The sequence below is a fragment of the Zootoca vivipara genome, chromosome 4, assembly GCF_963506605.1.
Source record: "Zootoca vivipara chromosome 4, rZooViv1.1, whole genome shotgun sequence".
In the NCBI taxonomy this organism is placed as follows: domain Eukaryota; kingdom Metazoa; phylum Chordata; class Lepidosauria; order Squamata; family Lacertidae; genus Zootoca; species Zootoca vivipara.
Window position 1 is genome coordinate 69374632 of NC_083279.1, and position 72089 is coordinate 69446720.

At 44.5% G+C, this 72089-nt stretch overlaps 2 long non-coding RNA genes across 4 annotated transcripts; one reads left to right on the forward strand and one right to left on the reverse strand.

The window, feature by feature from the left end:
- The first annotated feature begins 9770 nt into the window (after positions 1–9770).
- LOC118085350 (uncharacterized) lies at positions 9771–25906 on the forward strand. Of its 2 annotated transcripts, none has more exons than XR_004692626.2 (3): positions 9771–10869; positions 20318–20562; positions 23636–25906. It is a non-coding gene; the product is annotated as an uncharacterized LOC118085350 (long non-coding RNA). The 2 variants fall into 2 exon arrangements; XR_009557491.1 differs by having other exon boundaries at positions 20318–23916; positions 24171–25905.
- On the reverse strand, positions 12508–30861 carry LOC118085351 (uncharacterized). Of its 2 annotated transcripts, none has more exons than XR_009557492.1 (3): positions 30092–30861; positions 28724–28800; positions 12508–12951 (listed from the first exon to the last, which is right to left on the reverse strand). It is a non-coding gene; the product is annotated as an uncharacterized LOC118085351 (long non-coding RNA). The 2 variants fall into 2 exon arrangements; XR_004692627.2 differs by having other exon boundaries at positions 30079–30861.
- Positions 30862–72089: the final 41228 nt, after the last annotated feature.

The following is a 72089-nucleotide window of genomic DNA, read 5'->3' on the forward strand; positions in this document are numbered from 1 at the left end:
TAAACTGAAGTGTTCATAAACTGAAGCAGACTTTCCCATTGAAAGTAATGGAAAGTGGATTAATCTGTTCCAGACAGTCCGTGGAGTACTTAAACTGAAGTGTTCATAAACCGAAGCAGACTTTCCCATTGAAAGTAATGGAAAGTGAATTAATCCGTTCCAGATGGGTCCGCGGCGTTCGTAAACTGAAAATTCGTAAACCGAGGTGTTCATAAACCGAGGTTCCACTGTATATATAATCATTTATTGATTTTACATAATAGAGAAAAAAGAAAACATACAAAACATCTTATCCCCCTTCTTTTAACCCCCCCTCCACAAGCCCCCTCCTGTCACGAGAGAGTCCCATGAAAAGTGGACAGTCAGAGGTGGTCCATTTTATAATTGGGTTTGTCCCCACCTCACCCTCACCCCCGAAACCCTCCCTGCCACCAAGAGGCTCTAGTATGGCAGGGAGAGATGCAGGCGAGTGTCCACCCAACTATCTATCTAAACAAAGCTTATTGAATAAAACGCAAAAAACACAACAACAAGAAACACACATATCTCATTTTCAAATTCAAAATCTGCTCAACATTGTTTTGATGACTTCCCCAGAAACCTCCCAACTGATTTTCATTTTTAACCAAATTATATTTTCTTAGCAGTTTCATATGACCCAATTTCAACTCATCTTCTACCTAAATTTTCCATTTAGCTACACCTCTGTCTATTTTTTCAAACTTCATATAAACATTTTTCCCTAATGAATATCATATTTTCTCTTCCCCAGCCTGATCTTTCCCCCAAGAAAAATTTCATATAATTAATCCTTTCTCTATTCCCATATATTTTCTTCTATCTTTCATTACTCCATATCTCCTCCTCTCCCCTAGATTCCTTCCCCCATTTGATACAGCAATTCCATAATACAGTCCAGATTCCAGTCCAGATTCCATATCCATTTTTTTTTGCATAAAATCCAGCTTTTCCTCATCCCACTCCCATTCTCTCCCATTTTGCCACCCATATTTTTGACCTCCCCTCTTTCTGCCCCCCCCAATCTCCCTAAACTCTTTCCCTTGCCTATTCACATTTTCCCACATTTCCCATAAAATCAGTTCCGGTTCTTGTTCTTCCAGTTTAAAAAGATCAGAACTATCATGAAAGTCCTGGTCATTCTTTTCTCCTTGTTGGGCATTTCCTTCTTCCTCTTCTATGTGTTCTTGCATTTTGTCATCAGGAATTGATTTTTCATTATCAATCCCATTCTGAATAATTTCTTTCAGTTCCTGATACTGTTCCCTTGACTTAGGTACTTTCTCATTCAAGTATAAACAAACTCATCTCTAATCCCTCATCCCAGTCCAGGAATTGTCATGGCTGGTGAACCAAGTGGGGAATTCAGTTCTCATTTCAAGGTGAACCGGCCTAAATCACACTTTCCAAAACAATATGCAAACTGAAACCCAATCATGTCTCAAATTCACTCTTCTCCAGATTCTGCAGTGTAGTCCTCCAGCCAGGCAATGTGTGCAAAAATGCATGTACTAGGCTAATATAGGCATATGTTGGTGAAATAACATACAAAAAATGGATTGAATGAGGGCCAAATTGGAAACCTAGAAAGACAGAGGCCTTGTGGGTGGGCGCATTTTGTATCTGAGAGATAAGTTGCCTAACTTCTGATGCAGTTGCACTCCCTCTGAGGGAGCAGATAGGTAGTTTGGGGTTATTCCTGTTGTCACTTGAGCCTCATGTGGCATCTGTGGCTAGGAGTGCCTTTTATCAGCTTCAACTGGTATGTCAGATACAGACATTCCCAGATAGGGATAACCTGACCACTGTAGTCAGGGCTGGATTAACCATTAAGCAAAATAAGCATGTGCTTAGGGCGTCTAGGGAAGGGGGGGGCACCACAGAAATTTTCCATTGCCTGGTTTACCATCGGCCATATGGTGCAGCTGAGCAAAAGTAAACAGTATTTATACAAATATAGAAAATAAACATTATTTTCCCTCTTACTGTAGGTTTTGTTTCATTTTGGAAAAATAAAATTTTATTTTACAGTTTATTATTATTTATATTTTGAGTTAGATATATATTGGAGCACCAAAACCTTTAAGTCCTCAGGGCTTCTAAAGGTCTTAATCCAGCCCTGATGGTAGTTCATGCATTGGTAACCTCAAGACTGGTTGTTCCAATGTGCTCTGTGTGGGACTGTCCTTATCTCTGGTCTGGAAGCTTCAGTTCATGCAGAAGGATGTGACGGGTGACGGACAGGTGATGGAAACGGACTGCTACCAATCTGTGACATCGGTGTTAAAAGACCTGCACTGGCTACCTATCTGCTATTGGGGCAGGTTCAAGGTTCTTGTACAAAGCCCTAAGTGCCTTTGGCCCAGGATACCTTAAGGACACTTTTGCCCTGTACACCCAAACTCATCGAGGGCACATTATTAGTGTTTTGCTATGTGCCGGAAGCATGGCTCATGCCACCAAGGAGTCATGCTATCAGTGTTATGGGACCAACACTGAGAACTGCCTCCATAAGAAGTTAAGACAGGCACCATCCCGACTGTGTTTCAGACACCTGCTCAAAAGTGTTTTATGTCAGGAGGCCTTTGCTTCGCATCACTACACTCTCACCCTTTCCACCCAGGTGTGCTTCTGTTCCCCCATGATTCACCCTCGCAAACGGCAGGAAAGAACCGCATATACCACCCCAAATTGTGCCACTTTACTCCCATGATTTTCTGAGCGAATGGAATTGCCAGGGGGTCTTTTCCTGGAAGGGATTAGCGCAGAAATGAGGGCTGAACTTCCACTACATTCTGCTAGATTTCTGGAACTTGAAGACCCTGCGGCACTAACTCTCTGGTAGCAGCTGTGTAGGTCAGAGCAGAACCACTGCAGTATAGTGTCTCCTGCTCCTAATCCACAGTGCCTCTCCAGGAGGATACTGCACTCAATGGCATCAAACACAGCTGAGAAATCAAGGCGAATCAATACGGTCACACTCCCTCCATCTTTTTCACAATAAAGCTCATCAGTCAGGGTGGCTAATGCTATTTCAAGTACTATATCCAGGCCTCCAGCCTCTCCTCCTCCTCCTAATATGCACTGCTCTGTCTTCCTTGCTCTCAGCCATCCACCAGAGGGTGTGCAAACTCCACCTGCCTTTATTAGATCAATGAGGAGAGTAAAAAAACTAGCTACCCCCGCTATTTCCAAAAGCTCTTGCTACAGTTCCATCTTTGTAATTATAATAGGAAAACAACCATGCATCTCTAAGCTTACATTAATATGGAGGCACTATTGCTGGGTTCATTTTTCTGTTTCTAGAAAGGAATGGTTTTCTGACTGCCAAAGCTTCACTTGCGTTTTGTTGTTTCAGGCCTCCAAGTGGGGGGTATGTAAGTAATATTACATTTTATTATTCAGCCTTTAAGCTCAGCATTGGTTCATCAAGCTCAGTATTGTCTACACTGATTGGCAACCATTCGAGTTTCAGACAGGATCTGACCCTCCATGTGTGGAGATGGCAGGGGTTAAATGTGGCACTTTTTGCAAGCAAATAAATATCTGCTCTACTCTGAAGCCGCCTCTATAATATCAGTATTTTGCAGGAGGGATTCAAGCACACATCAGAACTTTAGGTTTGTGTATTTGAAGTGGGATTAAAGTGCTCTGTCACCCTAGCCCACACAAATATCCATATATATATATATATATATATATATATATATATATATATATATGAAGACTTTTTGCAGTTTGTAAAGTAATTGGGAAATGCAAAGTGTGGGGTGAATAGGAAGACATTTAAACACCCTGCAAGCAAATCGGGATAGATGCAGGATGAATGTTTATTGTAATATAAAGGTAAAAGGACCACTGACCGTTAGGTCCAGTTGCAAATGACTCTGGGGTTGCAGTGCTCATCTCGCTTTACTGGCCGAGGGAGCCGGCGTACAGCTTCTGGGTCATGTGGTCAGCATGACTAAGCCGCTTCTGGCGAACCAGAGCAGCGCATGGAAATGCCATTTACCTTCCTGCCGGAGTGGTACCTATTTATCTACTTGCACTTTGTTGTGCTTTCAAACTGCTAGGTTGGCAGGAGCCAACTATTATTATATTATATTACAATTATTGTTATTGTTATATAAACCACCCCAAAACAAAGGCTCAAGAAATGCTCAATGAATATGTTACTTGGAGGGACTCTGAGCCTCAGCCCTTCTCAAATGTCTACGCAAGCTTCACCGCAGCACATGCAATTTACACATTACTTAGCTGGAGAACTGCATCAGAAAATCCAGATAAGTGTGAACTTTGACAGGTAGCTGTATTTTTGTTCCCCTGCTGTTTCTGGATGTGTGGATTGCATAGGTTTAAAAGTGAACAGAGCTGATTCCACGCCCCCTATCCCTAATCTCTGCTGAAGGCTAGCCTAGCCTTCCTTCCAAAAGGATCATATGCCAGCCTAGGCAAGACCTGCCCTCCAACACCACTGGCAAATACCACTCCTGCAGACGACGTAGCTCCTGCTTTGAAGAAAGTACCAGAGCTCCACTTCCCCAAATCCCTGTTCCGCTACACCCCTGAAATTGACCTTTTGTCCATTGACCTTTGTCACTCACTTCCAAAGCAAAACAGCATTCAACATTCCTCATAGTTTTGCCTGATCTGCTTTGCTAATTACACACAGGGTTGCTTCCCGTTATATTATTATCTGTCAGGAGCCTTTTGCCCTCTTCTCTACAAAAGCAAAAGAAACGTTTGCTTCCAGAGCAGGACTTTGTGTATGCCATTTTCCAAAACGCCCCACCCCATCGACCTTTATAGTATGTTCAATTAGACCATTCATACCCTTCAAGTATTATTGCTTTGGATTAGTAAATCATACACAGTGGAGCACTTCCGTAGGTACAATGTGTGATAGGTAAATACCTTCTTGGTACACATACCTTGGCATTCGGAGCATGTAATCTGATTAGTTCTTTTTGTAAATGTGCTGGCAGCAAGTATGGGCAACTCTTACCGGAATACCCACCTACAAAGCAATTATATAATCTATGCCACTTGCTTCACCTGTTGGGCTTGTTCCAAGATATGCTCTGCTTCCAGCTAAGCAAGGGATTGAAGAGACATACTCCTTTGCTTGGTTTTAATTAAGCACCTCAATTAATCTGGAGTATTAAAAGGTCTAAGACTATACAAAGCTTCGCCAGTTAACCATAACAATGCAGTCATTAGCCGACCAAGTATGCAGAACAACAATTCTGGGTGGATTTGCAAAACAGCATTTTCATGTGCTGATGTGGGTTGTTACAGGAAAGTCTGTTTGTGTGATACTTCCATGTAGGTTGACGAACTGCCATGTAGGAGGTAGACTGCCAATATGTGCAGGTATGCCATCAAAGGGAGAGACCGATGCTTCTGGGGAGTTCATCAGACCTGTATTGGATGATGGCTAGCAGATCAAAGCAAATCTAAACAACACTGAGAAACATGGGCGTAGTCAGGGGGGCAGAAGGGGGCAGCTGCATAGCTGCCAGGTTATCCCTTTTTTAAGGGATTTTCCCTTATGCTGAATAGGCTTCCTCGCAGGAAAAGGGAAAACTTGGCAGCTATGGGCAGCTGCCCCCCCTAGAAGGCCAAACCGCGGGCCCGACTCAGGAAGCAAATATCGCGCAGGAAAAGACGTGCAAACCCCCGGCGCAGGTGCCCTGCTTGTTGACACGGAAGGGGGGAGGAAACGCTGCTGGTGCCTCGGCTCCTTGGCGGCGGCTTCTCCTCTCAGCCCGCCCTGCCTACATTTGTGCCAAACCCCACCCACTAAAGCCTTCGCGCCTCCCAATGGGAAGCCCTGCCGGGCGGCAACCTATACTGCCTAAGAGTTCTAAAGCCATGCCCACTTTCCCAGAGACTGGCGGTTCTGAGGGACCCAGGGCAGGGCGGGTGCGCACGCGTGCTTCTTGCTGCCTGGGTGGTTGCACTAATCCCGCCTTCCCTGGGAGGGGCACACACTGGCTCTCACTCACGGCCCCCACGCCTGGCGTTCTATCAGTGCCACTGCCCACCCACCCGCCTCCTCTCTCTTTCCCCACCCATCCTCCACGTGCTGCGCTCTAACCCGGAGTAAGAAGGGAAATAGAACACGTCCCCCGTGGGTGGGTTTTGTTTTGTTTGTTTTTTGTTTTTGTTTTTGTTTGCTTCTATTCTTTTTTAAAGGGCTTTTTGGCGGCTTTTCGGACAGTGGCGAGGGGTGGCACCCACACTCCTTGCACGCACGCCCTCTACAGGCATGGTAGTTCTAGAGGAGGAGAGAGGTGGGCATGGCGACTGTTTTGGAGCTGTTGCTGCAGGATGAGGTGGCAGCCAGCGCTGTTGTGCGGTGGCTGAAGGCAAGCCAGAGCCCCTGCACCGTGGAGGTAAAACGCAGGCAGCTCCTCCTCCTCCTCCCGGCTGGGCTCGCTGAAGGGGACGGGCGGGCGAAGGCAGTCACAGGAGGGACTGCATTTGCTGGGTGGCAGACACCCCACCCCATCCCCGGCTCGGTAAGGGGCGCGAGTGTCTAGAGGGGGTCAGTTGGTTGAGGGTCTCCTTGAGGGGGTCAGGACTTGGGAGTGGGGAGGAAGGGGTTAATTGGGGAGGGTTCCCCCCAGGGGGCAGCAGGGGTGCTTGGACTTTGGAGGGGGGCACCGTGCACTAGGAAGGAAGGGTTTAAGTTGTGGGGTGTTTCCTTATGGAGGGGGCAATTTGGGGAGGGGAGAGGTCGGGGCTTGGGCGGAGCAGCCAGGGTTTAATGGTGGGGGGCCGTGGGGCCCCTGACTTTGATGTCTGCAGCTGCCAGGCTCCTCAAGAAGCACAAGGTGGCCGCTGCGGGCCCGCTGGCCCTGTAGCCACGCCCACATTCCCACGTCATGGCCCCTCCCCTCCCGTGCCATGGCCCCGCCCCTGAATGACCATGGCTTGCCTTGCCGCCCCCCCCCCCTAGTTTTGATCCTGGATACGCCCCTGCTGAGAAATATATTAAACATGTATTCGGTACACCTACCAGGTGATAGATTTCTAGAGCTATTATCTGTGAATACCTCTTTTTCTGATGTGCCCATTCTGTGGATGTGCCACACTGAGGTCTAGACTGAGAAGATGGAGTTGGGTGCCAGTGATTCTATCTTACGGGCAGGGGATTGGGCTAGATAGGGTGTAGATTTATGTGACTCAGTGAAACAGCCTATTCATTATGACTAAGTCATTTGCTAAACCACCTTCAACTTTGGTTTTCCATTATGCAAGAGGGGAATGTTTTTTGTTTGTTTGTTTTTTACTTTGGCAATGTGGTGTCACAAGTCCCCGGGATTGGTAGTATTCATTTCATTCATTCCCACAATCTTTTTTCAGCTGACTCCACCCAAAGATAGGTTTACAGAGCAGGAATTGTCAACCTTTTTTGCACCAGGAGACACATCTTACATTTTATATATATATATAATTATTTTTATTAAGGATTTTCTTGGGTTACAAAGGTAGTGCAATGCCTCATATATATTTTTTCTCCCATGTATCATTTTTACACATCATTTTTACTTGTTGAGACATTATGAGGAAGGGGGGGAAGAGGTAGGTGGGATGGGGAGTTGGGTGTGGTGGATTGCCGATGTTTCTGTTTTTCTTGATATGTGTAGGGGTTCGGCGTCAGCGTCGTTTATGCAGGTTCTCTGTTGTTTGTTCGTGCTTCTTTGTTGGTGAGAGAGGTCGGGATTTGTCTTAGGATGTGATTGTTCATTTGTGGTTGTCTGTGATGATCCTTAGTTTCTTGTGGGAGTGGGGAGGGAGGGTGTTTTGATTAGGTTAGCCATATTGATTTGTATGCTGACGGTAAGTTTTTGTCGTTGTCCTGTTGGGCTGTATAAGTGATGAAGGGGAACCATACTGGGGTGAAGGTGTCTTCTTCTGTTTGTCCCCATGTCAGTTTCATCTTACTGGTTAGTTTTTCTAGTAGGGCCGTTTCCCATACAACTTGGTACCATTGGTCCATGCCCACTCCCGACAGGCCCCTCCAGTGCCTGGCTATGATGTTTCTGGTTGCTGACAATAGGTGGATTATAAATTCTTTGTGATCTGAGTGAGCGTTGTTATCAACACATCTTACATTTGAAGAGAGTGTTTGGGATCCCAGTCACAAAAACGGAGGTTGTAGACTCTCCTTCCTTGGGGATTTTAAAGCAGAGGTTGGATGGCCATATGTCATGGATGCTTTAGCTGGGAGTCCTGCATTGCATCTCTACAGTTCTATGATTCTGTAATCTGTATTTTAATAGATTTGTTTTTTAATAGATTTGTTTTTTATATTGTTTTTATATTGCTTTTAGCTTTTCTGGTTTTAATTTTTGTAAGCAGCCTTGATTCCTGCTCCAGGAGAAAGGCAGGATATAAATAAATATATTATCACTACTGCTACTATTATTTCCCCACCCCACTGGCAAGCCAGACACCTGTAGGAAAGCCACAAGTGTGGCATGAACGCCAGAGCTGTCTCTTAGTCATGATCCCCAGCAGCTGGTATGTAGAAGCACAGTGCCTTTAATCCTAGGGGGAAGGGAGGAGATTAAACAGCCACCACGACTTCACCCATATAAGTGAATTGCAAGAGGTAGTTCTCCGGTCGACGGGCATTGTCCTCGGGGAGTCTCTCTCCACCCAGTGTCTGCCTGACACAATGATGGAGTTTGCTAGTACAAATCTACACTCTGTAGGGCTGGAGCTCGAAGGCAGAGCACTTCGAAGTTCAATCTGCGGCATTTCCAGGTAGTGCTGGAAAACACACCCGCCTGGGAGCTGCTCTTCTCTTCTTATGAGGATGTTATGGGATGTGCTTTGAGATACCAAGTGGGTGGTGGCTGAATCTGCTCCTGGTAGCCTGGTGTTTTTCGCAAGGGTGGGGAGGTTTTGCTCCTAGCCAGCCTGTCTTATTTATTTATTTATTTATTTGGAAGTCATATAAAACACTCAAGCAACAAAAAGCTCTCCAAGCAGTGTATGAGCCCCAGTCCAATTAAAAAACAACCAACTATGCATGAAACTATCACCACTGAAAACAAATATAAATAAAGGCCAATGCGCATGGAACTGCCGTTATTAAAAACAACGATAAAGTTAGTAAAACTTTTAACAGATATGGTAACTAAATTATGTATCTGATGAAACAAAGACGTTTCCAACAGGCCTCTAAAACAGTATAGGGTGCCTACCTAATGTCAATAGAGATAATGTATTCACCCCATAGTACTTAAGGTGAGCCCCCCAAGGATCAAACTGCTCTTCCCCCCCCCCCCCAACATGGCTGTAGCTCATGCTGGACTCCCCCTTTTCAGAGTTATGACTGATGGCACAGTGTGAAAACATGACTGCAAAACTGAGGAACTGGCTGTTATATATAAGATTATTGTGTGACCATAGCTTTCATCCAGTCAGCGGGTCTATAGAAAGGAAACAAACATTGAGAGACAACAGATGGGCAGCATCACTGCAGACACTACAGATGATATACGAGGAAAGCCGCTGAGAATAAACTTAGCTGTGTTTTGGTGTCTGATTCACAATTTCTCTGGCTAGCTAACATTTTGCAACCGATTTCCAGCAGACATGTTTGTGTTGGCTGAAAACATATGTGCACCAGGTTCTGCTCCTCATGGTAAATGAATAACGCTGCAGGTTACAAGTTTCACGAACTTTGTTCTTATCAGTTTTATGCTTTCCATCTTTGTTTTCATATATTTTGGAACATGCCTGGTCAATAAATCCACACTTCAGAACACACATTGCCCCTGTTAAAGATTCCTGTGCTACTTTAGAGTTATACTGCAAGCAGAAGAGGACTTGAATCAGAAAATTGTAAGTTGCAATAGACTATCGTTCTCAAAAATTATTCTGTCTCTTTTTCCTTTTTCTTTTTTAGGTTGCTCTTGTTTTCTTGCTAAGATGGTAGGAAAGGATCTAGGTAAAGGTAAAGGGACCCCTGACCATTAGGTCCAGTCACAGATGACTCTGGGGTTGTGGCGTTCATCTCGCTTTACTGGCCGAGGGAGCTGGCGTACAGCTTCCGGGTCATGTGGCCAGCATGACTAAGCCGCTTCTGGCGAACCAGAGCAGCGCACGGAAATGCTGCTTACCTTCCTGCCGGAGCGCTACCTATTTATCTACTTGCACTTTGACGTGCTTTCGAACTGCTAGATTGGCAGGAGCTGGGACCAAGCAATGGGAGCTCACCCCGTCGCGGGGATTTGAACCGCCGACCTTCTGATCGGCAAGCCCTAGGCTCTGTGGTTTAACCCACAGCGCCAATCACGTCTACCATCCTCCAAATGGTCTGTTAATATGCATATCTTGAAACTGCAGAGCCGTCTCTCCCTACATTCTGTTGGAAATTCCACATGCTTTATTTATAGCACTTGGTTGCAACACTTCAGGCAAGCTTCAGCCAAACAGTACTGAACTTCAGCTGAGCAAATCCAGCTTGGCAGTGAGCTAGGAACCAGAGTGAGCAGGATATTTGTGGCATTGCAGTGGTACCTGTTCAGCCTGTCCTTCAAGCCTCTGTAAATAAGTGTTTTGGATACCACAGGGACCTTGTGTAAATACAGATTTTCAGTGTAACCATGAGGGACAAAAAGTACTGAAGGCAAATCTCTGCAAGCACTATGGGACCAGAGAACTGCTCCCCCTGTACTGCTCCCCACCGTCCTCAGGTTCAGAGTGCCGTTTCCTATGTCAGTTGTTGCCAGTCCAGAAGCAAACCACACCTTATGTTTTATTTAAATGCTGCAAACAGTCTCAGCTAGCAAGGCAAACATACTTGGTACACTGACCATTAAAACATTGGTAAGCTACCTCTGTCTATTATAAGCGATATAACTTTGTATTTAGAAAACAACATGTATTTTTGGTGTAAGGACAATTACTTTAAGATGTTTTATCATTTAAAACATAGACAAGCTACTTCTGTCTATTATAAGCGATTTAACTTTGTATTTAGAAAACAGAATGTAATTTTGGTGTAAGGATAGTTATTCTTAGATATACCTTCAATGTTCATTTAAAACATAGTTATCTCTGTCTTTTACAAGTGATAAAACTTTGTGTTTAGAAATCAGAACGTATTTTTGTTATAAGGATAATTACTCTACGTAAGATTTATTTCTAATGTTCAATTTTTCAACATTCCAGCTGATGAAGAATTGGCGAAACAGGGCCTTGTCCTGAGATTTTTTCACTGGAATTTATTTTTATTTGCCTCACTATCATACTGGAATTGATTCCTATTTGAATTCATCTTATCATTACATAAATAAAACCTTTTGAAGACTTACTTGAAATTCATCTTGCTCCTGGCCCGAGTTCTTGCAATTTACTGTTTATTTCACTTACTGTTTTACTTCACCAAAAATTCCAATTTCTACAGCAGGCCAGAAGGACTAGCAGAATGGGCAATGATAAGCTACTATCGTGCCAAAATAGAATCATCCTTTCTGGGCTCCCAGAATAGGAAGTACATCCTTTTCCTGTTGTGCTTTTTGCCTTCAGTGCTACCATTGCAGTTGGAGGCTGGAGGAACATGCCATAATAAGACAGAAATGGGGAACCTCCAGATGTTTGGGATTCCATCTCCCATCAGTCCTCTGCCAGCATGCGCCATGGTGGGAGTTATAGTCTGGTTACATGTGGAGGACAACAAGTTCCCCACCCCTGCCCTAAGACATTGTAAGTGAGCAATCACAAATTAAAAACTCTTTAACTGTAGCCAGTGTCCAAGCCATCTATTTTCCCCCTCCAGAGTGGACATACCAAGATTCTCAAGGCCCATTTATTGAGCCTTTATCTTGATTAGTTTGTGCATAGTTGTCATGGAGGATATACAGTGTTGCTGTTTATTGGGTGTTCATTGAGCAGAGTGCTCACTGATTTATTTGCACAGAGTTTGCACGGAGGTTATGCAGTGTTGTTCAATGAGCACACATGCTGATTTGTTTGTGCGGGGGTTATATGATATTGTCCAATGTCACTGTCATCCCACTCTTTTCACTGCATTTTGCCATCACTTTTCTTACCACAAAAAGTCCCTCTCCCCTTTCCTTTGGAAGGGGGCCTGTTTTGCAAGAGGACAGGATCCACTTTAGTGGGGCAACCTAAATTTGACCTGCAAAATAGAGACAGCCTGGAAATGGGTCGAGGTTTAGGATGAATAGTCAGGGCCTGCTGCTCCTATGTAGCTGCTCCTTGAAGTGATTGCCTGATGATAGGGCCAACCCTGCTCCTAGCATATATATATATATATATATATATATATATATATATATATATATATATATATATATATGCACACACACACACACACACACACTAGCTGCAGGAGGCTGAGGGGGTGACCAGCAAAGCTGTGGCCCATGATTTCTCCTCTCCAAATCACCACAGCTGCCAACCACCAGCTGCATTCCTCCCTGCAAGAGAAAAGTTGTGGCGTTTCAGGCAGAAGAGAAGATTTTGAGCAAATGCAGAAAATACAGTAAAGGCTTTAAGCAAGCCCTCCCCTCACCCCCAGCTGACCTTTGGCTCAAAATTTCATCCTCTCTTGGCTGCTGCTTTTAAAAAGTCAATAGGAAGAATTGTGGAACTGTCAATCATGTATTGTTTGCCTCAGACATGGCAAATAGGAAAACCAGAATCAAGGCAGAGTTGGCAATACAACCCAGACACCGGAACGCAAATGAACATAATATAGAATGCCAGGCCTATTTCCAGCTGGTTGATGGGCTGCTAAACAAACTGAGCAGCTTCTGTGAAAGTATGATATAAAAGTTAGTACGTACTGTTATCAGCCTTGAGCCAAATTTATTGATAGAATCTCTCATCTGGGGTAGTGTTCATTACAAAGCTTTTCCTTGGAATGGGATAAATACTGCTGAGCTGCGGAAGGAGAGAAATCCAACATTACGGTTTACAAGCTAACAGTTTCTGTGTGGTAGAACAAGAAGCTGCTCTTATTTCTCCTTTAACTACAGCCAATTTCTTTGAGCCACAAATGTGACTGGGCAAGCCTGCCTTCTCAGCTCGGTGCCTCAAGATGTTTTGGACTACATCTCCCCTGCTGGCCTGAAGCGATGGGAGCTGAAGTCCAAAGCATTTGCAAGGCCCCATCTTGGGGAAGGTTATGCTAAGTTAGTGTTTGCTGGGGAATTTCATACCAGCAACATACCCAACAACCATACTTGCTACGTGACCAAGGCTTTTAGAGGATCAGACTAGACGTGGTGTTAAATGTGGTTTTTGAATTTAAGGTAGGGCTTGTATATTTTTAAAGGGAAAATAGCTTCAGCTGAGGGATAGTGATAATTATTGTGATGGAAGCAGTAGCAGAGGTGGGATTTTACCCTTTTCTCCCCTGCTTCAGCCCTGAAGAAGATCTGTAATTGGAATTTGCATGCAGAGGGAAAACCCATTGGCATAAGTGCTCCAGGGGAACCTGCCTTCAGGGGAAGGGCTCTCCTTCAGATCACAGCAATGTGGAAAGGGTAACATTTTCACAAACTGCCACAAATCCTGTTCAATGGCAGAGCATATGTTTTGCATGCAGAATGTTCTAGGTATAATTCTCTGGTGGAATTGATTTATTATTTTAATTATGTACAGATTTTATAAGTTAATCACTTAGAAGCCATTTTGACATGTAAGTGGTCCATATAATTAATAAATAATCATCACCATTATTCCTGGCATCTCCAGGTAGGACTGGGAGAGACTCCTGCCAGAAACCCTGCCAGTCACTATACAGTGGTACCTTGGGTTAAGAACTTAATTCGTTCCGGAGGTCCGTTCTTAACCTGAAACTGTTCTTAACCTGAAGCACCACTTTAGCTAATGGGGCCGCCGCGCCGCTGGAACACGATTTCTGTTCTCATCCTGAAGCAAAGTTCTTAACCCAAGGTACTATTTCTGGGTTAGCGGAGTTTGTAACCTGAAGCATCTGTAACCTGAAGCATCTGTAACCCCGAGGTACCACTGTATTAATAAACTGGCTGGAACAATGGTAGGACTTGGAATAAGGCAAGTGTCTACATTGCTTCCTATCAGCCCCCGCCCCAGCTGATGCTATTGTTTTCCCTTTTTATTTTTAAAAACTTTCATGTTGAATGAAAGTGTGCATTTAACACCACATTTTATCTGGCCCTTACATGCTATTGAATACATCTTAATTTTTAAGGAATCCCTTACTACAGGGTTGATTTAAAATGGTACTGAGGAATGCAAAGAAAAAGCCATGCATTTGGTAATAAAAGAGGCATTAGGTTGGCTAGATCGGAGATGGCCCAAGGCATTTTGGTGTCTGAAACATTAAATCCAAATGGTGTCGCATGGAGTAAGGCAGGCATCCCCAAACTTCGGCCCTCCAGATGTTTTGGACTACAATTCCCATCTTCCCCGACCACTGGTCCTGTTAGCTAGGGATCATGGGAGTTGTAGGCCAAAACATCTGGAGGGCCGTAGTTTGGGGATGCCTGGAGTAAGGGAACTGAAAATAATGTCAATACATTTCACATCTGGCATCCAATGCACCCCTTTGGTTTTAGATAGTACAAGGGTAAACAAGTCTAAAAATCCCAGGCACCATCGGGGAGGTGGTACCATCGTGGCTACCCCCTGGACATGCGCCACGCACCCCACCACCACTCCGGGCGCCATGCCCCCACGGGCAGAGTGCCACGCCCCTGGGACGCGCACCACGCCCCCGTGGCTGGCTTGCCTTGCCCCCAGGACGTGCGCCAGTCACGCCCCTGCCTGCTCTCCACCCCTGGTGCTGGAGCATGCAGCTTCGCCACTGAGCCCAGGACACAATGTTAACAGCCCTCTAGCAGCTATGGTGGCTCGTTTACCAGAAGTAATGTATTTAGCGTTAACTCTGGAAGTTCAATTCAATATACTTTATTCGACCGATAGTCAGAAAGAAAAAAACATCTCTCAATACAAACAGGAAACATGCAATGTAAGGCAGGTGGAAGGCATCCTTTTCGGTTTGCCTCCAAAAGGGCATTCAGCCGTGCCACAGCTTCCGAGTTTGACCAAAGGGCTGCCGAATCTCCCACTGTATCCTGCACAGGCTTAGCATCCCCATGGAATGTACCGCCAGATTGAAGATTGGGGGTTATTAAAGCAGGCTCCACTTGGGCTTGAGTAGGTTGGTCTAAAATGTGGGGGGGAGGGGATTCATCTTATTTATATGGGCATGGTCTTCTGAGTTACGGAGCCAAAGCAACAACTCGTCCAATCTGTCTGTTATCTCTGTTCGTTCAGATTTTGGCAGGTGGGAAAAGGATAGAAGTAATTCATGCTCTATGGAATTCTCCAAATGAGTAGCCTTCGTCAGTGGTGGAAGGGGTACATCGATCTAGCTGATTAGGTCTGCAACCAAGGGAGTTGGAGTCGTGGTAACTGGTAGGCCCTCGGGCTTAACTGCTTTCTTTTTGAGCAAGCAGTTAGGTAAAAGAGGGCAAATCTTGGTATTAGCGAAAACTCTTGTAGCAAAAATTCCAAAATTGATTAAAGATCTTCTTAGGGACATAATAAGTGCAGGGAACTTTTTGGATTCAAATGAGAGCAGCATTCTCTGCATCTGAGGCCTGCTGCTAATGTGATCGATATGGATCAAATCAATAAAGTAAGGATTTACCCCCAAAAGTCCAGCTAGATGCCTCCTTATCTCACTCTTGTAATACCAGTTAATCACCTGGCCTCTGAAGGGGCAAACTGTTAGGCAGATTTTGGTAGCTTGCAGCAACAATTTGTGGGAAGGTATGGAATGTTGTTCTTCCTTATTTTGTTCATTTTCATGGTTGCAAGCAGCCTGGGGCGTTATGCGAGGTGTGTAAGGTAAAACAGGTGCTCTGGGCATTTGTATAGTTCTAGTCTCTGGTAATGCCTCCTGAGGACTGCCTTTACCTTTTAGTGATACAAGTGAAATAATCTTCTCTAAGGATCCTTGGATGTCTCTTATATATTTAAAGATACAGTCCACCGTTTTTGCAACAAGGTCTAAAGTGGTCAAATGTTCAGATAATGCATCAGCGAGGCAGCTTTCTTGATCTCTAATACAGTCTTTCGAGTGGATATCAGTGATTGTAGATCTTCTTAATTTGATGTTATTATTGCTTGAGGGATTAGCATCCAGGTTATCAAAGGTTCTTTCAGGGTGACTTCCTCATCAGTCATCTCTGCTAGCAGTGCGAAAGTGTTCGAAACCGGAATATTAAAAGTATCCTTTGTCCTTTCAAAGGAAAGTTCACTAATTTTCGTTTGCTTGGCAAGAGGCAGGCACCCCAGTTCCTCTATGTCCTCTATATCTCTGGTATCTCTGGTACGTTTCCCAATTCCTCTCCTATTATCAGCAGTGCTGTGCGGTTGTTGAGTCATCTCTCTCTTCATGCAGACGCCTCCAGGCTTCAAGGTCAGTGGATATCTCCACTCTGGAAGTGTATACTCAATTCTCACCAAACTAAGCCTCCTGATGTATATTCTGCTCTAGAAGGCTTAGTTTGGTCAGAATCGAGTATAGTCATACCTTCGAAGTCAAATGGAAGTCCATTCAACTTCCAAAACATTTGGAAACCAAAGTGTGGCTTCTGATTGGCTGCAGGAAGTTCCTGTTGGACGTTCAGGTTCCAAAGAATGTTCGCAAACCAGAACAGTCACTTCCGGGTTTGTGGCGTTCGGGAGCCAAAACTTTCGAGTCGCAAGGCGTTCGGCGTTTGGGATCCAAGGTACGACTGTATACACTTCCACAGTTAACACTAAATACATTACTTCTGGCAAACAAGCCACCATTTGCAGCCTCAGAGTGACCGCCCTGGGTCAGATTTTGTTCTCCTTTGCATCTTTGCATTGTGTGTTTTTTTCAACTCTACTTTCTAGCAGCACAAACAGCAGGTTGGCTAGAAAATCTAGTACCTGTACTTCCCAGTGGCCAAATATTTGTTCAACAGAATCAGCCTTGCTAGGACTATTGTAGTTTATTCATTTGTTTAAGCATGATGAAACAAAGGAAGTCTCCATCCACATACTACTATTAGCTGATAAGAACTGAAGGCATGCTTTCCAGCTCGTTCCACCTGGCTTCTACTGAATTGCTCGCTGCTGATAAATCAGCATTGCCATATCGGAAGGGATGCTGAGGAATTCTGTGCCATCTGTATTATTTTCAAGCAGAGCAAGCTGATTCCCACGCTCTTGGGGCTGGCCTCCTGGTTTGCCACACTGAGGCCTTTGTTGCAGGTTGTGGGCCAGAAAAGGGTGCCTTGGTCTGGCCGCCTGCCCACCGCCATATCCTGTTCTGCAAGCACTGCTGCCATCTTGCCGCTGCAGCAGGTCTGTCAGCAGACCCTTACAGGGATCTCCAGTGTGCTTCTGGGTCACATCTTCAGAGCAAAGGCATCGGTAACAAGGTGGCCCTGTAGAGGAGCTGTGCTGCTGCCATTTTGCTGTGGAAAACTCTGCTTAAAGTTTAACCGTAGCAAACTGGCTCGATTTGAGGAAGGATCCCACATTCCTTAACATCCTTTGCGCGGTCAGGTGGAGTCCCCCAAAGCCCCAGGCAGCCCCCGAGCAGAATGATGACACAAGACCACGTTCTATGGGATTAAAATTGGCCACAGCTTTATTAAGAATTCAGATGTAGGGAGACCTTGGCTCAGGCATTGGGCGTATATCGTTCCCAGCCCCCAGCCGGGGATCTGGGTAATTTCAGGGTTATCCAGCATGTGTGGGGGTTGGGCTGGCTCTGGAGAACATATGTTCAAGCAGATAGCCCGCCCCCCCTCAATCGCAGCCGCTGGAGGGGGAGGGCAATGGCAGCCTATTGCATATGGTCAATGCCTCCCCCTTAGCCCCATTTACAGGAACCCTGTTATCGCCACTGCAATGTGGGCGGGGCCCCCCATTTATGTAGATGACTAAAGGATTCTGCCCAAGGCCTGCATCTGCCAAAGTTGTGATGAATTGCTATGGGAAAGGCGAAACCTGCCAACAGCAGCCATGTCGTAGCAGCACCTGCGTGTGTGTACGCCTGTGGAAGAAAATAACCTGTAATGCAATCATTAATTTTTTTGGGGGGGGGAGTGGAGGGTGGGAAAGCTCTGGAGCCATCGACTGCTTCCCAGGAATGACTCTGCATCAGCAGTGTGCAAGATAAGGTTACCTCCTCCTACCTGGGCAATCCCCCCGGCAACGCCTCCCCGAGCTGGATTGGACAGGTAACTGCGTGGGCCACCAGTATCCAGCCCGGAAAGGCAGCGCCGGCCTCCGAACTTCCAGGGCTGCCTCAGGGATCTCAGGGGGCTGCGCACGACCGCGCAAAATGCGCCTCCCCTTTTATGTGGGGAACGGTCATTGTGAGAGTGAGATACAAACCCTCCAAGTGTTCCGATTTTCCAAGGACAGTGGCAATGGCTGCAGAGAAGCAGCCTGTTGCATCTCCATGGCTGCTGCTGCCAGCCTTTCTTTCCTTTTTTCTCCTGTTCCTTTTTTGCTTCAATATTAAAAGTATTTCTTTTATTCTGGGGCATTATAAAAATATACTTTGCATCAAGCATGAACTTTTGTATAACTTTTTTAAAAAATAAGTATCAATAAAAATCAACATTTAAAAACCAAAAGGACTTTCCCCAGAACCAATCCGCTCCCAAACCACACCTCTCACCCCCCACAAGTGTTTTCCCTGGGTAGAATGTGTCCTTGAACTCTTATAATGCTGCTTGCTTACTTGAATAGAGAGAGAGAAACTAGCCTACCGTGCAAAGGTAAAATTCGTATTAATGGCTCTGGGCACTTTTGCCCCAGGCCCTGCCCACTCTGAGAAGGTTGCGCAGAAGGAAATGTGACCCTCAGGCTGAGAAAGTTCTCTCAACTCTGCTCTACACTGCAAAATGTAGACTCAACATCCTTATTTCTGACCTTCACCGTGGTTTCCATGCATAATTTACAAAATGAGAAGATTGGTTAACAAGTTGTGCTGAAGTGACAAAATGCTGCTGTGCTGCTGCAGTTTTTTTCCCAGGTTCTTAATTTATCCATGGAGGAGAAAACATATTCTGAAGGCATCCCTGCCAGTATGAGTCGGGAAATAGCGGTAAGCCTTGGAACCAGTGCTGGATAAATGCTGGCTGGAGTTAAGACTGCCATGCAGAAAAAACAAACACACATTGTGCAATTTGGGGATTTTCTTGGCTGCAGGCCATACTCTTGCCTGTCAATTCCGTAAGCACTTTATGCTTCACACAGTCTGTCATCCACATCATTCCCCCTGTTTCCAGTGTTGAGGGTTTGAGTCATGTTGTTTATACAGCTGAAATGGCAATAGCCATGCACAAGAGAGAGGAACCAACAGGCTTGGGGAATGGGGACTCCAAGGTTGGTAGAATTCCGCCCAAAAATGGTTTAAGAAAGGGAGCCATAAAACAACCCAATGAGGATTGACACAGAACGCTAAGTGTTGGTTGGGGCAGAAGACACCAAAAAAGGGGGCGGGGGTGACAGAAGACCAGTGGGAACTCTGAACAGGAAGTATCTGCATGCCAACATTTTGTTACAGTTGGAAGGGGTCCAAAGTGTCATCTGGTCCACCCCCCTACAATGCTGGAATCATCACTAAAGAATCCCTGATAGATGGCAATCCAATCTCTATTTAAAAACCTCCAGTGAAGGAGAGGTCACTAACTTCTGAAGTAGTCTGTATCACTTGATGTACTGTAGTTGCCATATTCAGAGCTGGGTGTATGATGAAGCAACACAACATCGTTGCTTTGTATGGCACCTTCCAGGTTCGCACAATCTCTCTTTTTCTGTGATTTTTTTAATATTTTATTTTTAAGTGGGTTAGCATTCAATCTTTGCGGGCCACAGCATTTCTGGATGCTGACTCTCACAGTTGTCAAGTCTCTTGATGCATTCATCTTTGCCTTTGTCCATTTCTATCAGCCGAGGACAGTATAGACACATCCTCAATTTATTGCTCATATAAATTATAAGAAATGCAACAGTAGTAGTGGCACTGTTTCCACTGTCACCTCTACTTTACAGAGGGTCCACACTAGGCAAGCTACTTCTTTTAGCCTTACTGTAGCCGGTCACAGTAATGCTACACAGCACACACACACACACACACACACACACACACACATGCCTCCACCACCACTACCCTGACTGCTGCTTGCTCAGAAAGCTGCCCTAAATAAATGCCTGGACAAGTGCTGCTAACTGCCCATTGCTGGTCTTCCCAATGCTGCAGGTGGACAGACATGCAAGTATGTCACATGGCTTATCTCATCCATTTGTTGCTACATCATTGGGAAGCTGCAATCTATATCTCCACTGCTACCAGCCAATTGGAAGAAGAGAGGACAGAACAATACAACAGCTTACATGGCCAAACAGCGATTACCTGGACACCAGTGCTTCCCCCCCCCAGGGGGACACTCAAGGGTACGCAGTACTGGCACCTCTTTTTTGTGGTTAAAAAGTAACAACTTCGTGGTGAGTACCGGCACCTATTTTTCTAGAAAAAAAGCACTGAGCTGCTCCTTCCATTCCCCTGCCCTGCCGGTAAAGCAGGAATAGAGAATTTGTGTCTCCCACCCAGAGGAAGGTGGGCTGCAGCTCTCATTATCCCTGATCATTGGCCATGCCAACTGGGAGTTGGCATCTCAAAACATCTGGAGGGTCATGGATATCCAATATAGCATATCAGAGCTCAGCTTTTAACAAAGCATGTTTTAATTTGCCAGTGGCAGGAAATGCACAAGAAGGGCGGTGTGCATTCAAACAATTCATGAGTTCAATAATTACTGCTTTCAGAAGTAAGAGTTCAGCCTAAACTGTCACAGATCCAGTAAGGTAGTTATACGCCCCCATGGAAGCCTGCGGAAAAGGAGGTGAAGGTTGTGACAGCCAGAGAAGGTGAAGTCTCACGAAGGTTGGGGTTCCTGGCTGTAACTAAACTGAGAGCAGGCAAAGGCTGCAATTTCCAAGTTATCATATGAACAGAATTAGGCATGATTTGTGGGGAGGCAGCCTATCTAAGGCCTCTCACCACATGCTTTGGCCTCATTTCAACTGTGCAAGCAGACATAAAAGAAAAGACTAGTACTTGTGAAATTGCAGTTTAAAAAACCTCTTACCTTCATTATATAAATATCCCTTGCCATTTACTAGAACGATAGCAGTATTTCAACTATAAAAGTAGTCTCACTTCTAGGAAAGATGGAGGCACCTGTGGACTTTCCCCTTCCATGCAATATCTAAACGCTGCTAGGCTCTTGCTTTCTCTTTAGCCTGACCACTGGGATTGTTTGCTTGTTTTGCACTGAAAAAGGGCCTCCCACCCTTTACCAATTGCACTTAAGAATGGCTTCCGAGTTCGCACCTCACCAATATTCTCAAGTGTCTCCAGGGAACAACAGAGAAGTTGTGGGCCTACAAAAAGAGAGAGGAGGCACCAATATCTCTGTCCTGACTGCAGCAGAAAATGAGCTCTGAAACCTGGACAAACCAGGCAGGGCCACTTTTGCACACCAAGGGGAGCTCATGGGCCCTAATGGTCCATCAGTGTTACTTGGTCATGTCCATAGGGCATGTCCAGAAAGCCATGGCATATGCAAATGGAAAACCATTTGGGGGGATTATTAACATCAGCCTATCTGAATAACGGCTAATTAGTGACATCAGATTTATAAGAAAGGATTCTGGCTTTGATAACGGCTAATTTCTCCAGTCCAGAACTGACATACAAAACCGCAGGAGCAATATTAGCTTCCAAGCCATTAATTTTCATGCCAGACTCGACAACACCTGGATAGTTTATAAGAATCGCATTAATAATGAGAGTCATCAAGGAATAGATTTATAGCTCCTTGTTTGCAACATGTAGCTACAGTATCAAAGCTACATGGATTACTTCGAAATGTTCTCCCTTCCCTGCCTCAAGGGTCCAAAGGAGAAGCTGTTCTCACCCACCCACAGTTTTACGCAATGAATGACTCAGCTGCCCTCACCTGTAATAAAGAGATCCGTTTAATTTGTTTATAGCTAAAAGTAAAAGTGCGCTTGGATTTCAGAACAGCAGGAGCGGCCAACAAGCCTTTGGAAATTTCCAGCACACTTAGTTTTGTATTTCAGTAAGATCCAGGTATCATATTACCCGGTCTGTGTTGATCCTATTCAATATAAATTAACATCAACCAGTTCACCCATTGTACATTTCTATGCTAATAAGAACGGAGGAGGGAAAGTAAAAGGGTGGCATTTTGCAAACTTTCCATGTGTGGTTATATGTGGATAGTGAATTCTAATCTATGTGAATAAATAAATATGCAGAATTGGGAGTGATAGCTCACTCCAGAATAACAAATCCAGAACATAATTGTGTAGTATGAAGCCAAGAGCTATTTCCAAGAGTTACACTGAATGTCCAAAATGTGATGGATGTCAACATTCATAATGGATGCTGACAATTGCATTTAGATAAATGTAAATTTTAGGTAAATGTAAAATTTAGGTAAACAATTCAGTGAAGGATCTCTGAGTTTTGTGGCATTCACACCTTCTTCTGGGATTATCAATGTTTAGAAGTAAACATTAAGAGTCACCAGACTTTGGATCATCGCTCTATAATGTTATATTTTTAATGGGTTTTGATCAAAAGACCCACTCTCAGAAGGGGTGGGTAGAAGGTGACGCTGATAATTTTTCTGAGAATTGTTATAAGAATTTTATTTTCTCAAGCTTCCTCTAAATGGAGAGTTCCGGGGGACTTTGGGCAATATTTGGCAAAATGCTCCTCTCCCCACCACCACCCAGCTTTTCCACCTGTGAGCAAGCTGGAGAATTTCAGGTGCAACTATGAATCTATATTTTCAACCCCGTTCACTTTAATTTGCAGTATATAGTTTCTGTTTTGTTTTTCCTCTAGTTTTTAGGAAATGTTAATGAAGCTTGTATTTTTCTTGGTTTTCGTGTAAACTGCTTGGAGATTTTTAAAATAATATTAAGTGGTATAAAAATCATAAACAAATAAACTACAGCTCATTAAAAATGGAAGGAAAACCTTCCCGTCTCAAACTCGTAGCCATGATAGAAAAACACGCAAGCCTATGAGCTGTTCAAATAAAGGTAACTAGGGCAAGGTGTCTAAGGCCCAGCATACCTGAACAATGGAGCCAATGTTTGGTTGAGGAAATACAATACAGAAATGGATCATGTTGACAGTGTCCTATAAAGGACTGGGCTGATTATCTGAGGCATGCACTTCCCTTTCTTTTTCAAAACATTTCTTAAGAAGTCAACATCCAGTTTAACCCCAGATTAGGTGGGGCTGTGGAGGTTTCATTAAGGTAAGGAATGGGTGGGAGGCAAACAAGCATGGGAAGTGAGGGAATTAAGGTAGGCCACTGCTGAAATTGGGAAGAACATGAAGGGGAAGTGATGTCTTTGCTAGACTAAGACAAGATACAATTCAGCAAATAAATAAATAAATAGGATTGCTGTATTTTGAAAAGAAAAAAAGAGGACACATTTGCCCACTTCTACTTTTAACTCACTGGAAGGACAGATCGTGAAGCTGAGGCTCCAATACTTTGGCCACCTCATGAGAAGAGAAGACTCCCTGGGAAAGACCCTGATGCTGGGAAAGATTGAGGGCACAAGGAGAAGGGGACAAGAGAGGATGAGATGGTTGGACAGCGTTCTCGAAGCTACGAACATGAGTTTGACCAAACTGCGGGAGACAGTGCAAGACAGGAGTGCCTGGCGTGCTATGGTCCATGGGGTCACGAAGAGTCGGACACGACTAAACGACGAAACAACAACAACTTTTAACTACAGGTTGCTACGGTATGGTGATTCTCATTTAAAGTAACCCCACTATATGTAGGCTATAGAGGCTGTGATATATTGTAGGAGCAATGTTCTTAACTTTCAACAACAAAATAATAACACATATTGCTCCCTTACTTGCCACATGAAACTTGGGCTCATGTTCACATCTTTGTGAACGTAAGTGTGTACAGAACAATTTATTAAACTGTTTAACATGTACATATGGACTCTCCTTAAGATCAGGGGGATGTTTACTCTTGCCTTTCCAGACTCCTTCTCCAAGATCTTGTAGCTGAGCCAGCGTCCTTTTAGTTCAGCCGCAAGAGAAGGTATTTATACAGTATGTAGCTAGTTTAAGATGCTGCTCTGTTGTGATTCTCTGCTGCAGACCAACTTAGCCAGGTGCCTAAGATCTGAGTCTAATGCACTAGAAAAAAATTATTGGGTTACTGTAAACAAAAATACAGTAGCTGAGGCTCCAATACTTTGGCCACCTCATGAGAAGAGAAGAATCCTTGGAAAAGACCCTGATGTTGGGAAAGATTGAGGGCACTAGGAGAAGGGGACGACAGAGGACGAGATGGTTGGACAGTGTTCTTGAAGCTACGAACATGAGTTTGACCAAACTGCGGGAGGCAGTGCAAGACAGGAGTGCCTGGCGTGCTATGGTCCATGGGGTCACGAAGAGTCGGACACGACTAAACGACTAAACAACAACAACAACAAACAAAAATACCAAACGGAAAACCCCAGACATATTGCCAAATTTTAAAAATCCTCCCGAACAGAAATTTTAATCCTGAAATTGAGGACATGTCCAGGGAAAAGAGGACATATATGGCAACCAGACTTGAAAAAGAAGATGTATCCTGGAGAAATAGGACATATGGCAATCCTAGCAGAAAATGCATGGTTGTTGCGTGCAAAGTCCCCTCTCTCCTATTTGCCCTCAGATTTATTTATTCTGTGGTGCTTTGCAGCTGTGACTGTCATCGGCATTTTGCAGCTCATCCCTGGAAGATTAGGAGAGTTGTACAGCTGTCTGCCCACATTTCTACAGTGCAAGAAAACACACGTTCTGGGGGCAGGGCGCGACGTGCATTTTGGGGGTGGGGCGCACCATGTGCAGGGGCGGGGCATGCATTTGGGGGCGGGGCTCACATTTGGGGGCGGGGGCGGGCAGCCGCGATGGCGCCCCTGGGATCGTGCTGCCTGGGGCGCCGCGCCCCCACCGTCCCTATCTTCCTACGCTACTGCTTCTCACACTGAGCTCCCCAACACAGACAGCATCGTAATGGGGGGGTCTTTGTTCCCAGTTCCACCCTCCCAGTACAACTTCAGACCCTGCGGACAAGGCTATAAACTAGCACACTAGTTTATTTACTTGTTAAATGCTTCACTTTAAGTAGCATGTAACAAGTGAAAGACAGAGACATAGAGGGGTACATGAACAACTGGTCATCACAATTTGTATCTTCCATCCCCATAACCATGTCTGATTATGCTGTCTCCCATGGCATGTATTCATATAAACATTGCTGTCAGGAGATAATAAAACTGGTGGCATAGATGTTTTAAAGATATGAGGGCTATGGGAAAGGCTTTGATTTATGCTTGACCTATCTGACCATTATTTACCTGAGTGAGGAGTTCAGCTTGCTTCACTTTCAAAATAGTAATTGTGAAACACACATTTTTAAACTGTTTCAAGTCTCTCATAGCCACTTAGTCTGAACAAGTTTTAACCAGAGCGAGCAGAACCGCCATTCAGTGAAACAAATGGCTTGGTTTTATCTAAGAGTGTATTTTACTTTAATTGATAGTTGGTGTTGCCTGCTCTGTCTTTGTTGAGCCACAGCTCAAAGCTGCTAAAATAGCAGCAGTTTTCAGACTAGTAAGGAAGCAGCAGCTAGACTGGTGACTGGGAGCAGCCGCCGAGACCACATAACACCGGTCTTGAAAGATCTACATTGGCTCCCAGTACGTTTCCGAGCACAGTTCAAAGTGTTGGTGCTGACCTTTAAAGCCCTAAATGGCCTCAGTCCAGTATACCTGAAGGAGTGTCTCCACCCCCATCGCTCTGCCCGGACACTGAGGTCCAGTACCGAGGGCCTTCTGGTGGTTCCCTCATTGCGAGAAGCCAAGTTGCAGGGAACCAGGCAGAGGGCCTTCTCGGTGGTGGCGCCCGCCCTGTGGAACGACCTCCCATCAGATGTCAAAGAAAAAAACAGCTACCAGATTTTTAGAAGACATCTGAAGGCAGCCCTGTTTAGGGAGGCTTTTAATGTTTAATATATTATTTTATTTCATTTTTCTGTTGTAAGCCGCCCAGAGTGGCTGGGGAAACCCAGCCAGATGGGCGGGGTATAAATAATAAATTATTATTATTATTTATTTGGATGTTGGTTAAAATAAAAAGTGAAAAAGGAGAAAAGGCCACAGATATAAAACCATGTGCCTCAAAATGTTGGTCACAAAAGGTTGTATTTAAATAAGTTTTACTTAGTGTAGACCCACTGAAATTAATAAAACTAAGTCATGTCTATTAATTTCAGTGGGTCTGCTCTGGGTAAAACTAACAATGGATACAGCCCAAAATATTAAACCTGTAACACAATCCAAAGCACATCTACACAGAAGTCCTACCGGTACTTAAGTTCAGTGGAACTTCCTGCCAGGTAATTATGCAGGCAATCGTGACCTACTATAACTAAAGGGATAAATAAAAACATACCACTATGTGTCCCAAGTGCCTGTGATCTGATTTTAGTGGTAACAAGGCAAAAAACTGAAGCCTTTTCTGGCTAGAAGTAGGATTACATCTTTGGTTCCCAACCCAGTCTTAGTCTTGCTGCTCACCATTAGAGTTACCAAGTGAAAAGGGGGACAGAAGCCCTGCTTAAGACTGTGAAGACCCAAGTTCAAATTTTACCTAGCCATGAAGTTGACTGAGTCTCTTGGGACAGCCACCATCACACAGCTATCATGAGGCTTTGGGCCATATATCTCCTACCCTTCCTTAAGTTCTGTGGGAGAAGGTTGGCACCATAATGCAATAAATAAAACAATATAGTAAAAAGGTGGCTAAGAAATTTAGCGAAGGGCAGGACACACGCTTTTGCAAGTTGGCAGGTCCAATCCCTGGAATCTCCAGGAATAATAATTCTGGCTGGGTTTCCCCAGCCACTCTGGGCGGCTTCCAACAAAGTATTAAAATACAGAAATCCATCAAACATTAAAAGCTTCCCTAAACAGGGCTGCCTCGAGATGCCTTCTAAAGATCTGGCAATTGTTGTTCTCTTTGACCTCTGGTGGGAGGGCATTTCACAGGGTGGTTGCCACCACCGAGAAGGCCCTCTGCCTGGTTCCCTGTAACTTGGCTTCTCGTAGCGAGGGAACGGCCAGAAGGCCCTTGGCGCTGGACCTCAGTGTCTGGGCAGAACGATGGGGGTGGAGACGCTCCTTCAGGTATACTGGACCAAGGCCATTTAGGGCTTTAAAGATCAGCACCAATACTTTGAATTGTGCTCGGAAACATACTGGGAGCCAATATAGGTATTTCAGGACCGGTGTTATATGGTCTCGGCGGTCGCTCCCAGTCACCAGTCTAGCTGCCGCATTCTGGATTAGTTGTAATTTTCGGGTCACCTTCAAAGGTAGCCCCACATAGAGCGCATTGCAGTAGTCCAAGCAAGAAATAACTAGAGCATGCACCACTCTGGTGAGACAGTCCGCGGGCAGGTAGGGTCTCAGCCTGCATACCAAATGGAGCTGATAAACAGCTGCCCTGGACACAGAATTGACCTGCGCCTCCATGGACAGCTGTGAGTCCAGAATGACTCCCAGGCTGCGCACCTGGTCCTTCAGGGGCACAGTTACCCCATTCAGGACCAGGGAGTCCTCCACACCAGCCTGCCTCCTGTCTCCCACAAACAGTACTTCTGTCTTGTGTAGGGCTGAGAATGCCCCCTGCATGGAACCCTGGAGAGTTGCTGACAGTGCTGTGTAGGCAACACTGAGCTAGTTGGACCAATGGTCTGATTTGGCAGGAGGCAGCTTCCCTGTGATCTAAAATATTAAGATCTTGCTCAATGAAAGGAGCGGAAGAATGGCCTCTCACTCATTCACAATTGCCCTCTCATTCATTTACCTTGTCTGACACCAGTTTTTGCAGTGTGCCATTGCCTCAGGGTTATAGTCCCATTGACTGGGGTTTAACTAGTAGGCCATTTGCATGAGTATTGCTTTGGCTTTCCAAAAGTTCATGTGACTATTACAGAGAGGACATATATAAAAAGTTCTAAATATTTCAGAAAATATACAGTCTATCTGAAATGCTTTATCCCAGCAGCAGTATGGAAGAAAAGATGAACTTATGATAGTGCTTCAATATGACCTTTATGAAGTATACCATTGCATAATTGCTGGTTACCCAAGCATAAGCATTGCAAGGAAGTATGCCCTAAAGTAATAACCTTGCATGCCAACCTTTATAAATGAGACGCCAGCTGAAAAGCATGCATGCATTCTTGTGTGAAATCAGTTGGTACCAAGAGTTCATTGCTCACAGTGAACGAACATTTCAAAATTGGATCTTTATGCAAGAGAAATTGAAAACACAACACAGCACACTTTACTGTTCTTAGAAAGGTCTCAGTGATGAGCCTTAGTGAGTTTTACTCAGGTGTTTTTAAACTGACTATTAAAATATGCCATAAAAAATAGGGTGGGTCCTGAAAATGTATGTGCCACTTCAGCTGCAGTGGCACAAGTGCCCAAGTATTTTTATTCTGTCAGGTGGATAATAAACAGCACATGATACCTTTATAGCACAGGCTGCAAGCATTGCACCATGCCTGTGTAACTGGTTCACCTGGTCCTCTTCACTCCAAGGTCATTCTGGAAAAACAACATTCAATTTCAGTTAAAGGTGGTTCTACTCAGCTGACTGTCCAACCATCAAGGTCCTTTTCCTTGGCTACGAGCGTCAACTTTCCAGGATTGTTTAATCAGCTGTACACAACACAGTTGGTTCAACATATACTTCATAATCCACCCATAAAAGAGCAGATTGCATTTGTTCTATCAACTGAGCCAGAGTGGTCTATCTTAAAAGGGGCTGCTCCATTACTCCAGCAAGGAATATGCCCTCTCCTAAACAAAAGAATGAAATTGCCTGTACAGCAAGCAAAACCACCTACAGTTAGCTGCTTCTGTTCAATCACTCAGGTAGTTGGTGAGGCTTATCCTTTCTCTCCATGACTTCATAAACACTTTTGAAGCTCCAACTCCAAACCAGCACTTCGAATTGCATACGGAAACTAATGGGCAGCCAGTGCAGTTGGGCCAGGATCTGTGTAATATACTCAGACCATCTTGCCCCAGTGAGCAGCCTGACCGCTGAATTCTGCACCAGCTGAAGTTTCTGAACTACCTTCAGAGGCAGCCTCACATAGAAGGCATTCCTATGCCATCTGGGTGACACAGATGATCAACGTTTTTCTAGAGGCTTGACAGCCATATGTCAAGAATGCTTCGATGGTGTTTCCTGCTTGGCAGGGGGTTGGACTGGATGGCCCTTGTGGTCTCTTCCAACTCTATGATTCTATGATTCTATGATTCTAGATGACCATTTAAAAAATGGACTCTGACTCCAGAGGGAGTCACTTTTTGGTGGCAACCATGTCTCCAACAGCCAATCTGAGTCTTCATGTGAGCAATGGAGGATCTTGTGAACTTAAAATATGTTTCTAAAATTGGGATCATTGTGTGAACATACTTATGACTTCAGCTTACCCGACTGATCTTCACTGACTGACAATTTTATCACTACTTGATTTATAAGAGGAAAGATACAAGGACTCTTGAAGAAATCATTTAGCCCCATTCCCTGACCCACCCCAACTTTGGCCAAATCATGCAACCTAACCTTCTAAAAACTACAACTAAGATCGCTGTTGCAAAAGACAATGAGTCCAGGATCTCTCTGCTCCCCATTTGAACATTTAATTTTACAACAGCAGCAAGACATTCTCATTAGTATTTCAAAGAAAAGCAGTACAAGCATTCGAGCTGACTCCACCTTGGCTTCAGTGCTTCCCTCCCTCCCACAACCCTCCCAGCGTTCCTTCTTTCCTTCCATTTCTAATAACCCTCTCCTCTTCCTCCTTCACTTACCAGGACATCTTACCTATCTTCCCCACACAATCCACCCAGCCAGGATTGCTGGGCCACTGAATGTCCCTCTCTTATCCCAAATGTTTTGGTTTATTGTTCTGGTGTCGATAGGCACTTGGCACTGAAGTCATTTTATAACCTCTTCCCAAATTGATTTCCCCAGGGAAATGCCCTTTAAAAGGTTGAAGGTGCATATCAGTTTCTGCTCTTTGCTCTTTCTAGGCAAAATGCTGTGGCATAGAATGGCATGCTGCGGTCCCACCTGACTCAGCATGGAAGCTGCAGGAACAAACGGGAAAGAATGTGTTACACAACAAGACCCTTGTAGGTGTTCCATTTGTTTTGAAATGTAGCTTATCTGTGTGTGTTTTTCTTGTTGAGACAGCAGGGGCATTTCTAAAAGGTTCTGAAAAGTCCCTACTTGAAAGAAAGCAAGATAGAAATCTCAACTTAGTTGTATATAGTCTGGCCTTTTTTTTGTTTTTCTTTTCAACCAATATTCATTTCCATCACCTCTAACAACGTGGGTGGGTGCATGACAAAGACAGTGGAAAAACAGAGTGGGGAAATTGTAAGAGCATGAATTAGGAAATGTTTAGCAGTTTTACACCCCAAGGCTATGAATCTTGACTTGAAGGCAATCCCTCCCCCCCCCCAGTTTATTCTTAAATAAATGTACATGAGATTGAAACTAAGACATTCCATTCATTCCAGTATAAGAGGTTGAAGTGTATACTTAACATTGCCACTAAAATCAATGGCCCTTGAAAGTACTTAACTTAGGCTAAATGAATCACACTCTAATTCTGAATCCTGTTGAGTGTAAAGGGGAAAGAAATGTGCCAAACCATTGTTGTTGTTGTTTAGTCGTATCCGACTCTTTGTGACCCCATGGACCAGAGCACGCCAGGCACTCCTGTCTTCCACTGCCTCCCGCAGTTTGGTCAGCTTCGAGAACACTGTTGGTAGCTTCGAGAATACTGTCCAACCATCTCGTCCTCTGTCGTCCCCTTCTCCTTGTGCCCTCCATCTTTCCCAACATCAGGGTCTTTTCCACGCCAAACCATTAAGGCTGCAATTTTAGATGCACTTAACTGGAAGTGAGCCCCATCGAACCTAATGTAATTTACTTCTGAGCACACATATATACAGTTGCTCTGTTGGACTATTTTCATTTTGCTTTGAGAATTGCAACATGGAAAAGGTATCTTGAGCCATTCAATTAAAATACAAAGGGCAGCTTGAACAAATAGCAACAACAGTAACAACAACAATATAAAGCTAACATAGATAGCCGTGTTGGTCTGGCGCAGACGAATTAAATAATAAAAATTGTCCAGTAGCACCTTAGAGACCAACTAAGTTTCTTCTGGGTATAAGCTTTCGTGTTAGTTGGTCTCTAAGGTACTACTGGACAGTTTTTTGTTTTTTGTTTTTTTATTTCATGAAGCTAACAGTTTATCAATGCCAGGGTCCTTTCTTATAAAACAGATGTCACTACTTACATTGCTTTTAAATAAATACAAGCTTGTTTTAAAGTTGTGCATGAGAAGTCCCTGACTTTCGGTTCTCACCAGTTCAAATGAGTGTTATTTAATCACTTAAAACCCTTTGAGCCCAATCCAGTCAATAAATTTCAATGGGAGAGTCCAGTGCTTAAAATCTCTCCTATTGGAATCGATGGAATTTTAAAGAGCTTCACTTTGGTTTTATTGTACCACTCGAGATTTGTTTGGATTTACTGATCTGGCCGAACACAACAATTGCAAGCCAAAATAATTCTGTGATAGAAATTCATGCATTTTCCAATTTGCATACTAGGGAACCCAGAGTTTTTTCAAAGGGTTTTGAGCTAAAATCATAGCTTGGAGTAGTTTAATGAGGTTGCAATTGAGCAATATGTGAAAAGTTTCCTGGTTATGCTGTCAGTCAGGAAAAAGAAGATGTAGGGGGGGAGGAGAAGAAATCATCAGATGAACTATGGCAGAACCATTATGGCTTCAATTAAACGTACTTGAATCATTGCATGACAGCTGTCCATGTCCGTGAAACTAGACCTGGATTACATGAAAAAGCATAGCTTTTTCAAAAGTATTTCACCTCTGACTAGCTTTGGATCTCAGAGAATTCTAACAGAAACGGAAACAGGAATGGAAATTGTCTGTGTGTTCTTATATGTCCCATGTCCACAACAGAAATCAATCCCGCAAATACCGGTACGACTATTTGTAGCAAATAATAGTATACTATACTTATTTTACTCCTATGAGGTGGCTAAGAATGTTCCTTTTTGCTATTTTTTTAAATAGCACTCACACCAATGCAAGCATCTCTCCCCTGTTTCCCATGGTTTGGGGAACAATGTGACATCATAGTTCAGTCAGTAGAGCATGAGACGCTTAGTCTTAGAGTTGTGGGTTCAAGTCCCACGTTGGGCAGAAAGATTCCTGCATTGCATTGGGTTGGAGTAAATGACCCTAGCGGTCCCACCCAGCTCTACAATTCTATGGTTCTGTTCTATGATTCTATGCTGTTATATCTTTCAATTCACACACAATATGTAATTGATTACATTTTTTTTCTTCATTTGTATTTTGTTTCCTTTGCACTGAAATGAACGGAGTGGGATAATGGAATGGCGCCGTAATTTACATTTCAATACATAAATTATGTAAGTTATGTAATTTCACTGCACCAGACAGTGAGACGTATGACCTGGGTTTTGGAGCAAGACGAACTGCTCCGGAATGGAAATAGCGCTGCATGTGATGAATACAGAGTGGAGTGGAAAACAATGCCTTCTTATATCCCTGTTCTGGTCTGTATCTTTTACAAGATTTAGGACACAAGGTAGTGATCTCACGGAAAATCTGGCTTGGCTGATGGGTACTGTGACTTTTTGAAACCATCAGACACAAGCAATCTCTCGGCAGCTTCCTGATGCTACTCTTTTCTCATTTCCTAAGTTTGTGGTTTCAAGCCACATTAATCATCACAGCTACCTGAAAAGTCACCCAGTCAGCAGCCACTATCACAAGTGCCCTACATCAAAAGGCGATGCGGGTCTTAAGAGGCCTTCATTCCCATGGTGTTTCAACCACATCTAAAACTGAAATCTATGTGCCTCTTAAGAAGGGCTGCATATCAGTTTGCCTTACTACAAAGCCACATGCAACCGTGCATCTTTGCGGAAATATTGAGTCTGTTTTTTTGCACGCATGCATAAAAGAGTCATGTTGGAAGTAGTAAGAAAGGACCGCTCTCAATTCATGTTTGCCAATGAGTGTACGCCAGGCAGCTAATCCCAGCTCCTTGGTTAATGCAGCTGTATTGTGATCATTTCCAAAAACCTGTGTCTCACAGTCAATTCTTTATTTATTTTTACATTTTATAACTGTGCACTTGAGCTTTAAAAATGCAATGTGCAAAGAAGCCTTAATCCTCAATTTTATTCTTCATTTATTTACTTAATATATTTGCTAGCCGTTTTTTGCACACAGGGACCCAAAGCAACTTACATTAAAACTGGTTAAGAACATCCAATAAAAATAAAAAACTATAAACACAGCTAAACAGACCAGGGCTCCCTCATCCCACCCCACAAAGAGAGGCCACAATGCCACCCTTCAGATTAAGGGACAAAAGCCTGAGCAAAGAGAAAGGTCTTTGCCTGGTCCCTAAAATTGCCAAATATGGCACCCGGAATCCCTCCATGGGGAGAACATTCTACAAGGAGGGGGACACCACTGAAAAGGCCCAGTTTCATGTTGCCATCCTCCAAACCCCTGTGGAGGGGACACACTAAGAAAGGCCTCAGATATGAACACATTTGAGAATAGTCCATGGCCACTATAGATATTGCACTCAGATTAATATAACATTTTCCCTGTGTTGTGTGTTTTTGATGATGATGATGATGATGATGATGATGATGATGATGATGATGATGATGAAAAGCAGCAGGTTGGGTAGAGCTCTTGCCAATGCCTCTAAGAGGACAAGTGAAAAGTTTCCTGGAGCAGCAATCTCTGCCAAGTGCAGCTGCAAGCCCTTTCTCAAAAAATAAGTCTCCCTGTGCCTCTCACTGTGTGTTTAAGGGTTGTGTCGGCTTATTCCCACCTCTAGAATGGATTGTGTGATGTCCTCAGAATGAGGGACAGTAGAGACTGTGGTGTCTTTATGATATAAGGTTTATTTACACATACAGTCATACCTCGGGTTACGAACGCTGCGGGCTGCACATTTTTGGGTTGTGGGCCGTGCCAAACCCGGAAGTACCCGAATGGGTTACTTCCGCGTTTCGGCACTCACACATGTGCAGAAGCGCAAAATGACGTCATGCACGTGCGCAGATGCGGCACTGCGGGTTCTGAACACTACAGGTTGCAAACGTGCCTGCCACACGGATCACGTTCGCAACCCGAGGTATGACTGTATCTGCAACTTGAGTCTACGATGGAGGGGCTCACACTATTAACATCCCAAGGATGTCTTGCTTCTCCCATAGCCACAACCTTGAATTCGAGCAGAAATCAGGCATGGCTCTGTCTCTCAGCTGCCCAGCCTGCTGCCTGCTTCTTCTAGCTTATTTTAGCTCATGCTCTTCAATTCTGCATTTTGTCTTTCTGACTCCCAGACAGTTGAACAAGGAGGACCCACTCGTTTTCATTTGCTCTCTGGCACAGAGTCACTTCCTTTGTTTTGTTATGTTACTTTAACAACCCATACTTAGTCCATTACCAATAAACTTGCCTGGCTATTCCAGCACTTGAATCCTTGTTGGATCCAGGCCCCATCAATATTTTTTGGAAAGGGGCCAGCCCCCTCAATGTTGAGGGGAGCAGGCACGCATCAAACATGAGTGACGTCACATGCACACACCACAGCTTCAGCGACCGACTCCTTCAGTGTGCTCGGCCTCCTCCAGACGATGCAACATGCCCTAGGCCCCCTCAATCTTAGGGGCAACCTGGTACCTCTAGAAGGAACCCAGACATGCCGCCTCCCCCTTCCCCTACCCTACAACTCATTACAATAGTTAAGGTCTTTGCCTGTGTGGTTAACTTCCACTGAGATATGAAAAACAATCAAAGGAAATTAAAAGGAAGTTACATGCTAAACTTCAAGTAAAACGGGAAGCATAGCATGGGGACAAGTATGATTGCATAGCTGAGGTTTTGCCTTGTCATAGCATTTCATCACACTTTTATTAAGTAATGATGCCATTTGGAGAGGATATAAGTTTCTTTCTTATAAAGACATGACTGCTGATTGAAACTCGCTCAGACTTCATAAGTCAGCTTATGAAAATTGTTTGTTTGTTTTGATTCCTTTGATTCACTTGAGAACTCTAAGTGCCCAAGGTGGCTGAGCAAATATGTGTCATTCTAATATGTCTGCTCATCACTCAACAATCACAACATCAACTGTGTGCATTGGAAGCAACCATTGTAGAATGAAGAACAGGTGCCTCCGCCTATTTCCAGTCCGTCAGGTACACATGTTTTTCTTCATTAGACTGTTATTTCTCACTATTGCAAGAGCTCCCCTCTATAAAATATCCACAAATGATTTTATTTGTGTAGAATTTCTGTAATCTCTATTCCTCTTCGAGAATCAAGGCAAAAAAGAAAAATATGCAGTCTCTTCACACATCCATTCTTCAGAAAAATATAACCTTCGTACCTTCGTATTAGAATTTTCAAGAGGAAGTCCTGTAGGGTTTGCCAGTAGAGTCATTAGATAACATTGCTGATGAAAATGTGGTTGGTTAAATTGTGTTTAAATTTAAAGTACTCAAACTTTGACGATGCCAGACCAGTGGAAATTACAGGCTCGTAACCACATTTGTCAGACTTTTCAAATCTTCCTTTTTTGAAGATATGATTGCATGCAATCAACAACGATTCCATATCTCATATTCTGGTCAAAACACATCACAGTTGTGGGTGTTTTAACTTCAACATGATTCTGCCGATAATGTGCTAACTGCAGTCTCATTTTTTAAAATTGCCAGTAGCTATCAAGCTCAGCCTGAGTTCAGCTTCAGGAAACCCCAATAGCAGCATTGCCTAATATAATGGGGGGAAGATAGAAGAATTAAAAAGGGAGACGAATGAAAATTTTAGCATTATTTCTGCAAAGTTCTCAGATTTGGAGTCCATCCCAATATCTCCATTCAGCATTTCTTCTTGAATTCCTTTACAATGAAGTGCTCATCAGCAACAACATAATAGAAAGTGGTAATTCTAGCCAGGTTAAGTGGCTCTATGGTTTATTTGACAAATAAGTGGCATGGGATACACAGCAATTTACAGTAATGCCAGGTTCCTACTTGGCCCTTCCACTGTGGGTTCCCAGCCTGCCTAGCTGTCTCTGACACCATTGGAGAAGCAGCTGCAGCCGCCGCCGCAGCAGCAGCTTCTTCTGGTGAGATCTTGCCGAAATCTCACAATGTAGCTCTGCGAGGGGCATAGGGGTCTCCTAAGAACTCTCGGCACCTGCAACAACTACAGTTCTCAGGATTCTTTGGAGGAAGTCATGAGTGTTTAAAAAAAAGTGGTGTTGATCCTGCTTTTGAAAGTATAGTGCGGATGGGCCCTAGGGTAATGAGAGTTCAATAGCGTAATTAGAGTAGGGCAATACAGAATTCCATGTGCAACCTGGGCAGGGGTGCAAAAAAGGACAAAACATTGTGCAATGTATCAACATAACAAACTAATATTAAATGACGCAATGTTTTTCTTTAGAAGTTCAGAAGTACTTGGACAAGTTCTCATGGTGTTAGATGTAAAGCCAAGTTTCAGCTTGTTCAGAGATTCAGCATTGGAAGTAGGCCAGGAAGAGTGACACTCGTGCAGCCTCTAATTGCCTGTGCGACTCTGGCCTAATAACAGTGCCAGCCCAAGACATTTTGGCACCTGAGGTGAACCAGAAAACGGTGCCCCTCTCCTCACCACAAAAGAAAGGGTCAGAAAAGATCTATATCAGGAACAAAGACGGAATAAAGATCTACCTCGGAATTTACTGCCCCTGTGGATCTTGCAGACTCTCCAAGTGTCCCTATTTACCAGGGACATCCCTGATTTAGAGAAGCTGTCCTGGTTTCTGATTTGTTCCGCTTTTCCTCAGGACATCCCTATTTACATTGGAGAAATGTTGGAGGGTATGGAGTTATTTGACTCCTGAGCTGTCTGAAGGCAATCCTGTATAGCGAAGTTTGTTTAATGTCTTATTATGTTTTTATATATGTTGGAAGCTGCCCAGAGTGACTGGGGCAACCCAGTCAGATGTGTGGGGTATAAATAGTAAAAAAAGATTGTTATGGAATGGGATGCATCTCTATTTTCATTGGAGAAATGTTGGAGGGTATGATCTTGCCACCTGAGGCAGTCACCTCACCTTGCCTTATGCATGGCCCAGCCTGTACAGCACTTACAGACACCGAGCACTGCTGGGAGAGAGGATAAATTGGAGTAATTAAACTCTGATTGGACTGATTGAATTGGTTCAACAGTTTCTGAACTGACAAACACTGTGAAAGAACAGAAGCAGTCTATCACAATGGTGACAACTCATAATTTCTGCATTAGTACCGCATTCATTTGTTTTCAGCTGTGAGAATGAGTTCCTTTCTATTGCCTGGGAAAAGAATTAAGATCAACAAATGGAACCTGGCTAATCTTGTCACGTTCTAATGGTTATTGGCTTGTGGGGATGTAAAGGTGGGCCTTTTCACTGGAGCCACTGAATAAATTTGGCATTCCACTATATTGGCAGATGCATCTGTTAACTCAGGCATTATTTTGATGCATTGACCTTTTAACTAATCTGCTGTTTTTTATGGGAATGTTTTAAGGCACATTTTAATTGCAGATGTTTATATATTTTTGGAATTTTTAATGGAATTGATTTTTTGTGCACTTTAATTATGAATTGTAATTATGGAAGAATATATTTTAATGCTTGTATACTGTAATTGATTTTATGCTTCTAAGCTACATTACATAAATAATAATAATAATAATAATAATAATAATAATAATGGCAGAAAAGGAGTATAAAAATGTTTAAATAAAAGGTACTGTATGTGTGCACATTCTGAACTCACCCTATGTTGTGTTAATAATTCCTTGCCAGGTCAATCGAGAGTTAACTCCTGTTTTGAACTTTTGATCTCTTTCCTTTATAAGAAGTTTGTGTGGTCCAGATCCAGGGAGTAGAGCATGAATTGACAACTTACAACACCATGAAAGTTCTCTATTCTGAAATTCTGGAAGTATTCGAAGGCATAGCTGCCAAGTTTTCCCTTTTCTCGCGAGGAAGCCTATTCAGCATAAGGGAATTTCCCTTAAAAAAAGGGAGAACTTGGCAGCTATGTTGAATCGAAGGTGGTACTGAAATGACCATCTCACACAGGTTTTCTATACGCAACCATCTGGGTCTCTTTCTGAATCTTTCACATTGCCTTCAAAGAGACTTTCACAACTTCAAACCATGAGATCGCCATTGTTGAAAGGGGGGGAAACCCATAGAACAATATGTTCTCATTGCAGCCATCACTCACAACCTTTCAATCCCTATTAGGAAATGAAATCACACCTCAGGAAGCTGAGAGAAAGAGGAACAAGGAACTTGCGGCCAGGGTGAAGGAACTGGCGCCACAGGGCTCTCTGCTACACTTCCGGTGTGACCTTTTTAATGATAGACAAACTTTTTGCCAGTGAAAAAAGAACAGAAAGGCATCTTGTGGCATCTTAAAAACTAACAGATTGGTTGTGGCTTATGCCCACAAGAAATATATTAAACTAGTGGAATTCAGCCCGTTTAAAAACGGGCGCTAGAACGCTGCTGTCCTGCAGCGCCAGCATGGGACGGAGCTTCGGAGGTCTCCGAAGCCCCGTCTCATGCGGGAGGTGCGTGGCGAGGCGGCGGGGGGGGGGAGAGAGAAGCACTTCTCCTGCCCCCCCCGCTGCGCACCTCCCGCATGAGACGGGGCTTCGGAGACCTTCTCCAAAACTCCGTCCCATGCCGGCACTGCGTGGTGAGGCGGCGGGGGGGGGGAGGAGCGCTTCTCTCCCCCCGCCGCCTCGCCGCGCACCTCCCGCATGAGACGGGGCTTCGGAGAAGGTCTCCGAAGCCCCGTCCCATGTAGGCGCTGCCTGGTGAGGCGGCGGGGGGGAGGAGCGCTTTCCCCCCCCACCTCGCCGCGCACCTCCCGCATGAGACGGGGCTTCGGAGAAGGTCTCCGAAGCCCCGTCCCATGTCGGCGCTGCGTGGTGAGGCGCAGGGGGGGGGAGCGCTTCTCCCCCCCCGCCGCCTCACCGCGCACCTCCCGCATGAGACGGGGCTTCGGAGACCTTCTCCGAAACTCCGTCCCATGCCGGCGCTGCGTGCCGAGGCGGCGGGGGGGAGGAGCGCTTCTCCCCCCCCCCACCGCCTCGCCGCGCACGCCAAGCCAGTCCCCGAGCCGAAGTGCGGCGCGGCGGGTGCTTTTCGCCGTTTGCCTCCCCCTTCGCTCCGGGAAGGCAAACGGCGAAAAGCCCCCGCCGCGCCGCACTTTGGCTTGGGGACTGGCTTGGCGGCGGCGGGAAAAAGAGGAGGAATTCCTCCTCTTCTTCCCGCCGCCACCAAGCCAAAGCCGGCTTCCCTCGGCGCCCGCTGCCGCTTCGGCCGAGGAAGCGCCGTCCCATGCCGGAGGTGCGCGGCAAGGCTGCCGGGGGGAGCGCTTCTTTCCCCCGCCGCCTCGCCGTGCACCTCCAGCATGAGACTGGGCTTCGGAGCGGCGGTTGGCGGAGCGGCGGTTGGCCGTTGTCCCTCCGTCCAATCCCTGTGTCTCTGGGGTACATGCGCAGTACCCCAGGGACACACGGGACATCTGGACGCAGGGACAACATGGACATTATTATATAGGATACTAAAGTGCCACAAGAGGCTTTGCCCCAGTGCTGAGTGACATTAGCACAAGCAGAGCACTGAATTGCAAGTGGATAAGTGCAATTAATTGTTTCGAGTGTACGGCAGGGAAGAGATTTGAAATTTAAATCTTTCAAAGGGTCCAAAAGAATGCGATTTTTACATTTTTGCTATTAGAAATCATAGCATTTTTAAATTAAAAAAACAAGACTCTTGTGGCACCTTAAAGACTAATAGATATATTGCGGCACAAGCTTCATGTGCCAGAGATCATTTCATCAGCTGTTGGATTGGACTTGTCCTGCGAAAGCCTATGCCACTTTGTTAGCCTTTTGTGTTTCTTTTTCGCTAACGCAGAATGACACAGCCATCCTTGTGCAAATTGCAAAGACTGATTATTTGTCGACTGTGTGCAAATTTAAGTCTCTGTGGGGAGGGGAAAGGGTGGCAAACACATAAGAACAAAAATAGAATAGATTATGGCAGTGCTGGTTTGCCTTCTGTCCACCTTCAGGTAACCTTTTCCACATTTCCACTTCAGCTAGTCTGCTCTGGAATTCCTGTATGCCTCTGGAAACCTCTGGATTCTGCAGTTGATTTTGGGAGAAGGTGGACTCTGACATCACATCTTATGATTGCTCATTGCAAGGAAAGATCCATCATGATGGACGAGTGACTTATCTACTGTTACTTAATCTTACCCAAGGACCCTTGACAAACTCCCAAGCAATCATGGCATTCTGCAGAACCACTATACCAGGGGTCCCCAAACTAAGGACCGGGGGCCGGATGCAGCCCAATCACCTTCTAAATCCAGCCCGCAGACGGTCCGGGAATCAGCATGTTTTTACATGAGTAGAATGTGTCCTTTTATTTAAAATGCATCTCTGGGTTATTTGTGGGGCATACGAATTCGTTCATATTTTTTTTCAAAATATAGTCGTCGTCCCCCACAAGGTCTGAGGGACAGTGGACTGGCCCCCTGCTGAAAAAGTTTGCTGACCCCTGCACTATACTGTTGTAAATGAGCAGTACAAACAGGAAATTTTTGTCCAAAATCAGCATTTCTGGTGTGACAAGCCATACAGCATATGCCAACCCTTCTTCAATATTGGGAAGTAATAGTACCACTGTGTTCTGCTCTGGTCAGACCTCACCTGGAGTACTGTGTCCAGTTCTGGGCACCACAGTTCAAGAAGGATACTGACAAGCTGGAACATGTCCAGAAGAGGGCAACCAAAATGGTCAAAGGCCTGGAAACGATGCCTTATGAGGAACGGCTTAGGGAGCTGGGTATGTTTAGCCTGGAGAAGAGAAGGTTAAGGGGTGATATGATAGCCATGTTCAAATATATAAAAGGATATCATATAGAGGAGGGAGAAAGGTTGTTTTCTGCTGCTCCAGAGAAGTGGACACGGAGCAATGGATTCAAACTACAAGAAAGAAGATTCCACCTAAACATTAGGAAGAACTTCCTGACAGTAAGAGCTGTTCGGCAGTGGAATTTGCTACCAAGGAGTGTGGTGAGTCTCCTTCTTTGGAGGTCTTTAAGCAGAGGCTTGACAGGCATATGTCAAGAATGCTTTGATGGTGTTTCCTGCTTGGCAGGGGGTTGGACTGGATGGCCCTTGTGGTCTCTTCCAACTCTATGATTCTATGATTCTAAGAGAAAGTATATATAAAAGTCTATAAGAATCCCAAAGAAGCTAAGAGAGTCTTAAAAAGGGGTTAGGAACATTAGACAAGAGTAAAAAAAAACACATAAAAGGTTAGTATATATAAGACTATAGCTACCAGTTTGTGGCACAGGTCATCATCCGAGGAATTTTGAGTGCTGTATGTATGTTGTATGTATGTTGTAGCAGAATTGGTATCTGAAAGCAGCAGGTGGGTATAGAATTATCCTGTGCACCCTGGGTACTTATGCAGCCATGGTAAGATGAGCCTAGTACGAATGTCTCTATAATAAAGATACTGGAGAAGCACATGCTCTGTTCATAGCTGTCAAGTTTTCCCTTTCCTCACGAGGAAGCCTATTCAGCCTATTCCTTAAAAAAGGGGAGAACTTGACAGCTATGGCTCTGTTGTTTCTATTTGTCCAGAGCCACAGGGGCATTGTCTCTCCAAGTAAGCAATCTTCCTGTATCGACTTCAAGAACAGCCGAGGGGAGGGCATGACATTGAGCCAAGGTGTGTATATGCAGCCAAACAAACTGCTGCCACAGCAAAAAAAAACAACAACTATACAGTCTACATCAAGGGTTATTAGGCCCTGGAGCTGTTGTGCCTGGTTCCAGATCTTTTGCCCTTCCTCCTCTTTACTAAACTGAAACAAACAATAAAGACTTTGCTTGCACAAAGGGTGGGCATGCTGCAAAGTGCAGTGCCAATGAGACTCAAGCCACCCACCATCCCGATTTGCCCAGGGGCTCTCTGTATTTTTATGCAATTTTGTGTTGTGGGCCTGCATCCTCCTGAGGCCTCTAAATTCCTGGAGCTTCAGCCAATCCCAGCTCTCTACATAGCTGCCAAGTTATCCCTTTTTTAAGGGATTTTCCCTTATGCTGAATAGGCTTCCTCGCGAGAAAAGGGAAAACTTGGCAGCTATGGCTCTCTAACAAGTGTTCTGTGAGATTAAACAAGTATGCAATTGTGTTTGTCGTATTGACACTTTATGCTAATGCATCATCTTACTGAGCTTACATCTTTTAAAACGCGATGTGTCGTTTTGCATGCTCTTCATTTCCAAACCAATGAGATGTTCCAGAAGCAGCACTTGCGTGGGTTTGATTTCCCTTGCGCAATAGCACACTGGCTCTGTTCAGCTCAGAACTGCTTCTTGACTTGCGGAAGAGGGGAAAGATGCCAAGTTGCGTGTGCAGACCCAGAAACCTCCCCCCTAAATAAATTCACCCTTGACTCAAATTTTGGTTTGGTTTTTGCCAGAATTTAGGCTACAACTTTATTGATTACAGAAGGTGAATGGTTGCATAGGCTCTGGTTAGACTACCTCCCTGCTCTGCAGGTAGAGCTGACCCTGGGCTCCACCATAGGACAGCCAAGGATGAACACCTGGATAAGCGGAAAGTTGGGGATGGACTATGTCTGCCACCCAAATGTCCCCCTGGGCTCAGGCACAGGCACAACCCCCTCCCAGGGGTTGACCAAACCATCGAGTCCCTGGGGTCCTTTAATGGAATACCCTTCACATAGGGAAGGCAAGAGCGATCTCCCATCCCTATCACCTATCCGCAACTTTACAAGTTGTGACGATTTGCTAAGCGGCAGGCAAAACCCAAATAGCAACAGCCAATCAGCCAAGTGGGGAAAATTCCTGCCATGCCCCTGTCCCAACGACAGACGACAGACGACGGCATAGCAAGGTCAAGCACAACAAAGCCCTAAAAGTAAGGAGAGGTGGGCGGGTGTTCCGAATGCACGCGCCAATAGAGGAAGCTCTAGATCACATGCGTGGGAATAAATAGGTCCCTCAAGCTGTTTAGACTGCATCCCATTGACCAGATTACACCCAGCTATGAGGGACCTCCAATCGGGTGTTGTGGCTATCCAATAGAACCCACCCACAACACAGGGTGTCGGATTCGAGGTCTCACCGCAATACGTGCCCTCTTTAAGGGAGGACCCAATATATCATTCTCCCCCACTCTTTCAGGTGAAAAAGCAGCTTAAGGAAGGTGCTTTTGAGCTGAACAATAATGGGAGGGGTTAACTTGATTGCCCCTTTTCTGCCCAATCCCAACATGCCTCAGGCTGCATTGAATGCATAATTTGAGCTACAACTAGTGCTGCTTTCTCCTCATCTAATCCTCATGCATGAATGACAACAGTATAACTCTCTTTACTTAAAAAGTAAGGCTAACATTGACCTACATTAGTAACTTTGTAAAGGTAGGATGGAGGATGAATGTATATATTGCTCTTGAAATAAAATACTTTGCTCTACCAGTATCAAACATATTCAAGAGTAGGCTGTTGGGCCTTACTAAAAATCATCCCACACAAGCACACATGCACACACAAGGAATCTGAAATGGCACACCCAGTACACATTTTTGCCTGTCTCATGCTCCACATTACTACCATGTATTGTATTTGTTTATTTTTTTTACTATTTGATGCCTGGTGTTTTCCACTTTATGCCCCATGTTATATCATTTTAACCATTCAAAACATAAAATTGCCCAGGGCATTTCTGACATCTTGAGTGAAAAGTAGATTCCAGGTGTTCTCTGCATACTTTTAAGCTCAGAGCTTTTCATTTCAGTTCCTGTTTCAACATTTGGTAGGACAAACCACTTTTTTTTTCAAATACTCTGAAAGGGAAGGGCACTTCAAAATATCTTCCTCATCTTCTTCGTCCACATTTTTTTTAATCTGCAAAATATATATTTTGCCAACATCCAGAAAAATACAATGTCTGTGAACATCATCAATCAACAGTGAAATAACATTCAGTAAAATACAGAATGTATTCTAGAATATCAGTCAGTCAGTTGCTAGAAATAATTCATTGGAGGTAAACATGATTAATGAAGATTTCCTATGACAAGTGGGCTCTGCAGCAAACCATTGCAGTGCAGAGTTCACATTTCCATTCCGTCAGCCATGCCCCCTATTAGGATACTCCATTCCATTCTTCCTCCGACTTGGTTTTCCACCCCCTCCCAACCCAACAAGGAATCAGCCACTGAGCACATTCAGGCCTCACTTGGCTTTTTTGAGGTCCACTCTCAGGAGTTTTCTTCCTAAAGCTATATGTGTTGTGTGTACTTCTGGAAAGCTTTTGGTTACACCCCACACACACACCTGATACCTCCCTCTTGTGCATGGATGCTGCAATTTTGGCTACATAAGGATCTACACTCACTTCTGAACTTAGGAATTTTAGTTAAATAGGAACTCTGTGTTCAGAGGAAGCTTGTATATTTATCAGATGCTGGGCAAAAAAACTAACATCATTGTGAACTTTCCAAAGGTATCTTGCTGGACTCTGTCAGAAAGGAATGCTAAGAAAGATGGACTTTTGTATAATCCATTATGGCAATTCTTGTGTTTCCGAAACAGGAATCCAGTGCAATTAAGTGCAGACTGGACTTCTAGTTTAAAGAGGAGATAAAAGGTAAAGGGACCCCTGACCATTAGGTCCAGTCGTGACCGACTCTGGGGTTGTGGCGCTCGTCTCGCGTTATTGGCCGAGGGAGCCGGCATACAGCTTCCAGGTCATGTGGCCAGCATGACAAAGCCACTTCTGGCAAACCAGAGCAGCACATGGAAACGCCGTTTACCTTCCCGCTGTAGCGGTTCCTATTTATCTACTTGCATTTTGACGTGCTTTCGAACTGCTAGGTTGGCAGGAGCTGGGACCGAGCAACAGGAGCTCACCCCGTCACAGGGATTCGAACCGCCGACCTTCTGATCAGCAAGCCCTAGGCTCTGTGGTTTAACCCACAGCGCCACCTGGGTCCCAAAGAGGAGATAGATGGCATCTAACCCAGGGGAAACACAGGAAATAGAAATTGTGTCCACAGTATGCGGAATGCCCTCAAAATTCATCACAGTCATTGGTGTGGTTTTTGCAATATATTCATGTGGAATAAGCCTCAGTGACATGTTTCTGAAATTTTGTTAAGAAGGCATTTAGTCATAGAAGCCAGATTAAACATTTCTCTATTTTAAATATACCACTTCTCCTAAGAAATTCCTCTGTTGGTGGTTTACAGTAAAAATAGCCTCCTTTGAACACGCCTTTCCATTTTGTATTATGATGCTAACAGAATGTATCCCCTTTCTAATATTACATTAAGTGTTGTCAGCAGTTTGGAAAGTAACTTTAGATGCCCATAAATGCTGACCTATTTATTCTGTTTTTTACAAGCTTCTTCTTAGCCCCTTTCACTTCCTCAGTAGAGTTTCTTCTGCAGCCTTTGTTTTTGTTTAGACAGTGCCTATATTTAAAAAAAGAAAAATAGAATGGACCCATCTACAAAGAGTAAATTTACTTTCTGCTATGAAAGAGGCTTTTTAGCCAAAAGCTACAGTTCTGCCACAAGACCTTCTGGCATGTAAGATATACAGTAACTCCAAGCCAAACTTTACCTGTAGAAGAGGGTTGGTATTAAGACAAGCTTGTGCAAGCCACCAGCATTAACTTCATGAGTCATAGACCTCCTTAAGAATCTACAAGTCCACAAAAATTCCAAATAATGTTGCGACTGGAAAAGAATACAGGGCAGTACAGTTTTGTTTGAATCATGAATACAAAGATTGCTTGTTTCTAGAAAAAGAGGTGCCAGAATTCACCATGGATGCTTCCCTTGTTCCCTTATAATGGCAGTGACGCCCACCTGAGAGGGGCCCATCTGAGTTCTGGTGAGTTCCAGGTGGGGGGAAAAGCCATGGGTACAAATATGTGAAAGAGAGAACAGGATTGGGCCACTGGTTTTGCCCCCAGCCTCCGCATGTAAACCTGGAGAAAGCCTATGTGCATATAATGTGTGGAGATGAATTAATGCATGTTTGTGGGTCAGATCCGGTGGTTGTGAGCCCCATGCATTTATATGCATGAAAACCTTCCAAGAACAGAGCTTATCAAGGCTCCAGTCTTACACCAATGTGAAATCACCTAAAGCAATACACAAAAGCTTAACAATTTAAAACTGCCAGTGACATGGCATCTGCCATTTGTAAATTGCTCCACTGTCTAATCTGAGCAGACTCATTTGAAGCACAAACACATCCCAAGAATATTGGAAGGGGGGTGTAAATGTATGGAGTGTGCGAGACCTGTGTGTTTTAACAGGATGGTGGTCTGGCACAACAAAACTTCTGGGGATGGAAGTAATTGCTTAATGTAATTCTTTTGAATTATGGTGCTGGAGGAGACTCTTGAGAGCCCCATGGACTGCAAGAAGATCAAACCTATCCATTCTGAAGGAAATCAGCCCTGAGTGCTCACTGGAAGGGCAGATCCTGAAGCTGAGGCTCCAATACTTTGGCCACCTCATGAGAAGAGAAGACTCCCTGGAAAAGACCCTGATGCTGGGAAAGATGGAGGGCACAAGGAGAAGGGGATGACAGAGGACGAGATGGTTGGACAGTGTTCTCGAAGCTATGAACATGAGTCTGACCAAACTGCGGGAGGCAGTGGAAGACAGGAGTGCCTGGTGTGCTCTGGTCCATGGGGTCACAAAGAGTCAGACACGACTAAATGACTAAACAACAACAACAATTAATCCTGATTGAATTCCTAATGAGGCTGCATTAATGGCTGCTCCACAATCCTTTGTTCATCTGAGGGTAACTTCCCACTTGACATTTTTTTACTTGGGTACAAGTACTGTACTAAAACTGGATACAAATCCACTCAGTGTGTGTTGATGCTCTCCCACAACTTATCCTGAAGAGCCCAACACTGCCATTCTGCCCCCCCCCCCCCAATCCTTCATGCAGTGCTGCTGCTGCTGCTGCTGCTGCTGCTGCTGCTGCTGCTGCTGCCTGGGCGAGAGACTACTTGAAAGCTCCACAGAGTTCTGTGATGGAGCTCCTACATGGAAGGACAGTGAGATAAAAATGTACGTGATAAATGAAATAATGATTGCTCTCCACATGCAGAAGCTTTTTCACGTGGGGGGGGGGAGTGTTCCAACCATAGCTGCCAAGTTATCCCTTTTTTTAAGGGATTTTCCCTTATGCTGAATAGGCTTCCTCGCGAGAAATGGGAAAACTTGGCAGCTATGGTTCCAACATGCAACCTCCCACTAACATTCCCAAGTGGTACAGATTTGTCAGGACTGTACCATGTTTCTTTCCTGTATGACTAGACTCTGAAGCGTGATATCATTCCTCTCAGTAGCCCAGGCAATTTCAGCAGTAATTTTGCTTTTATTGTTTTAACGATTGTTGATTGACAGTTACTGAACTGTTTTACTGTTGGGCAGTGTGCAAATATCAGAATTAAATTAATAATGCCACCGCTAAAATGGAGTTGTTTAGCATTCATGGACATACTCAAGTCAATGCTTCTCAGACTTTTGTAACTCTGGCAGTAGTGTACCTCATACCATTCAACATTTCTCCAATGAAAATATGGATTTCCCATTCCATAATGATAATTTTTCTATTTATGCCCCACACATCTTACTGGGTTGCCCCTGCCACTCTGGACAGCTTCCAACATATATAAAAATATAATAAGACATTAAACATTTTTAAAAAAAACAACACTTCCCTATACAGTACAGGATTGCCTTCAGATGACTCGGGAGTTGGATAACTCCATACCCTCCAACATTTCTCCAATGAAAATAGGGACATCCTAAGGGAAAGTGGGACATTCTGGGATCAAACCAGAAACTGGGATGGCTTTTCTAAATCAGGGACGTCCCTGGAAAATAGGGGCACTTGGAGGGTGTGGTGTACCTGAGGCCCACACAGCAGTAGCGTCGCTGGGCTTCTGGCTGCCTGGGGCGGCAAACCCGAAGTGGGGTGTCCATTGTGTGCATGCGTTGTGCGTCATGACACATGATGCGCAACGCACACATCGCAAAGTACGGCACATGCACATGCAAGCCGCGGGATGAGGCAGTCTCGCTCACATCGGGGCTTGACCTCGATGGCGGCGACTGTGTCAGGAGTATGGGCAGGAGTCAGGCTCTGGGGCCTGTAGTGCTTTGCAGGACTGGGGCCTGCCTCAGCTTGTGCTGGAGAAGCAAGGAGTGGCCACACAGGTGAAGACCTCAGCTTGTGCTGGAGAGGCAAGGAGTGGTTACTCAGGTGAGGCCACTTGATACCTTACTGCACCTGGTGGCAGGAGCTGGGAGGGATAAAAGGTCAGCATTTCCCTTCAGCTCTTTGCCACAGCAACACTATCCCTGCCTGGTTGCCTCTGGACTCTTGCTCCTTGGACCCTTGCCTTGCTGACGCCTTGTTCCTTGTACCCTCGCCTTGTTGATGCCTTGTTCCTTGTACCCTCGCCTTGTTGACGCCTTGATCCTCGACCCTTGGACCCTTGCCTTGCCAACGCCTTGTTCCTTGGACCCTCGCCTTGCCCACGCCTTGATCCTCGACTCTTGGACCTTTGCCTTGCCGACGCTTTGCTCCTCGACTCTTGGACCTTTGCCTTGCCGACGCTTTGCTCCTTGACTCCCAGACCTTTGCCTCTGCCTTGCTCCTTGACCCTGCGACTGCCTGCTGCTGGACCCTCAGTCCTGCACCTGTTCCTGCTTCTACACCACCATCTTGCCTCTGGTCCTGACGCAGACTGTGTCGCGCGGCGGTGGTCAGCCCTTTCCAGCCCCATCCAGCCTGCTGCCCCCCACCCAGCCTGCCGCCTGGGGCGACACGCCCCCACCGCCCCCATCTTAATATGCCACTGCCACACAGTTAACATAGTGAGCAACTCGCTGAAACCCCACAAATGATGTGTAAGGGACTCTCTCTTGTACTGTCAGGGAAATCTATGTAATGACTCAGGCTAAACTCAAGAGATTTCTCTCGCAACCAACCCTACCACTGCCTAAAGATCAGGAACTTCCAACACCCAGCAGCTAATCTATCCCAAGCAGGGTGAAAAAAAAGATGGTCTTCCCCAACTGTAATAATAGCTCACTGAGACATGTTAATCAGCCAGGCAGAACACCACAATTACACTAGCTTTAGAATAAATTTTACTACAAATCTGGTGACCATTTCCTCATGTGAAATGAGCATCTTCATCTGAACTTCTCTTCAGTATTTTTTTTTCTTCCTCCAGTGTTTTTAAGGGCTTTTCCACAAAGCGTTTTCTTCATACAATAAATGTACCATGACTCATTTCTGTTGCACAAGACCCCGGCATGCTCTCTCGCTCTCTCTAGGTAGAACTTCTGTTGCAGAGATACAGCGTTTTCCCAGCATGCAAATCACAATCTTTTCCAGTGGGGGAACATGCTTATTTTCTTCCAGCACACACTTCCATTGGCGCTGCATGGAATGTGGCATTGCAAGTGTCGTGGTGACTAAATATGAGCAACATAACTCCTGCCCACTGAGCTCACACTTATTTTTAGGTTTAACACCTTTAGAGGTTGGCGTGCTCCCCTGTTCTACCACTCCAGCACAGGAATAGACTGGCGCTGGACTATTCGGCGTTGGGATTTTAGTCAATAAACACTGGTCTCAAGAGATATGACTTTCCGCTAGATATACAGTGGAGATGTGGTGGAGACAGGGTTATTTTGGTAGTAATGTCACAGCTGCGAGACGCCTCTCTTGGGGAGATCTGGTGGGCTTTCCTTTCTTCATTATTTTATTTTATTTTACCGTTCTACAGTAGGCTTATTTCAACACACACACACCACTCCTCAATCAGGCAAGAAAGAGGATCACACAGAATCACACATTTTCAAAAGGAATGAGAAAGATGGTCATTAGAATAGCCCTGGAGAAAATAAGCCGATATGGCTTGACCAGTGCTTTTTTTCTTTTAAAAAAGGGGTACTCTCATTTTCCTACAGATATTGAAATACTGCCCCTCAATGAGGCCAAACTTAGATTCACAAAATCTGCGTTCCCCCCCCCAAAAAAAGCACTGGGCTTGACTATTGCAGCGTAACACGGAACAGACAAAAAAGCTGACAGAAGCTGATCTTACACTGATGCTCTCAAGGTTAAAGGTTCCCACTTCTTGTTTTTGCAAAAGGCAAACCGCCATCTCTCTCGCTCTTTATCTGCAATTTTGATCTAGCCCTGCAGAACGCCCTTGTGTCTGCTGCGTTTTCAGCATAACTTTGCAAGAGTCATAGCCAGCTTTAGAGTCAATATTTCGACATATCTTTACGTGTAATGTCGAAGTCACATTCTTCTCAAGGAAACGCGAAAGTTGACCCAGTTCAGCAACCAACAGAGCACAGAAGAACCCAATAAAGAGAATCCCTCTCTTCATTCTGAATGGGGAAATAAAATTGATCCATCCTTCTGCTTATGTGCTTAGGTGAAATTTGTTCCATTTGGTTGTATACTTTTTGGTGTTTTGTTTATTGTTTATTACCACTTTTGCTATATTTGTAGTTATGTAATTTTTTATATGTTGTAAGCTGCCTTGAGCATAGTTTTCACTTTGGACAGGTGGCATATACTGTATTTTTCCATGTATAACATGCCTCCTTGTATAAGACGCCCCCTATTTTGGGGGACTCAAAATTAAGAAAATGGGGGAGGGGGAGATTGCCCCCGTGTATAAGACTACCCCACCTTTTAACATTATTTTTTTTAGTTCTAAAAAACTAGACTTAGGCATGGAAAAGTATGGTAAATAAAATGATTGATTGAGGCTCAGGCTTCATTTTACTGCATATTGCCGAGTGCGGGTCTGAACTTCATGGCTGAGTGGGCCTTTGAATCTCAGGGCTCTTTCCAACAACCTGTTTATTCAGCATTTGTTTGATTTCTCAAAGCTTACATGCTGACTTTACTATAGCTGCATACACATCCCGGGTTCAAAATGTAGACAAGTCATCCTTGTTCTCAATTCACAGTGAAGTCGGTTTGGGGGGGATGCATAAAAACCACTGTATTTCACAGGATATAGAAAGCATAGATGTGAAATGAATAAGTGGCCACCTTAAGCATGAAGAGAAAATTACTGTGAATAACCAGACCACCTTTGTTCTTCCTGTTTTCCTGGTATGCCTGAACTGTTCCTGTTGAAGACCGAGTGCTGCACTAGATGTACTTTTCGGCTTGTTCCAGCAAAGCAGTTCTTAAGTTCATACATTTTAAAAAAAACAGCTTGATCAAGGTTGCTGAATCACCACTGCCATGTCATTAATGTTATCTAGCTAGGCTTAAGAGGATTTAAATCAGCTATATGTAAACAGTCTACCAGGAACTGTCTGTGATGACCACTACACTGAAAGCATGTGTTGGAAGGTATGAACAACACTAATCTCTTCCAAGAAAAGTCAGAAGCAAGGAGAAGTTTCGTTTGTTGTGGAAATATGTTCCCACCCCCACCCTGATCTGAAGTAGGGGCGGAAACAAAACATGAAAAAAGATACCTGTAATCAGTATAAAATAACAGCTTGGGGGCCAATTCTGACTGCAGGGGAACAGCACAGGGGAATGTGTTAAAATAGTTAACTGTACTTTCTCCCCAAGGGGCAAATAGTGCAAATGTTTCCCCACCTCCAGCTGCTCTAGACAAATTAGCGACCCCCTTGGGCTACATTTCAGTTTTTTAAAAAATCAATACACCTGTGGACAGTTTAGCCCTTTTGCAGTGGGTCTGAGGACCCTCCACAGGTAGTCCTGAAAGTTACAGTGCTACAAATTTCCATTGCTATACACCCCTATATGAATGGCCAGTGTTATCAGAGGTAGGACAGGTGCATCGGTTGGATGGAAAGGTATGGCACAATCATCATTACCATTCCCCACTATGGGGAGGGGAGGGGAATAATCAGGACTGTATCATAGATTCCAACCTTTAGTCTACAAGCCTATGCACCGGTGGCATAGCTTGGTTTGTCAGCACCGGGGCCGTGCGGATGGGTAGGTGGGTGGGAGGGAGGGGAAATGGACAGAGTACACATGTGCATTCAACTGCCTAATGGCATCCACATCACCCAGGAGTTCGCAGCTGCAGAGATTAGAAAAGAAGAGTCATTCCGTTGTCTGGAGAGGTCACTTCCGGGTTTGCATGGAGAAGGCATTATCAACAGAGCCCACCAATGGAAGCACGCAGCTACATTGAGGAAGCACCGGGTGTTGAAATTGTGTACCCTTAACAGTTTTGTACCCAGGGCAACCACCCCTGTGCCCCCCAATGGTATGCCACTGCTATGCACACGTACCCTGTTCCATTTCATCCTCTGCTTTAACAGTGATTGCCTAGTGAAAGCGAGGCACAAAGGCAATTTAAACTCTATGAACAACTGCAAACCAGAAGTCCATAATCTCAACCATGAACTCACTAAGTTGCCTTTGGCAAGCCATTAACCAGCAGCAGCAGCCTCAGTCACTCTCTGATTGGGGCTGTGCCTACCAGTCTACTTGTCAAGAATAGCAGATAGATTGTTGAGATACTCCAATGTTTCATTTATTTATACAATCCACCTTTCTGCAATAAAATCACCCACAAGGTGGGTACCAGTAACAGCAAAGATCCAGGGGGTGATGCTTGGGGAATGGTCCCCTAATTATAGAGCAGTCCGCGAGAGACCATCCATATTCAGTGTTAGAGGGTAGATTTAAAATAGCAGATGTTCAAGTAGACACATCATTTAAAGCACAATCCTGGTCTACTAAGTCCTACTGAGTTCACTGGGATTTACTCCACAGTAAGTGAATATATTGCAACTCCAAGAATGCTCTGCATAGAGAAAGGGCTGGTTACTAGATTGCTATTATAGTATAGTATAGTATAGTATAGTATAGTATAGTATAGTATAGTATAGTATAGTATAGTATAGTATAGCATAGTATAAAGGTAAAGGGACCCCTGACCATTAGGTCCAGTCGTGACCAACTCTGGGGTTGCGCGTTCATCTCGCATTATTGGCCGAGGGAGCCGGCATATAACTTCCAGGTCATGTGGCCAGCATGACAAAGCCGCTTCTGGCAAACCAGAGCAGCACATGGAAACGCCGTTTACCTTCCCGCCGGAGCGGTACCTATTTATCTACTTGCATTTTGATGTGCTTTCGAACTGCTAGGTTGGCAGGAGCTGGGACCAAGCAATGGGAGCTCACCCCGTCACAGGGATTCGAACCGCCGACCTTCTGATCAGCAAGCCCTAGGCTCAGTGGTTTAACCACAGCGCCACCTGGGTCCCTATATAGTATAGTATAGTATAGTATAGTATAGTATAGTATAGTATAGTATAGTATAGTATAGTATAGTATTATTTCTGTTTATTGGTAGTGGTGCTAGTTTTAATTTGTTCACTGCAACAACCAAAAATGCAACAGGCAAGTTGTGTCAATAAACAAACAGGACATCTTGCCCAAATTTCATTAAATTGACGCAACATCTCTTTCAAGGGTAAATTCTAACCATCTAACATCGCCAAGAGAAATGCCAGATTCCAGATCATGTCTTGTCCTGTTCATTAGCACTGCCAAGTTGGCTGCGGCCACCTTGATTCACAATGCCAAGAGCAGCTCACTGCACAGAAAGCTTGGGATGTGCTCTAGGCATGCCTAAACAGCATTGTCTCACAACTGTAGCCTTTTATTGTTTTTCTGATAACATGCTATGCCACGTATTTTGCTAGCCCTGTGGACAAATACTTGCTTGCATAGGTTCCCATGAGATAGCTGATGTCCATACCCGATAAAGCATTTTCTGACATTCAAAGGTATGTTCATTCTGGCCTGTCCCAATCACACCTGCTTCTTTATGTCAAAGTCTTTATCTCAAATGTCAGTCTTTGTCATTTTGTGACGTCCAGTTTATGGGCTTACCACCAGACCTCAAATCCCCATTTCAACTGGTGTTCCTAGGGTTTAGCAAGATGGTGTATTTCAACATTTTTACAATGTGAGTGACCCACTCCAAATCCAAAGTAAAAATTATCATTCTGCTTTCAAAATATCTTTGCTGTTGTAGCATCCCAGTTGAAATCTAAACTAGAATCTGTGGCTATGTACATACTAGCAGCCTGGGACAGAGCAAGGTCGTTTTTCCTTGAAGTGGGAACAAAATAAAAAAAATCCTTCCAGTAGCACCTTAGAGACCAACTAAGTTTGTCATTGGTATGAGCTTTCACGTGCATGCACACTTCTTCAGATACCATGCACAGATAGCATGCACATGAAAGCTCCTAACAAGGACAAACACTGTTGGTCTCTAAGGTGCTACTGGAAGGAATTTTTTTATTTTGTTTCGACTACAACAGACCAACACGGCTACCTACCTGTAACTATTTCCTTGAAGTGTTTAGAGTCACATTTTCACATGGCTGTACACACAGGGCCATCTTTAGCACATCGGGCGCCCTGGTGCAGGGATTCCTCGAGCGTACCCAACCCCCACTCTTTTTTTAAAAAAAAAAAGCTCTGCACCTCCAGCTCTTCCCCTCCATTTTTTAAAAAAAGGAAAGCTCTTACCTTCCCTGGAGGAGTGCGCCATCTCCCCCGAGCCGGAAGGCCTCAGGGCGACGCCTCGGCTGAGCCGAGAGCCACAGGGCTAGGAAGGGAGAGCGTGGCTGCAGAGAGGCCTGGCATCCCGGCCCCGCAGAGCCAGCAGGGAGAGCCCGCTCCTGCAGTCCGGAGCCCTCCCGCTGGCAGCGGAGGCCAGATGGGCGCCATGGAGCCAGCGGGCAGCGGGGAGAGTCCTAGACTGTGGGAAGGCATCCGAGCCTTCCCACCAACAGGAACGCCAATGAAACGCAGCACGGGGTGAGGGATGACCCTGGCGCTGCAGAGCGGAACAGGGTCCTTGTGCCCCTGCTCCGCTCGCTTACCTCCCTGAGCGGAGATCCTGAGCGGCACGGCTGGCGGAGGGAAAAGGGAGGCTGCCGCGCAGCTCCTCCACTTGCTGGGGTGCCCCTCAGTGCCCCCAGCGCCCCTCAGCGCCCCCCTGAGCACCCATGCTCCCTGGCGCCCTGCACCACTGGAGTCAATGGGTGAGCCGGCCCTGTGTACACACTGGAGAAAGGGTGGGGATAGCTTTACAAGTTGCACATTACCTGATCTGTTTCCCCATGCCTGCAATCCCCACACCGCCTGAACTCCTATTAAATGAAGCTGTGATCTGCACATGCACTGTCAACTGTGCACATGCAAAGGCTCTCTAAAATGTATACATAACCACAGCTTATGTATTCAAATTGGACTGAAGCCACTTTGAGGGGAAACATATCAAAAAGTTGTATTTCTTGAAAAACTATGGGATGGCTATGGATTGTGGTGATGTAGAAGGAAACAGGGAGCCCTTTATCAGTGGCTAGCACCATGTGTACTCTGCTTCCAACATCAACAGTGAAAGCACACATCAGAGTAAATAGTATTGTATGCAGATTGTATCTAAACTGAAATGGTTCAGTTAGAACCAGTACAATGCATACACATCGATACTATATTTCTTTGAAGAAAGCTAGTTATGCTTGTATATTTGTACCTCACGGTTCACAGCTGTAGTGCCCCTCACATAGCTGCCAAGTTTTCCCTTTTCTTACGAGGAAGCCTATTCAGCATAAGGGAATTTCCCTTTAAAAAAGGGATAACTTGGCAGCTATGGCCCCTCACCACAAATGCACACACAAACCATCCTCCCTCCCTCCCTCCCTCCCTAAAGGTTCCTTCCTACTTCCTGTAAATTCATTTTCATTTTTTTCTGCACTGAGCTACCCTTACATGAATTTCCTGGATATTTTTGGTTTTTTTTTTTTTGCATCTTTATTACCTGTTTGTGCACTGTATGTGTGTCTGTCAGGCCCATGCCAGGGGGGCAGTCGGGTGAACTTGCCACAGGCCTCAGAGGGCTAAGACTGCCAGGTGTCTGCCGGAGTCACATTGTCATGCCCCAAATGCCCCATGCCTCCTAGCTGACCGGGAACTCCCACCCCTGGCCTCAGATAAGTTCTGCACAGGCCTGGTGTGTGTGTGCTCAAGTTTATCTTTCCTCTTTTGGGGAAGACTTCCATTTTCTGAAGAAAGTTCTACACAACGAAAAGAAACCTATGAATGGATGAAGTTTGCTACAGCTGTTATTTGGCAAGCATAATTTTTTCAAAAGTCCTGCATCTACTATACAGCATAGCATTATATAACTTTGGAAAAGATTGATCTGTTCTGCGCCACTGAATTTTTTAAAAATCATTTGAAGAGCTGTAGTTCTTCCACGCAAGGTAGAAACTGGACTGAAGCATTTGCATCATTTGACCATGATTAACGGCTTCATATAGTTTATCTGATGGGGCTGGGGGGAAATACGTCAAATGAAAGGATTTGTCATACAATGGGTGTCAGAACTCAAGCCTTTCCCTGGATTCTTAAAGAAGCTTGCAAGATACCAGCAGTACAGCTGATGAAGAAATAACAGCAGATAAAGTAAACAGCAGAGCTGCTTTGAGATTATGGGAGCATTAGGAGGATTTCAACTCTTGGCTGAAAACCTACTTTTGATGATGCAATTTCCTGCACACAAAAATGCATCACATTCGTCTTATTGGCAACAGCAGAAGGGCTTGGGATAGGGGGGAGGCCTATTCAGAGGGAATGCAGCTCCACTCCGCAACAGGCCACATGGCATATATCCTGGACACAGGAATCACTCACCTACAGCACCTGTGTCTGGCCAAGATTCAAGTTCAGTTTATTGGCCCTCACCTCTGTGGGGTGGAGACAAAAGTCCAGGTCTTCATAGCTACACTCGATTCAGAAGTTATGGAGAAATGCAGCATACTGATGACATTGTGCTCCAAATTCCATAATGTCCACTTCAAATGGCTTCATTTGTTATTATATTATATTCATGTACTGCTTAATACCTGAACAGTCTCTATGTTTGCTTTTTAAAAATACAAATATATTTAACAAATAATGGAACTAAGGGTTCATCCACACTTCTGCTTGTTCCATGTCTAGCAAGGACAGGTCTGAGAGGTTTCCACTTATCCCATGCACTTTAGGCACAGGTCCAATTGGTTTTTCATTTGCCCAGCTGCTTTTCCTGGGAAAATCTGCTGTTTAATGCTGACTAGGAGCAAACGTCAGTTCACAGAAAAAGCAATTGACTGGCCCTTTTTGCTGTGATTAGAATGGGATTGGCAAGGCTTCCGGATTCAGCGCCAGCGTCGATCGGCGGGGTTTCGTCTCGTCTCCGAGACGGCCCGTCTCTGCTAGGAGTGGGGAGGGCAGCGAGAGCAACGCTGCGCCCCTTAGAACCTCGGGAAGGGCGTCCCGAGGGCAATTTGCTCGGCACAGACCCAATCCGGACTCCCCAACTCTTCGGTTAGCTCTAATAAGAGCTCCGGAGCGAGGAGGGTAGAAGTCGCGGGGGCCATTTTGAGCGGCAACGTTATTCTAGCAGGGAGAAGCTTCAAGCCGAAGGCGGAGAGCGCTGGATTCTTCCGAAAATAAAACGATTGGAAAAGACTGTAAGTAACCTCACGATTTGGATTATAAAACAATTTGGTCTGGGAGAGAGGGGAGAAAAGAGGAAGCCACCCCCCCCCCACGGCAACAAAGAGACAGTAAATAGAAACCCGAAGCCATAAACAGAAGATTTGTAATTCAAAAGGATCCCTCAAAGGCATCAAAGAGAATATCCCCTTTGATGCAGGGTGAAAAGGGGAGAGAGACTGTGGTTTATGACTGCCCTGCAGCAATGAGGTAAAGCCTAAGAAAAACCTTTCTTTCCCTCGGGAGCCGGCAGCCTAGGCAATTCAGTGAGTTGATCAGGATTTATAAGTCAATTTTTACTTCACTTTGTATTTCTGGACTTTGTGGAATTTCTTTTTTGGCTTAAGTGCTTGTGAAATGTGAGTTCGAACTTTATTGTTAACAAGACTTGAAGAATGCAGCCAGCTTGTTAAAATGGAGTCGAGAAAATAAACTGTGATCATATTCCACCCCACGTGATAAGTTTTGACCTTGGCAGGACTGAAATATGTCAACAAAAAAGTGTTCCCCTGAGTTCCAGCGGTCTGTTTTGACCTTAATGTGGGAAACAAGAATAGAGTTATGTCAAGAGGAGACACGACGACAGGAGTTACAGCAGAAATTTCAGGAGGTGATGGCGGAATATGATTTTCTAGGAGATGAAGCTTTTGACACTGAAAAAGAGCAATGTGAGAATGACAATGATGGGGAAGGAAAAGATGAAGATGAGGACTGTGATGATTCAACACAAAATGAAACACACCATGAAAAAAATGATGACTCTACTCTACAAAAAGTTGGATGGAGTGCCCTGTCTTTGAGGGGGGCACGATTGGTATTATTGGAACTCCAGAACGCCCACAGGGAAGAAGGAAAAAATATGCAGAGAAGAGAAGAAATTCAGGGGTCCTGTATGGTGACCTGGATGGCAAGAGACTGTAAACAGGGGGTGGGGTGAAGGGAAAGTGATGTTGTGATTATAAGGATGGATTAACAGGTTTATAACTGGTCTGCTGATTTTGGAATTTGCTGGATTGGGGGGGTGGAGCCGGTAATCGGGGATGTAAGGTTAAATTGAGAATAGTTATAGTTTTAAAAGTGAATGGATTTTGGAAAATGTGAAAATATGGAGGCTTATAGAGGGAGAAAAAAAAATTAGGCACGGGAAGAGAAAATGGGAGTTTGAATTTTCAGTGATTTGAATATTAGATGAAAATGTTAACAATTGATTTATAAGTTGTATAAGATACAAAGGTGTATTTTTATAAAGTAAGAAACTGTTGCAGATGATAAAAAAGGGATGAAAACCGGGGAAGGGGGGGAGGGGAAGCCCATAAAATATGGTTTTTCAACTATGAATGCAAGAAAAATTTTTCTGTTTTGTATTGTTTTTTTCTTTTTCTTTTTTTTCTTCGCCCTTTCTTTTTCCTCTTTTTTTCCTATTTCTATTTTTCTCTTTTTTTGGTATAACAATAGATGGTTGGATGGATGTCCTCCTGCGTACTGCCCTGGTTTGCTGGAGCTCCCTGGTGGCAGGGGGGGGCTTTGGGGTCAGGGGAGGGGGAGGAGGACAGAAATCCAAGCATAAAATGGACCATTTCTGACTGTTCACAAACATGGGATACTTCTGTGGCAGGGGAGGACCCATGTGGGTGGGTAGGAAGGAGGTGGAAAAGGGGTTTAAGTATGTACCGTTTTTTTGTTTTTTTGTATTTTGTAAAATTAATAAAAAGTATGTTTAAAAAAAAAATAGAATGGGATTGGCAAATGACTGTATTTATGCTATTATTATTATTATTATTATTATTATTATTATTATTATTATTATATTATTATTATTATACCCTGCCCACCATCCATTCATAGGTTTTCCTTCTTTGTGTGGAACTTTCTTCAGAAAATAGAAGTCTTCCCCAAAAGCGACAAAACATCAAACATTTAAAACTTCCCTAAACAGGGCTGCCTTCAGATGTCTTCTAAAAGTCAGATAGTTGTTTATTTCCTTCACATCTGATGGGAGGGTGTTCCACAAGGCGATTCAGCCCCCGGGCCTTAGGTTGCCTACCCCTGATTTAGGGCTTTAAAGGTCAGCACCAACACTGACCTCAGATATGCAGATGACACAACCTTGATGGCAGAAAGCGAGGAGGAATTAAAGAACCTTTTAATGAGGGTGAAAGAGGAGAGCGCAAAATATGGTCTGAAGCTCAACATCAAAAAAACCAAGATCATGGCCACTGGTCCCATCACCTCCTGGCAAATGGAAGGGGAAGAAATGGAGGCAGTGAGAGATTTTACTTTCTTGGGCTCCTTGATCACTGCAGATGGTGACAGCAGTCACGAAATTAAAAGACGCCTGCTTCTTGGGAGAAAAGCAATGACAAACCTAGACAGCATCTTAAAAAGCAGAGACATCACCTTGCCGACAAAGGTCCGTATAGTTAAAGCTATGGTTTTCCCAGTAGTGATGTATGGAAGTGAGAGCTGGACCATAAAGAAGGCTGATCGCCGAAGAATTGATGCTTTTGAATTATGGTGCTGGAGGAGACTCTTGAGAGTCCCATGGACTGCAAGAAGATCAAACCTATCCATTCTTAAGGAAATCAGCCCTGAGTGCTCATTGGAAGGACAGATCCTGAAGCTGAGGCTCCAATACTTTGGCCACCTCATGAGAAGAGAAGAATCCTTGGAAAAGACCCTAATGTTGGGAAAGATTGAGGGCACTAGGAGAAGGGGACGACAGAGGACGAGATGGTTGGACAGTGTTCTCGAAGCTATGAACATGAGTTTGACCAAACTGCGGGAGGCAGTGCAAGACAGGAGTGCCTGGCGTGCTATGGTCCATGGGGTCACGAAGAGTCGGACACGACTAAACGACTAAACAACAACCAACACTTTGAACTGTGCTCGGAAACATACTGGAAGCCAATGTAGGTCTTTCAGGACTGGTGTTATGTGGTCTTGGGGGCCACTCTCAGTCACCAGTCTAGCTACCACATTCTGGATTAGTTGTAGTTTCCAGATCACCTTCAAAGGTAGCCCCACATATAGCACATTGCAGTAGTCCAAGCAGGAGATAACCAGAGCATGCACAACATTTTTTCTTGATATTATCTCTGTCTCTCTCTTGCCACACACACACACACACATGCAAAATAAAGAAGCATGAACTCAGTGGGACTTACTTCTAAGTATTCATGCATAAGAATATGCTGAAATTGCAAATCGATAAAATGAGTAAGTCTCTGGGCAGGGCACTAAGGGGCCAAAGTGTGCAAGGGAAGCTTTGTAGGCACCACAAAAAGAAAAAGATGAGCCCTTTCATGCGTTACTTGTATTAGGGAAGAGAAACTGTCGGGCAGAAATTTGACCGAAATGCACACATGTGGGAGAATAAGAGGGAAATGTCAGGGGCTCTAGCAGAGACATCCCCACCCACACAAGTGAAGAACCAACTAGCTTGGAAATGTCGTTTCAAATACTGCTTACACAAAGGGAATCCACTAGGTCATTTTTAAAAAGGGAACTGTGATGTCATTATTTAATATTGAATATTGAATAATATTGAATACCCCAGTTTAGACTGGGGTAGCGAACATGATGCCTCATAGCCAACATAGCGACTAGGTTCTTGTAATCTGTAATCTTATAATCTGTTTTAGAATTGTTTGCTATAGAAGTTCTTTGTACACTGTTCTGCTGTTTTTGTTACAGTGGTACCTCGGGTTACAGACGCTTCAAGTTACAGTTGCTTCAGGTTACAAACTCCGCTAATCCAGAAATACCGTGTTTCTCATATTTTAAGACATGTCTTATATATTTTTTTACTTTGCCGGCTCTAGCTCCAAGCTGGCGGCGGGCTGCTGCCTTTGCTGGTTCCCGCTCAGTCGGGGCTCGGCAAAGCGCGCGCTTTGCCGAGCCCTGACTGAGCGGGAGCCGGCAAAGGCAGCAGCGCATGCTTTGCCGAGCCCCGACTGAGCGGGAACCAGCAAAAGCAGCAGCCCGCCGCCAGCTTGGAGCTCGGCAAAGCGCCGCTGCTGCCTTTGCCAGCTCGAGCTCCAAGCCGGCGGTGGGCTGCTGCCTTTGCCGGGTCCCGCTGGGTCGGGGCTCGGCAAAGCGCGTGCTGCTGCCCTTGCCGGGTCCCGCTGGGTCGGGACTTGGCGCGGCGTGCCCTGCCATACCGTACCAGCATGTCTTATTTTCGGGATATGCCTTATATTTTGCCAGGTCTTGAAAATCCTGCCATGCCTTATTTTTTAGGGATGCCTTAAAATATGAGAAACACGGTAGTACCTCGAGTTAAGAACTTTGCTTCAGGATGAGAACAGAAATCGCGTGGCGGCGGCGCAGCGGCAGCGGGAGGCCCCATTAACTAAAGTGTTACCTCAGGTTAAGAACAGTTTCAGGTTAAGAACAGACCTCCAGAACGAATTAAGTTCTTAACTTGAGGTACCACTGTAATTGTTTAAATGTGTTGTGTTTTTATATATTGGAAGTTTTGTTTTTCATTGATATTGCAATCTTATTTATTTATTTATTAATGAACTAGCTAGTCTGCAGATGTAACAGAACGTTCTGTTAGAGATACAGTGGTACCGTACCTCTACTTCCGAATTTAATGTGTTCCGAACGCACATTTGTAAGTCAAATTTTTTTTAAGTCGAATCGCATAGGAATGCATTGGGAGAAAAAATTCGTAAGTCGAAGCAACCCTATCTAAAAATTCTTAAGTAGAAAACATCCTATCTAAACTGCATCCAAGATGGCGGACGGAGCTCCATTTGTAAGTAGAAACATTCGTAAGTAGAGGTATTCGTAAGTAGAGGTACCACTGTAAATGCTACACCACTTATCCAAAAGGTTGTGTTGAGGGTACCCAGAATGTCAAGATAATCTGTGTATTCACCCAAAAGTGGACTTTAAAAAATCATTTAGATGAGACACTTCAGACCAGTGTCTGTTTTAAAAATTCTGAAAGAAAAAGATGTGGGAAAACTGCCACTTTTGCAGTGGTGAGAAGCAAACAGTTCTGTCCGCAAAGGCGCAATATTAGGACACATAGTATTCTCAAATTATGAGGAGCAAGAATTAGGAATACCATGGACAATCCAACTGGGTTGGGGAGGTTTTCTCTTGGCCCAAATAACTTGAGTGGTTGGCAAATAAGGCAGATATCAGGAACCAAAGTACAGCCAAAAGGTATAGAAACAGATAAGAGCTCTGAAAGAACTTGTTGCTTGACTGACACATGAAGATCTTGTGTACTGCTTCCTCAACAGGGCTATCTAACAACTTACCTAAATGAGCAGAGCCAGAGCCAGGACCTGAGGCAATAGCATATGCCAGGATAGGGAAGAAGCATTTACCTCACAGTCATTTATTGAAAGGAAGAGTGGGAGAGGGAGGGCAGCAGGGAGGGCAGCACTGGGCAAATGCAGTGGGAAGACTGCCATACTAGCTCAATGGTGGACGTTGGCGTCTCAAATTTCAGTAGCATGTCCCTCAATTGTCCCAGGAAAACTAGGACACCTTGTTTTTTGGTGCAAGAGCATGGTGGCCATTTTGGGTGCCACAATCAAAACGTGCATTTTGGGGTGGCAGGCCCCAAAAAAGTATGCCTTTCAAGGCCACAGTTTCATGTGAGTCACTCACACGGGAATGCAGCCCCGTAAGACAGTGGCCTGGTTTTTTGCTTCACCATGTTGGAGGGTATGTACTAAGTTGACCAAGCAGACATCTAAGCTAAGTTAAAAAGAAAATTATGAATCCATATCTAATTGGCTTCAACAGAGGTGCTTACACTCACTCTTATGGAAATCCAATGCTTTGTAAGTGTCACTGAGGACAATTGTTTGGCATAGATGATCTTCCTAATTTAGTACGATTATCAAACTGGAAAGAACCCACTTTAACTAGCTAAGCATGGGTGAATCAGCAGGGATTGTATTTAAAACACAAGGAGGTGTGCTCACACAACACACTGTGCCTTTTTCTACAGTGTTAATGGTTTCAGTGTTGCCTTTTAATATAAGGCTCATGAACCAAAACCCATTTTAGTGACTACTTTATGACGCTGGTGGCAGGGAAACAATTAGACTTCCACCAGTGGCGTGTGGTCAGTAGGGGGACTAGGCTAGTCTCCTAAATGTTTCTGGTAAATTAGCATATTAAAGTATTAAAGCCTGGTGCCTTGATCTCAAAGCCCAGGGAGCTTCTGCCTGGCTTCAGGAGGGAGGTGCAATGCTCATGGCAGGATGGCAGGACATCATGCACAGGACGTTGCCCCCGCCCATCGCCCTTGCAAGCTGGCACCTCTGACCCTAACTGGTCCCCCCCACACACACACAAAATTCACTGCACACCACTGAATTCCACCGCCATTTCATATTCTCAATATCTCCAACACAGCTGTTCCAAGTTACATGGGGACTTTCACAACCTAGTCCCTGGGAGGAGATAACTAAGTCCTCAAGGCTCACTGTGACTAGTTCGCAAAGCGCTTTGTAGATAAAGTTGCTTGCATCTGCTCCAAGTTGGACTGGTTGTCTGAGGTTACTGTGGAGGCATCTACTGCTCCATCTTATCAGGTTGTTATGGATGCCGTTCAATTTGTTCAGCCTTAGGATGTGGACACAGGAGCTCCAGAGGAACAAGACTGACCACATGCATATGCAACTCCTGGCATTCTTCTCTAATTAAAAAATTACATGTTGCTATCTAAATATATGGTAGAAGCTGTTAATGCCTCTCTGCAAGATGGCCATAGTCTATTTATACTAAGGAAGGGGGTTTTTTGGGGGGGTATTTTAGCAAATAGTGTTTGGGTGAGGTGTTAAGGTACCTGGTAGCAACCCACCTCAATGCTTTCCTGGAGAAAGTAAATTATATTAATTCCTTTCATTCTTGCTTTCAGCATGGTTCAGAAACTGCATTGGCTGCCCTAGCAGATAACTTACACTAGAAGACAGATTGGGAAGTGCAACTCTTCTCAGCAGCAATAAATCAGCCATCAACCATCTCTTCTTGTCTTGTGAAGGTGACCACATATGAGCTACATATACATTAGCTTCCTTACACTTGACATTCAATGTGGATCGGGTAAAAACAGGGCTTGGACAAATGGGGCATTGCGGCACGACTGATCAGCTGATCAGTGGTGCCCGCAAAGCCTTCCATGCAGTTCTTCCCAAGCGCTGATAATCAACAATGCTTCGGAAGTGCTGCGTTCCCACCATCATCCAAGGCCAGTCCTGCCATGCAGTGGCGTGAAGCAATTTGCCTTAGGCAGCACTTTAAATGGGGGTGGGTGAGAGAGATGATAGCAGGAACTGATGCCTGAATTTTGCAGCAGACTTTTAAAAATGCTGACCCTAGCAGGGAGCGAGCGAGCACCATTTGGACTCCATTTTGCTCTGCAAAATGTCTCGGACTGACACTGCCTTAGGAGACTACATCATCCTGCTCCCTTACAGCCCCTTTCTTTCCATATCCAACTCATGCCAACACCTTGATCAGTGCAACTGTAGCTCTACAGCAATTGGGTGTTTTGCTGCACTGTTTCTGCAATAGAATGGCATTATTATTATTGCCGTTAGTCTTTTTTTTTTAACAAAAAGCAAACTCAAGGCGGCTTACAATGAAAAGTGCATAGGTGCAAATGCCCTCACACCAGATCCTTTCTGACATTTTCCTTAACAGATACTGTAACAAACAAACTTCCCAGGGTTTCCTTTTTAAGCAAACCATAGTACAAGTAGATTCAAATCCATTTTCTGATTTACCTATTTCACACTATATTATGTGGCTATGAAACATCCCCTGGCTCTGTTTCCTTTTGCATATTTCCTTTATGGGACTGTCAATCGAAACTACCTCATGGCCTTAATAAACAGAGAGAGGGTTTGGAAAGCATGTAATGTTCATGTGACTCACCTGAAGAGGCGGCTACAGTAAATCTAGGCAAGGCAATTAATTGCTCATACAAATTGCATGATGGTAAGGTTAAAGAGTTCGTGTGTGCTAAAGCATGAAGAGCAGATTTATAGAGAAAAGTGGAATATGTGTTTGTGTGTATAAATCTAAACATATAACATGCAGTTCAATAATGTGCCAAACTCCACTCACAAAACCTAAATGTATCCTGAAAAGCAACTTTTGGGAATTTAACTAGAGCATTCCTTTCACAGAAAAATATGAACCTGTAACCACTAAGCTGTTTGGCATTCACAGGTCATCACTTGAAATTGCAATCATCAAATGATGAACATGCATGTACAGACATTGAATAATGGGAAGCAGATGCTTCTATACACCATTTTCAGTCCCAAGTTATGCAGCAAGAAAACCGCTAGCACATTTGCAAAGCTAAGCAGGGTCTGGCATGGTTTCAAATTGGATGGGACACCACATGTTGAGATTTGCGCAGTGCAGAGAGTTGATTGAACTCAATGACCCTCAGGGATCCGTCCAGCTCTACAATTATATGATTCTAACTTCCATGTTTTGGTACTAATCAAGCTCCTACAGCACGGGAATAGAAATGTACTGGCTTCAATCATCCAAAACTGCCATTTCACTGAGTGGCAGTCAGGGGTGAGGCCAATGTATGCAATCCCAATCTGCTATATAAATATTGGCTATCTCCCTTTTTGGTTGACTGAATACTATTATGGCTGAATCAAAGTTTTATTATGTGAGTAGTTTCTTTAAATGTTACAGTGGATGGATTTAAAAATGAGGCCCATGCATGTCCAAAAAACATGAATGAAGTGTGAAAGGAAAGTTGTTGCCTGTTTGTCCACAGACTTTGCTTTTGATTGGAGAGATGCTGTGCACATCTGTTACTCTTCCATACCAAGAATGATTCCATCTAAAAGCTCAGAAGGCAATCAAGATGAAGTTATTTTAGCTCAAACCTTTAGCAACAGAGCTGCTCCGGTGCAGATCTAAACAAAGCAGAAGTGTAACTTGTTTATGACCACATTGAACTTCCTTTTACTGATATCCATAACAGACTCATGTCACAGAATGTATTCAACTTTTCACTTTTTAGTTCATGAGACTTTAATTAATCTTAAAACGTGTTATTTTGCTTTCCTAAAATCCATCTACAGTTTGTATTCAATACAGTTGTATTGTGTACAACTTCAGAGTACATCCACTGAAATTAATGAAAATAAAACTTAACAGAACTTCTCCAGCTTTTGTTTATTTACAAAATTATAGACAATCATTAATTTAGGGTAGTCATAATGTGCTTTGGCATAACACACAATATTGTAGTTACATGGAAAGGCAATATTTGCAGTAATAAGTGCTAACAATATCTGAAAGATAAACATGCATATATTAAAAATTATGGCACATGACAGACGTTTAAGTTTATTAGCATGTCAGATAAGAGTTATCTGGAGCCATTGCTTCATACTTTTCCCAGATGCACACGCAATCTTTTTTAGATTTGCCCAGAGGGAGAAGGTCAATTGAGAACAATTAAGTATGTGTAAAAGTTTGCCTGTTTCTAACTAACCCGTGTAACTGTAGAATTAATGAAAACAAAGGGCTGAGTCAGGCGTGCATCGTTATTTGTGCATTTATTTAACAGATTTCTAACCCAACTCTCCTAACCCACTTACCATCCAACTTCAAACCTTCCTGCTCAAAGCAGGGATAGAAAAGTATGGCTAGTGTGCCCAGCTCCTCAGCCCATCCATTGGGGTAGAGGTGCCAACTTGTGGGTCTGAGGGGACCTATGGCGCACGTGTGACATCGGGATGTGGCACGAGCGACATAAGGAGGAGCCAGGGGGCGGAGCCAAATGCAGTGGCAGCATGGCCTCAATGGCTGGTGGCTCCTCCTCTCTCTCGCTCGACCTCCTCTTCCTGCCACCCCCACCAGCCGGGGGCTGCTTTCCCCATCTTTCCCTTACACAGCAGGGGGAAGAAGAGGAGCTGCTGGCCACTGAAGCTGCACTGCACCACTCTTGGCTCCATGATCGGCCTCCTCTTCCTCCTCCTGACATTAACCAGCAGCTGCTTCCTCTCTTGGTATAAGGCAGCTCCCTATGTTCCATGGAGCAGAGCTTTTTCCAGCCAGAACCAGGCGGACCTCAGTTCCAGCACCTCTCAGGTGGGCACCATTGCCATCATAAGAGAACAAGGGAGGTGTTCATGGTGAGTTCTGGCACCTCTTTTTCTAGAAAAATAGCACTGAGTTTAAGAACTCTTGAGGAGGTCACTTCTGGGGAATGCAAATTACAAATTATGGTAGGGATACAAATGTGTGGAACTTAAATATGCCACCCAAGTAGCCACATTCTGGTTTCCTCAAGGGCAGCCATACAGAGTTTATGCAGAATAATATTGATCAGTTTTGATATTCTGTTACATGTGATCAGTGTGTCCTGGGCCACAAGTAGGCTGTAGCTTTCACATCCTGAAACACAACACCTACCTGGCTCCGTGACATGCAGTGTTTTTGTGTAAGGTCCCCTGAGTAGAGTAGCTTGCTTGACAGATGCTTTTCAAACATGGAATATTCACAAGCCAATAGTGGCATTGCCTAGATTTCTCCTTTGCCTTCTGCAGACCCTCCAAGTGTCCCTGTTTTCCTGGGATGTTCCTGATTTAGAGAAGCCGTCCTGGTTTCTGATTTCATCCCAGAATGTCCTGCTTTTCCTTAGGATGTCCCTATTTTCATTGGAGAAATGTTGGAGGGTATGGTAGAATGTCCCTGTTTTCAGTGGAGAAATATTGGAGGGTATGGGGATATCTCACCCCTAAGTTGTCTGTAGGCAATCCTGTATAGGGAAGGGTTGTTTTTTAAAAAATGTTTAATGTTTTATTATGTTTTTTATATGGTGGAAGCTGCCTTGAGTGGCTGAGGCAACCCAGTCAGAATGTGTGGGGTATAAATAGTAAAATTTTCATGATGGAATGGGATGTCCCTATTTTCATCGGATAAATGTTGGAGGGCATGCTTCTAATGAAATCTGCCCTTGAACAGTGTAGTCAGATAATCTATGTGTTCTTTGGGGCAGGAGAGGGGAGACTATGCAATACCTTGACTCAAATCAAGGATCAAAGGGAGGAAGCTCTCCTGCTGCTATTACATCATATTGAGTACGAGAACCTTACATGATTGACCACAATGAACTACAGTTCTGTAAATCCTTTAGCTGTATGTTAAAGAAACAGAGGATGTGGTCAGGAGGTGGAGAGGGAACTAAAATAGAACAGAAGATCTGGGGCCTTGGTTGCTCTCATTTGAGATGATAAACCTGTGTGAGAGGTGAAAACTTTTGGTAATTACAGGTTGGTGATGTTCCTTTAAGCCCTGAAACCTGGAGGTGATGGGGGGGCATTGAAAATAGTTTGAAAATTTTCACCCAGGCAGGAGATTTACCAGTATGTGACAGCAGCTGATGCTGTTGGTGTCCTCTTTCTTTTTCTATAGTAAATGAAACCTCTACTTATGATTTACTTTGGGATCTGCATAGCCATACACAAGCTATTTTCTATAAAACAATTTTCTATAAAACTCTTACAGTATAGGCTGATAGGATGGGCCTCTAATAACCTTACCTGGCCATCACCATGGGGTTCTTTTTTATTAAATGCACCCAGGGGTGGAATCAGTGGAGAGTAAATTTACCTTTCCTCATCCTCTTGGTACAGCAATTAAGTAAACAGTCCCATATCTAGAGAGCTTCCAGATTGTCACTATTTTTTGAGTGGGATTGAATCAGCAAATTCAGAATGCACAATTATAATTGAGCAGTAAAAGGTAAAGGTAAAGGGACCCCTGACCATTAGGTCCAGTCTTGGACGACTCTGGGGTTGCGACACTCATCTCGCTTTGCTGGCCGAGGGAGCCGGCGTACAGCTTCCGGGTCATGTGGCCAGCATGACTAAGCCACTTCTGGCGAACCAGAGCAGTGCACGGAAACACCGTTTACCTTCCCACCGGAGCGGTACCTATTTATCTACTTGCACTTTGTTGTGCTTTCGAACTGCTAGGTTGGCAGGAGCAGGGACCGAGCAACGGGAGCTCACCCTGTCGTGGGGATTCAAACCGCCGACCTTCCGATCGGCAAGCCCTAGGCTCTGTGGTTTAGACCACAGCACCGCCTGTGGTATTGAGCGGTATTGCATAACAAATATGCTTCCCCAAACGATTGGACTTTTTGAGATAAGGAAAGTGCGGGATACCACTTTCAATGTCACCTATCTTCTCTGCAAACAAGTCACAATAAATGCTCATTAAGTAGCCAACTGTTGTCTAATCTTCCTGAAAATAAATCAGAGCAAATGTTCAATAAACAGATCCTGTGGAATCACTCAGAGCCTTGCATATTCCGAGCATGTATGAGACAAGAGGAAGAAAGGAGAGGACAAAGGGTAGAAGGCCAAACTCCATCTGCGACGTCACTGCAATATGAGCTGTCAGAGCTATCAGTGTCACACAGCTCCTGAGAGAAATGATTGATTGCATTCTAGAGATTGTAAGCCTAGAGCTTTGTGGCTGTATGGGAGCTATCAGGATTTCTGCTTGAAGTGTTAGATTAATAGGAGGCAATTGCTTGATCAAGGATAATACAGGGTGTTATTTCAAAATATGGTGTTTTCACTTTGGACTCAGGAAATTAATATAAATAAGGGTTCAACTGCAGACAATGAACCTGATGCCACTGTATAAATCACTTGGCCAATCAACTGGAAATGGGCAAAACAAAAAGGCTTTGAACAGGGCATCTAAGATAAAGAGAGTGGAAGCCTGACAAATGTGCCAGGGGAGGCAATTCCATAGATGAAGTCCAATCACAGAAAAGGCACAATCCCTAGCAGGCATCACTTCACCATCTCCACACATACCTGCCAAGTCTCTCATGGAGAAATCCAGGATTGACAGCCGCGCGACACCAGAAGTTGCATAGACACAACTTCCGGTGTCGCTTTGCCCATTTATGGGCACCAGAAAATGGCTGGTGCCGGTGCTGGAAGTCGCGTCTATGCATGTCCGGAAGTGCATAGACGCAACTTCCGGTGTCGGCGCCAGCCATTTTCGGTGCCCATAGATGGGCAAAGCGACACCGGAAGTTGCGTCTACGCACTTCCGGACATGCGTAGACGCGACTTCCGGTGCCGGCCATTTTCTGGTGCCCATAGATGGGCAAAGTGGCACCAGAAAAATGGCTGCCGACAGGAACCAAAATAAGGGAAATTAATGGGAGAGGAGCTGGAACGGGAGACCTCTGGGAAACGGTAAGGAAAAACGGGGGTTTCTCGGGAAATACGGGGTACTTGGCAGCTATGTCTCCACACCATACATTTAAAGCACATGACTTCTCTCAAGGAATCCTGGGAACTGTAGTTTGTTGAGGGTATTAGGAATTGTAGCTCTGTCAGAGATAAACTACAGTTCTCAGGTTTCTTTGAGGAAAGTCATGTGCTTTAAATGTATGGTGTGGGTGTGACTTCACACTTAATGATGGAGGGTCTCAGCAGAAGAACTTAACATGTGTCTGTGTGGACATAATACCATGATAAGAACTGTAGAAATCTGGCAGCTTGAGAATTTGACTACAAGTAGGAAGTTATGGTCGTAACTCCATTTTAGCAAGCTTCCCTGCCCCTGGGGACTTCGCTACCTTTCAACCTCAGTTCTCCATGTATAAAATGAGAACCCGGAAGATTAGCCTCGCTCAGACTTTGTAAGTATGAATGAGATAAGAATGGCAATAAAGTTCAGGTACTAAAACGTTTGCTTTTATTTGTGATAATCATCTTGCGTGAGAGCAAGGCAAAATGGAGGGATACACAAAGCACACCTCAGAGGGCAAAACAAGCTGAGCCTCATTGCAGAGAGCCTTTGGTTGCTTTCCTCATGGCACTGCTGGCAAAGCGAGCTCCGCCAAAAAATGATCCCACGGCCGTGGAGAAACAGATCCAAAATGGGGGAAAACTTCCCTCAGCCCTTTCCTCATCGCACGCA